Source organism: Heterodontus francisci, chromosome 6, assembly GCF_036365525.1.
Source record: "Heterodontus francisci isolate sHetFra1 chromosome 6, sHetFra1.hap1, whole genome shotgun sequence".
NCBI lineage: Eukaryota > Metazoa > Chordata > Chondrichthyes > Heterodontiformes > Heterodontidae > Heterodontus > Heterodontus francisci.
The window spans coordinates 136674459-136746547 of NC_090376.1; the positions used below are offsets into that span (position 1 = coordinate 136674459).

General features: G+C 43.0%; 1 protein-coding gene across 1 annotated transcript; it reads left to right on the forward strand.

Annotated features, from left to right (window-relative positions):
- The first annotated feature begins 1381 nt into the window (after nt 1-1381).
- LOC137371602 (putative nuclease HARBI1) lies at nt 1382-54647 on the forward strand. The gene is made up of 3 exons (XM_068034435.1): nt 1382-1604; nt 1717-2219; nt 54633-54647. The coding sequence occupies exons 1-3, from the start codon at nt 1382-1384 to the stop codon at nt 54645-54647; spliced, it is 741 nt and encodes a 246-aa protein (XP_067890536.1).
- Nucleotides 54648-72089: the final 17442 nt, after the last annotated feature.

Below are 72089 nucleotides of genomic sequence, written 5' to 3' on the forward strand. Positions count from 1 at the left end.
TTGAACTCTAATTGAGTTGATGCCTACAGATACACGATGCACCCATGCTAGCATGCATACGTGATACATACATGCAAATAGAGACAGAAAAGAGCAGAAGAAATAAAGTGGAAAAGTTTGAGGCAATATCTGAAGAGTTTTTGTTACGAATCTTCGAGCTCACTGTAGAGTCCTTGATTGTAGGTAGATCGTGCTTTTCGTTGGGGCCCAGTATTCTTCTTAAACCTTGTTTGCTGCAGGAGACTTTTTTCTCTTGGGGTTCATGTGTCTTTAGTGGATTCAGAGGCTGGTGAGAAAGAGATGGGAGCAGGCAAACAGGAGCGGCTGTGGCGAGCCAGCCAGGAGAGATCTTCTTAGTCCAGGAGCATTCTGCTTTCTGCCCAAACTGTTCGTACAAATTCAAAATGGGCATGTTGCCCAGCAGGTTAGTCATGTGACTAGCTGGTTTGACCATGTCCTGTTGTGTATATGGCCCTCTTAGCAGTCAACCTGGAATGCGAGCTCTCCCACCTTCAAAGTCTGGTGATCAAAAGTCCATTGTGGGTTGAATATGTCAGGGAATAGCTGCTTTGTCCTTCCAAATACTGTCTGTTAATATGCTAGTGGCTTTCCAGCCAAGATCTGGCAACTTCTTTTTAAAGCAAGTCCTTTCTTCACTCCAGTAACAGTTTAAAATCAATTCTGATGAAGGGTCACTGACCTGAAACGGTAACTCTGCTTCTGTCTCCATAGATGCTACCAGACCTGCTGAGTATTTCCAGCAGGGGAGTGCGGGGGGGGGGGGGGGGGCGGGGGGAGGGGGTGCTATTGGGAGAACTCTGCAAGTGGTGTTTCTGTGAAGTGGGGTGATGGTAGTTGGGAAAACACGGCAAGCGCTGAGGTGGTTTTCTTTCGGAAGGCCAGTGCAGGGCACTGAAATGTTGTTGGCTTGCTAATGATGGCTCGCACTTTTGGAAATGTTGCGGGTCCAACATCAATCCATACCATGGAGCTAATGTAGGCTTCCTGTAACCAAAATTCAAACATCGTTTTGCCCAGACAGGTAAACTTAACCTTTGAAGGAAGCCGAATGTCCAAGGAGGATAGAGATGGATCTGATTTACCCTGTTTTCCTGGATCCCTGTGCTGTGCCGAAGCAAATCCACCAGAGGCAGGCACAAGAGGAGCCTCCCAGATGTGAGCAGCAGCATCCGAGAATGTAACAAAGAGCACAGATACAGCAGCGAGTATATAGAACTCGCCTGACATGCCTGCAAATGTCTGAGTGGAACTGCCGGAGAAGACTGTGGCTATCCAGAGAGGCCATCACAGACCTCTGTGCACTGCTCAATGACGATTTGCGAACAATGGGTTTTGGTGGTCACCCTGTGCCTGATTACTGATGATTACTGCGGCCCTAAACTTTTATGCCTCTGGATCATTCCAGGGATCCACCAGGGACATGTGTGGTGTCTCTCAATCCACAGTGCCACACTGCATCAAGGAGGTAACCAATGGTCTGCTCAGGAGGGCTGGTGACTATGTGCACTACAGGACAGACCCTGAGAGTCAGTCCGAGAGAGCCATTGGATTTGGGGCCATTGCGGGATTCCGACAGGTGCAAGGTGTGATTGACTGTACGCATGTGGCCATCAAGGCTCCCATGGACCAACCAGCTGCTTTCATCAATAGGAAGGGTTTTCATTCCATTAATGCGCAACTTGTATCCGTCCACAGAAAGTGCTTCCTACAAGTGTGTGCCCACTTCCTGGGAAGCTGCCACAACTCATTCATACTTCGGCAGTCTCAGGTGCCACATTTATTTCACTCCCCCCGCTCGCCTTCAAGGGTGGATTCTTGGGGATAAAGGCTACTCATTGAGGAAATGGCTTCTGACACCCGTAAGGAACCCCAGCAATGATGTGAAAGAGCGTTACACCACCTGCCATGACTCCACCATTGAGCAGGCCATTGGTATGCTGAAGATGTGTTTCTGCTGCCTCAACAGATCTAGTGGAGCTCTTCAGTATGCCCCACAGAAGTTTGGGTGCATCGTTTTAGTCTGTTGCATTCTACGTAACATAGCACTACAGAGGTTGGAGGCATTGCCAGAGGAAGACATGTGGGAGTATGAATCTTCCTTTGATGAACAGGACACAGAGGGCACACAAGGCCAAGCAGCCATGAATGATCTGAGAAGAGTGATGGAGGGCAGACATCTCGAGCAGCATGCAAGCGAGGCAAGTAGCGCCTTATAATGGAGCATTTCCAAAATCCATGGCTTGCAATAAATGTACTTCTGACAAAACTCACCTTATGCATGTAGCGTCAAGTTTTCTGCCTCAGTACTATCTTGTCCTCCAGCATGAATGGCAACATCCAATTCAACCAGTGCCCATGTGACATCATTTGAGTATTGAGCAATCATGCTCATTGGCATTTTAATGATGTCAGTGGTCACTTTGCCAATGTAGTAAGGCATTTGAGGGGATTGCAGGAGTCACAATCACGCCATAGTGGAATGCAGTTACCCATCAATGAAGGCTCAGGATTTGCACCAATGAACGTTTAATAGTATTAAAGATGAGATATCAGCGAGACGGGATAAATGGGTCCTTTTCTGGTTGGCAAAATGTAACTAGTGGGGTGCCAAAGGGTTCGGTCCTCGGGGCCCCAACTACGTACAATCTATATTAATGACTTGGATGCAGGGATAGAAGGTACTATAGCTAAATTTGCAGATGACATTAAAATAGGTGGGATAGTAAGTTGCAATTAAGAAATAAGAAATTTACAAATGGATATGGATAGGTTAGGTGAATGGGCCAAAATTTGGCAGATGGATTTTAATGTTGATAAGTGTGAGGTTATCCAATTTGGTCGGAAGACTAGAAAGGCAAATTATTATCTAAATGGAGAGAAACTTCAACGTGCTTCGGTGCAGAGGGATCTGGGTGTCCTCGTGCATGAATCGCAGAAAACTAGTATGCAGGTGCAGCAGGTAATAAGGAAAGCAAATAGAATTTTGGCATTTATTGCTAAAGGAATAGAATATAAAATTAGGGAAGCGTTGCTGCAACTGCACAAGGCATTAGTGAGACCGTGTACAGTTTTGGTCCCCTTACTTGAGGAGGGATGTAGTTGCATTGGAGGCAGTTCAGAGGAGGTTCACTAGGTTGATTCCAGAGATGAGAGGTATGTCTTATGAAGAGAGATTGAGCAGTTTAGGCCATGAGAGGAGATCTAATTGAGGTAAAAAGATGATTAAGGGGATTGACAAAGTAGACGTAGAATGAGAAGTCATAGTTTTAGGATAAGTGGTAGCAGATTTAAAACAGAGATGAGGAGAAATTACTTCTCTCAAAGGGTTGTGAGTCTGTGGAATTCATTACCCCAGAGTGGGGTGGATGCCGGGACATTCAGTAAATTTAAGGAGGAGATAGTCAGATTTTTAATTAGTAATGGGTTGAAGGGTTATGGAGAACAGGCAGGAAAGTGGAATTGAGGCCGAGATGAGATCAGACATGATCGCATTGAATGGCGGAGCAGGCTCGAGGGGCTGAATTGCTTACTCCTGCTCCTAGTTCTTATCTTCTTATGTCAACCTAGGAAAGCCTGTTTGTGCTAGTTTCTTTACCTTATAATTGGAAAGTGCTGGACAAGGATTCACAAAGAGGACCTAAAAACACAGTGTGTTTAAAAAATAATACCCTGTTATAATAAGACCAGGTGAAGGCTGAAAGGGAACCCTCGACCTCTTTCTCACCTGGTCATAACAGTACACTGCACCCAGTTTCGTCAGTTGACCACATGGCTACTAACCTCCTCTGCGATCTCGATCCAGGCTTGCTTGGTCAGGCAGGAGGACCTCTTCTTGCCATCTCTGGGGAGTGCTGTACTGTTCAAGGTGCTGTCTTTAAGATGAAATGTTAAACTGAGATCCTGTCTGTTGCCTGTAAAAGATCCCATTTTGAATAGGAACAGGGAAATTCTCCCCAGTGTCGTGGTCAATATTTAGAACTACAGGTAAATCACTTTTTTTTACCTGGAAGGAGTATTCAGGGCACTGGATGGTGGAAAGGGGGGAAGCTAAAGGGCAGGTGTTGTATTTCCTGTGCTTGTAAGGGAAGGTGCCATGGGAACGGGTGGAGTTGTTAGGGGTGATTGAGATTGGATCAGAGTGTCAGGAAATGACCCCTTTGAAATGCTGAAAGGGGAGGGAAGGGGAAGATATGTTTGGTGATGGCATCATGCTGGAGGTGATGGCAATGGCAAATGATGATGCATTGAAAGTACAGCCTGGTGGGGTAGAAGGTGAGGACAAGGAGGATTCTATCGTGGTTCTGGGCAGGAGGGGAAGAGATGTGAGCAGAAATGCAGGAAATAGAGCTGACATGTTATGGGGGAATCCTTGGCTGAGGAAAACAGAAGACATATCAGAAGCATTGTTATGGAAGGTGGCCTTTTCAAAACAGATGCGATGGAGAGGGTGAAACTAGGAGGATAGAGCCCTTAAAGGAAATGGGCTGGGTGGAAATGTAGTCAAGGTAGCTTGGAGGTCAATGGGCTTATAGTGAATGTGATGTCCTCGAGATTTGAGTGATGTTTAGCCGAGTTTGGTAGAAGATATAAGGCAAAGACAGAGAGACTGAGACTGCAGGCTGAACACAAAGACTTCTCCTTTTATTCTGTCTTAGTTTCACTTTCTCTTTGCGAGCACATGTGTTCTATAGCAGCCTCGAGAGTACACCATGCACAATGCAATTGCAATTTCAAAACACTGCAACGCTACAGTGGATATTGGTCAATAGCATATCATCAGAAATGGAGGCAGGCAATTTGATGAAGGCAAGGGAAGGGTCAAAGATGTATTGTGTGAAGACAAGGGACGGGTGGAAAACTGGAAGCAAAATTGATTACATTTTCCAGTTTGTGCTGAGAACAGGAAACAGCACCAATACAGTCATGAATGTATTGTAAAAAAAAAAGGATGAGTAGAACTAGAACAAAGATATTCTGCCTATCGTGCAAAGAGGCAGGCATTGCTTGGACCCAGACAGCTTTCCAAAACAACACCTTTTATTTGGAGGACTTCTCTTTTGACTCCACTCACTTCCTTGAAATAAAAGGTGATTCCACTTTTTCCCATTTACACCTCCTCTCGACCCACCTTTTGTTTCTTTACTTGTTCCATTTATTTATTTAGAGATACAGCACTGAAACAGGCCTTTCTGCCCTCTGAGTGTGTGCCAACCATCAACCACCCATTTATACTAATCCTACACTAATCCCATATTCCTACCACATCCCCACCTTCCCTATATTCCCTTACCACCTACCTATACTAGGGGCAATTTATAATGGCCAATTTACCTATCAACCTGCAAGTCTTTGGCTGTGGGAGGAAACCGGAGCACCCGGCGAAAACCCACGCAGTCACAGGGAGAACTTGCAAACTCCACATAGGCAGTACCCAGAATTGAACCCGGGTCGCTGGAGCTTATGAGGCTGCGTGCTAACCACTGCACCACTGTGCTGCCATTACCATCTCCTTTTGCCTTTCACCACATCGCTTTTGTCATTTAATCTCTCCTGCCTTCCACTCTATCAGAGACCTTCCCTTTTGTTCTTTTCCCACTCTCCCCTTTTACCTGCCTCGGTACTTTCTTAAAACTTGTTACATCTCTAACTATTTCCAGCTCATCGACCTGAAATGTTAACTCTGTTTCTCTTTCCAGAGATGTTGCCAGACCTGTTGAATATTTCCAGCATTTTTTGTTTTTATTTCAGATTTCCAGCATCTGCGGTGTTTTGGTTTTAAGCAGCCTGAGGTTTGCTCCTGAACAAACATTCAGTACAAATATCCAACCCGCACCCAAATTAGATAATCAACAAACAGACTAGTACAGTCCAATCCAAAGCATGCCATGAATGAGAATTCTAGCCAATAGGAACACTAATTGCCAGGAGCCCCATTTCCTTCTAACAGGGACCAACATCAACATTAACCATTAAACCCACATTGCTCCCATTGTGTTCACTGTCATGATAAGACATCTAATTCTCAAAGTACTGATCCCCCAGTACCTTGTAATCAAAATGTACAGTAGTGTTATAGTGTAAATATGTGAACTCAAAGTTCTGAAAAAAAACTATTCTTTTAAAAAAATACACCACACTCTAATAATGCAACTAACTGATTTTTATACCCGATACACTTAACTGGGGTTGTATAAATTATGCAAAATTAACCTACTTGAAATTAGAACTTTTGAATTCACAGCTGTAATCCAGTTTCGAGCAGCTTAAGTAACTTTGAATGAACACTTGCAACACTGAATGAGGCTATGTCGATGCATTTAAATGAATGATGAAAACATAAGGATTTGAAGGGTGTGAATTGGGAACAACTAAACATTGTGTTCAATAACTGCAAAATAATACACTTAAAACAAAAAGTACACTTCATCACAATCAATTCCAAGCAATTTTGACCTTTAAAACTTGCATCTTTCATGTCACATAGTATTAGCTAAATTATAGCCTGATCAGGCAAACACTCACTCAGATAAAATCACATTTGCATCGATAGAAGAAAATTATTCTCAAAACAATTCAGTCTTAGTCAAATGAATACTCCCTGCTGAGGCTGCTATATAAAGCTTAGTTGTGGCAATCTAGGAAGAGGTTTTAAATGGTGATAGCAGCAATGTTCTTTTTCTTCATTTTGCAGACAGATCAATGTTTATTGAATATTGGTATGTAAGCATTCCACACTCAGGTGCAAGCTGTTGGTAAATAATTGACTAACATGTATACCCAAAATACGTATCGAGCTGTAATACTGAATGTAATTTGAAGTGTTTGAAATTAATCATTGTTTCCATGAAGCACTTCATTAATAAACTTTATAAATGGCTAGATAGATAATAATGTATACTTTATTTTTCCAACCGACTATTCTGAAGCTATGCTGAAACATCTACGTTCAGAAAATATGTGGAAGTTTTGTTTAATTTTCATTGAAGACTCAGCGTGGCCGCCATTGTCTATTTTTAGTGGTAAAAGCAAACCTCTTTGATCAACTTATTATACTCAATGCCGAGAATGTTGCAGTCATTTCTTTCATGTTCAGTTTCAATTGAAATCGTTTTCAATGTTCCTTTTCAATTTGTACTTAGACATGCCAACTCTTGTGATTTTATCATGAGAGACAAGATTTCTCAGTCAAATTAAGCTGCTGTTGCAATCTCGCGAGAGGGCTCTGATGTCTTGGGATTTTTTGCAGGCTCCTATGTCCTCAGGGAATGTGTTTTCTACTCATAAATAAAAATACCTGCTTTCAAGTAGGAGACCTCTCAGAAAATATTTATTTTACTTCCAGAGGCACCACTTTAAATTCAAAAGCATTTTCCAGTGTTTTCCTTTTGATTGTTGCTTGGGGAGTGGGGTCAGAACTGGGTTACTGACTGTTTGCCGACTGGCAACTTGGGTCAGAATTTTACGTTGTGGCGGTGGCTCTACCCACTGGCTAAGAAGTAGGGAGAGACCCCACTTCTGCCTGGCTTGGAAGCCATGCTGCAATTTTGCAAGGCCCAGGACCTTAATTGGCCTTGGTTGGGACTTCGGCCTCTCTGAGGCAGGAAGTCCCACCTCCAAGAGCTGCCAGCCAATCAGAGGCCCGGCAGCTCTTCAGTCCCAGTAGCACCACCGGGAGCGGTGGCCACTGCTGGGACTGCACCCAACGAGAGGCGGATGACGGACGTCGCCCTTCAAAAAGGTAAGTGGGGTTTGGGCCTCACCAGGGACAATTGGCTGCGCAAAGGCGAGAGGGGGGGTGGGAGTCGGAGAGCAGGCTAGGGTGGGTAGTTTTAGGAGGGCATCCTGTGCTGTTGGGAGGTCCTTCCTGTGAAGAAATCCGGCCAAAATAAGGGGTTATAAGGTTAAAAGAGTTATTTTCCTATGAATTAGGGATTATAAAATTAAAAGCTGGCTTCATCTTCCTAAAAGGTGAAAATAAGTTCATAGGCATGCCTTAACATGCCCCTATAGTGAAGGGTTTGCTTGATCTTAGAGCATAGAGGCAGCTTCTAATAAGAAGGATTGACTCCTAAAAAGTCACAAACCTCAGCACACAGTAAAACATCGATAACACATTTTGCAACCAATCACGTAAGCTACCACAGTGTAATAATTGATAGGATGGTCTTATGCGAACAGCCCTAAACTACAGTCAACTGAAATTTTGACAAAACTGACCAAACCCAAGAAATTGAATTATAATCTTGAAACACAGTTAGCTAATGAAGGGAATTGACCACCATGAGGGACTCCCACCTTGTTGCTAGCCAAGCCTTTCTTAGAAAACCAAAGAAGGTGAATCTTAACCAGAAATTAATAGTTATGCAGCCTTATTTGGGAAATAAAAGGGGACGCACCTACTTGCAAGAGAAGTAACACCCCCACACTTAAAAAGGTAATTATGCAGCTTAGAAACAGTATAAATATTGGAACCACACAGTGAATATTTAGAATTGGATTCACTCCAGCCTTTCTCACAGCAAAAGTACGAGCTACCTGGTTCAGTGACGATAGTTCTCCCCTTAACTGAGATAGAGGTATCTTGCTAAACTCTGTACCTTTTTACTCAGGGATTTAAGGTAAATGCTGCTTTAAATATTGATGGATATCATAAATATTTTATTGTAACATTATTTAGACTTAAAACTTGGATTCTCTACTCGGAATAAGATTATACTCTATTTCTTTTCCTAGAACTATTAACATTGCGATTGCTTTATTTATCAAAGTGTGAATTGTATGTTCAGTTCTTTAATAAACTTTTATATCATTTAGAAAATTTAGTATCTCATATTTTCTTCTGTATTTCTACTTGAGAACCCATCACTGTACTCTCTCTGGTGGAGGGGTACGTTATTGCTGAGAGTTACCCAGACCCTTATGATATCCGGATTGTTACAATCTGGCTAAAACTAGTTTAAAAAAAGACTATCTGGAGGATGGTAATATTCTCAGCTGGTTCCTTTCATTTGGGGAGAGTTGGATCAGTTCTGCAGACCCATTCAAGTGTCTGTGAGATCTGTTTTTCTCAACCTTAAGTGAGAGTGATCATCTGGGGAGATCGCCTCATCCGGGATAGTCCCAAAAACAGATTAGGATTATAATCCACTTCACTCTGTCAGGCTCAGGGTGCCTGAGCAGGAGGGCCCCCAGCCCACAAGGAGGCCCCACAGTATTACTGAGCGGCCTCCTTAGGTGTTGAAGTTCCCGTCTGCCACTGTTAAAATACCAGCGGCAGTGGGAGGAGACGCTTAGGAGGCAATTAATTAGCCACTTAAGGGCCTCAATTGGCCTGGGGTGGGTAGGCCGTTTTCCACCTCCCCGGCCACTAGTAAAATGGCAGCAGCAGTGGATAGGCGATGGGCACAGCACCCTCCGTCTCCTACTAGTTTTTATACCCCTCCTCCGCCTCTCAGCCTGCATCTGCTGGGTGGCGGGTTTGTGGGGGTGGGGGTGGGGGTTGGTGGCGTAAAATTCCAGCCTTGGTTACAGAGAGTAGTTCCGCAAGGCTCCAAAGTAGCCTTTTTTTATATATATATTGCGCTCAGTCCCCAACCACTTCCTATATTACAACACGCAATACGTTTGAAGAGGTAAGTAGTCCTGATTGTTAAAGGCACAGCACACACTAATCATATAAGAAATTGCAGCATTACAATTACTGAATAGTAAATACATTTTTCTACACCCAACTATTGCATAAAACATGCATGACAGCAAGTTACAGTCACATTAAGTAAGAGCATATATAATCGAAGAGTTTATGGTATAAAATGATTTATTATCATTATTTTATGATGAATTTCACTTAATTTGACTCCAACTCTATAAATTAAACAAACAATAAACTGACAATGATTTTCCCACCAAAATATTCATCTAAATACAAGGCAAATAATGATTTTAGTGTCCAGAAGATTAAATGCTGAAGCATGTGTTATTTCTATCTGCTTATATGGTTTTCTGTTACTATGATGGTTTATATTGATGGTATTGGATGCTATTGGTGGCATTTTTATCTAAGGGATCCTTAGTCCTGAGATCCAGTAGCATTGGAGACCTAGATTGTTATGAGTTTTAATGTCATCAGGTCTCCATTTACAACTAAACGTTCTTTTTATATTTGGTGCTTTTGCAGTTCTCGTGATAGAAGAGTGACACTTGTACCTTGACTTCCTGCACTTACATTGTAAAATCTACAAGTGTATCCCAGCAATAGAATCATGGGTCCTCGCAAACCTGAATGCACTGAATTCACTCTCCGATGACCAAAACTGCAGAAGTAACAAATTTCAAAGCATGGAACTTGATTTCCTTCATTATGGGAATGTTAATCAGCCTTATTCAGAATGGAAAGAGGAAGAAAATTAAATGGGGAGAGGAGTGCGTGAAGATCAAGGATCTTTGAGCATGTGACTAAGTGTGGCTTCAAATGACCTGTTCAATCTTAAGTAAGTCTGATAATTAGTTCTGTCACAAGATGTATCCAGAAAATAAACAAGGAGATCTCCACTTAATCAAGGCTGGGTCATTGAAATGATGAGCAAATAAACAAATTCATCTGAAGACATAGTGCTCCCCTCCCTCCATTCAGGCTTTTGTTCCGAATATAGTTGATGATAATTGATGAGGATAGTGTACCTTTATTTTAGAAGGGATGTTTCTCGGCTTGTTGCAATTCCTGTCAATGAAGATTTGAAAAGCCCTGAAATCAGTATTATACCACACATAGAGTGGTATTTTATGCTCTCCCCTGTGGTTAAATTAGAAGTGGGTAGGGCATTTAATCGGGCGGGATGGTGATGGTTGGGGAACCCCCCACATTCCCGCTTCCACCCTGATTAAATCCGTGAAGGGAAGGCCCGTGGGCGGCCTTCCTTCCCCCCTGCCAATTGAGGCCCTTAAGGGACAATTAATGCCCAATTAAGGGCATCTTCCCACTGCTGCTGGTGTGAACTCAGCAGTGGGTGGGTCTGTCGCCATGCAGGGAAAACGACATGCAAATCTCCGCGGGCTGCTTGTGGTTTCCCAAGGTGGGGTGGGGGGTGTGTCCCTTGTTCAAAAGCACAGTGCCTGATCGAGGGAGGAGGGTGCCTGCTGAGAACCACCCCCTCCCTTGCTGCCAACCCCCCTCCTCTGTGACCTCTGATTGGCCGGCAGCTCTCAGCGGGCGGGACATCCTGCCCAGGTATCCTGATCCTGGGAAAGGCCCGCCTGTGGCCCATTAATTGCCTAATTGACTCGTCATACAGCAGGCCTTCCCCAAAGGAAGTAACATGGATCTCTTGCTCGGTCTCCAGCTGTTGGCCAAGAACCCCATTGCCTCCATAAAATTCCTCCCAAAGTTACTGTGGCAATCTGATGTTCTACATTTGCATTATCTTTCATTTTCTGTTTATAGTTCGGATTTCCAACATCTGCAGTATTTTACTTTTATCTTGTGAATTCTTGCTTCCCGAGGATTACAACAGTAATTCCACTAGTGTTATTACCGTTTGCAAAATGGCAGCTGACCATGTGTTAAAAATCCATCTTAAACTCTTATTAACTACAGCAACTCAGTTGCAGCTCTTGGCTAGGTTCACCAATTAGTTAAAATTTTAATTTAAGCAGAATTTGTTCTTGTTATTAACCATTCAATCAGAATCGACTGCAACCAATATGGTGGGTATGCTGAGTTTAATCAGAGTTTAAGATGGTTATAACACACCAGGAATACAGCAAAAACATACCGCCATGACAAGTAGCGAGTACCAGTCCATGTTGGGTAGGATGGCTGCCTCTTCTCTTCTCCGTGCTCTTGAAGTCTCCATGAACAATCCAAGAGTTTTAGACCAAAGTCAGCATGGATCCACCCTCGGCAGTTTCTCTCCACCGCTACTGCACTGAGGCCTTCCAAAACCCTTTATACCCTTTGATCATCGACTTGAAACATTTACTCTGTTTTCTCACTCCACAGAGGTTGCCTGACCTGCTAAGTATTGTCAGCATTCTCATTTTTATTTTAGATTTCCAGCAGTTGCAGTATTTTGCTTTTGTATCATGTCCATTTCTTGCATATAATTGCATTCCCAATATACATGTTCAGCGACAACCTGATCCGTATGATTAGTCAACAACTGCATTATCTTTGCATGATACAACTATTAGGATGGTAGATGAATTAGATGGACTTTGGTCTTTTTTCAACTAACATTTCCTATGTTTCTGTGGTTATTGATTTTAATATGTTTTGCTCACCAGTCGATCTGAAGTTAGAGATCACAAGTCAAGGAAAGGTCTGTTCTGCGTGTGAAATGAGCATAATAGTTTATGCTATTGATTTGTAGTCATTTAAAGCACAGGGTTCTGATAACAGTTTCTAATTTATTCTATGTGACTGGTTTGATACTTACACTCCAGGCAGAATTATTACTTCTCATCTGTGAAAAGCCAAAGGTTTATTGCACATTTGTGAAATAGCATTTGATGATTATCATCAGCATGTGGTGTTCCTGAATTTTATTTAAAGGTTCAGTTGCATTTCTAACAAGAACCATATATCCATAAAATAAACAGATTACCTCACCAGTTTCAATATAGTTCCAGCCATTCTTGCATTATAATTGTGAATCATAATTTTTCTTTTTAAAGCGTAAAAGAGCTACTCAATTGTTTTTTTTTATCTAACTTAGGTCAGCTTTGCAATCATATGCAAAATTGAAGCTGAATTTTTCTGCTGGGTTCAGGACGCTGACATTAGGACAGAATGGCGGTCTCGAAACTGCACTTTCTGGTAGCGGGTCCAGCTCAGCGATTTTGCCAGAGGTGGCCTCCTAATTGTTGTGTCTGGGCCCACTGTCCAATTAAGGATGAAGGGCAGGCTCCTATTGCTGCTGGGCCAATCAGAGGGCCGGCAGCCCTGAAGCCACAGCAGCCCTACTGGGAGAGGTGGGCACTGCTGAGGCAGCTAGGAGAGGAATACTGGAAGACCCGACCGATTGGAGGGGAAACCACTCCAGGGGGATCATATGGGCCGCGGGGGCTGCCTTTTCTGCCTGCAGCTCCTTTTTGGGCCATGGAGCCTCTGGCTTTGATAACCCCTGGGCTACCACAGGGAAGACATCTTCATGAAACAAAGATCCAGCGGCCCTGCTTAATGGCGCCTAATAGGGGCCTTATTTATGCAAATCGGCTGCCCGAGTGCTGGGACTGCATTGGGGAGCCGACCCGACACAGCTCCCTGTTATTTTACCGGTCTCCATTCTCTCCACCCCGGGGCTGGTAAAATTTGGGCCAGTCACTCTAGTTAAAACTTTACCCAGGTTCACACATTCACACAACACTTAGTTCCTTTGTATTGAAGTCAATGGAAAGTGAGAGCCTAATCTAATCCTGCCACTGAGCAGGTTAGGTTAAAGTTACCTCTACATGGTCACCACTGGGAGTCATCTTCAGCATCTAAGAGTTTGTTTTTGCATTTGATTAATACTTTGGTAAAATTTGGGTTAGGATTAATAACAGATAAATGTTTGTAGATTGACAGCACAGCAGATGAATATGTGGCCCACGGGGAGGGAAGTTTAATATCAGCAGGATATGAAATAAGTGGTGGCAGAATCACAATCTGTCTTATAGGCCACTTCATTTCTCTTCTCTGACGGAAAAGACACCTGCCAAATGGAAACATATTAATTTCATCATATGGAACACTATTTGAACAATTACTGGACCTTGAACATAACTTATTTAAAAAAGATCACAGAGCAGTGGCTGAAAACATGGCTGTACATTTGCATTCTGAGAAACAGTTGCCCAGAGAGACAATGGGAGTGCTCCCTGATTCAGTTAGCCAGATGGGTTTTGTCAATAGTGATGATCAAAATACATTGAGAGTCATTGTCTGTGTAAGAGCCAGCATTCCACCACCCCCCACCCCACCCCCCCACCCTCCTCCACTGAGTGTGTCTCGTAAGCTTTGAAGAACCAACAAACCTCACAGGCAATGCTGTCTCAAACAAAGAGCTAGTCACATGACTAACCTGCTGGCCAACCTGGGAATTGATTGAATTGTGCTCACAGTAATGTTTTGAGGCAGACTGCATTTTGAAGACCAAAGAGAAGCAAGGTCTCTCTCTTTCTCTCTCTCTCTCACATGCAAAGTTCCAGGGACCTACGGAAATAACTTAAGCCTCAAGACAGAAGACCCCTCCAGCCTTCTGGTAATTGAATTCCATCTACTACTTCAAATCTTCCCCCTTTAATTCTTTCCTCTCCTCTGTATCTATTTGTGTGTGTGTTTATCGTATATGCATACTAGTGTAGCTGTGTCTTGTATTTTTAGTAGTTTTAATGGACAGAGGTTTTAAGGTTAATAAACTTACACCTTTCTTGTTTAAACCTGAGAAAACCTGTCTGGTTGAATTCTTTACAATTACAACTAGAGAGCAGTGAGCAAGGACTCATTGAGGGGATGCTAAAAAAACACTGTGGCCGGAATTTTACCCTTGGCCGACGGGAGCCATCAGCCGACTGCAAAGTCAGTGGTGAATCTGCCTCCGCCTGGTCTGGGGATCTGATCCGCATTTTGCAGTCCCCAAGCCTTTAATTGGTCTGAGGCGGGATGTCCACCTCATTGAGGCTGAAAGTTTGGTTTAATGGAGCTCTCTGTCCCAGCAGCGCCCTGTCCCAGCAGCGCCACCGGAAGGAGGATGTCGGGGAGCCCCAGAATGAAGGTAGGTTTTTGCGGCCTCGCTGGGGGTGATCGGTCGGGCCCCCAGTCACTGGGCATGAGGATGCTGCAGCCAGGCCAGGGGGAAAGATTGTTCTTGTACCAGCTCATCGGAGGGTGAGGTAGCAGATGAGTTCTGCTGCAGAGGACTCAGATGAGGACTTTGAAGATACAGCATACAGGAGAAACCTGATAAATATACATACCAAGATGCTTAGTGCTTTGGCAGGCCTGCCAGACAGCCTGTTGGAGGGCTTTGTGCAGGGTGTGGAGCCCATACTTTCCAACATGGAAGTGGTGGTCAACTCCATGACAACACTTGCAGATACAAACATAATGCAGTGACTGATGGTCAATGTCTCAGCTTCGATTGCAGCACAAGTGAAAGCTGCCCAACATCTTAGTGCTGCAGTGAAAGTTCAGACTGATGTCATGAGATCCACGCTTGCTGTCATGCAAGCCCAGCTTGGTCCCTTGCAGGGTCAGGTTGCTGCCATCATGGCTGCGGATACCAATGCTCAAAGTGGCATGTAGGCTCTCAGAGCAATTTAGCAATCTGTCCTCTAACAGCTTACTAGGATTGCTGAGGTGCCATCCTGGGGATTGTCAGTGGCTCCATGGAGCACGAACCTGCTGTCCTCTCTCAGGATGACAGCATTCCAACATACATGCACCATCACCGCTACGCCACTGCCCTTGCTGTTGCCTCTCAACCAGCCATCCCAGACTGCTGCTACCCATGCCAAGGTGCAGTCTGAAGCCGGGCCCACAAAGCCCAGAGCTGCTCAAGGGTGTCCTGCAAAGCCAACTTCAGACTTATCTACTGAAAGTCAGCACCCTTCCACCAGCCATGCTGCAGCCACTGCATGGGAGCATGAGGACAGGCAATGGGACGTATAAGACAGGCACTAAGAGAATGTACAAGGGTGAACAGTTCAGCTTCGTATGAATTATTGGAACTGCTATTGGATAAAGTTGTTACAGAATTTTTTTTGAAGGTGGCTTTATTTCATGATTTTTGGCAAGAGAATTATGTGATGGTAGGTAGCAGATGGATTGGAAGGTGGGGAATCTTTGGAGCAATTGTGATGTTGGGATGACATTTTAGGGGAACCAGAGTCTCAGTATCTACTCACGGACAGACCTGTCAGAGTAAAGGGATCTCGAATGCCTCCTCCCTTCCTCCTTTTCCTCCTCCTCCCCTTCCTCCTCCTCCTTCTCCACTTCCTCCTCCTGTGGTAGCTTCCGAAGGCCTGATGGCAAAGGCTGTACCCTCATGATAGCTAGGTTGTGAAGCACAGAGCAGACGACGACGAAGTTGGGTACATGCTTGGTGAGTACTGGAGGGTGCTCCCCCAGCAGTTCAGGCAGCAGAACTGTTGCTTCGGGATGCTGATGGTTTGCTCCATGATGTTCCTTGTTGTTGCATAGCTCTCTTTATAGGCACACTATCATTGCATGGTCATGTGGCAGAATGGTGTCATTAGTCAGGGATACAACAGGGAGCCCTTGTTACCCAGTAGCCAGCCTCCCGTTCTTGGTAGTGGCACCAAAGATGGTGGGTATGGCTGACTGCCGCAGGATGAAGGCATCACGGCTGCTGCCAGGATAGTGGACATTCAGGAAGTGGAGCTTCTGGAAATGGTTGTACACCAATTGGACGTTGATAGAATTGTAGCCCTTGTGGTTATAGAAGAGTTCCCTGTTAATATGTGGGGCCTGGAGAGCACACAGTCCATTGCACCCTGCACCATTGGGAATCCCACCAGCCTGGCAAATCCATATGGTCTCTCCTCCTGCTTCTATCTGGTCAATGAGTGGATAATGAAGTCCCCATTCCTTCCATACAGGTTTTCTGTGACCTCCCTGATGCAGTGATGCAATGTTGCTGATGCCAGGTGCTCCAGCCTGGAAGGATGCACTGGTGTAGCAATTTAGGGCAATGATGACCATGATGGTCACTGGCAGTGCCATCTTCACCCTGCAATGCAGGTTCTGTTTGGGTTACAGGGATGGCACAGCTCAGTAACCACCTCCTTGCTGAAATACAGGCACCTATGACACTGCTCCTGGCTGCTCCCTAAAGACCCTTGATGGATACAACCTTCTATTGAGAGCCTTCTCCTCCTCCCTTTGCACACTCCTTCCTCCCTATGCTGCCTGAGCTTCATTACCTATCATGCTGCAGCCCAAGGGAGACTGTAAATATAGCCCTTATAGCTAAAGCAGGCTTTGTCTTGACAGGGTGGAAAACTCTTCTGACCTTCTTATCAGGATCCAACACCATTCCTTTAAAATCCAAAAAGTTAGCAAAATTCCTCCAAGCACGCAGAAAATGCTACTTCCACAAACTTTGCACCAGCAAAAGTCAGTCAAAAGCATGTCACCGGATAGTTGGATGGTTAGCCCCTTAAACAATGTCAGTGGAGGAGGGGGTCCGTTGTGTAGCTGAACACTTGTTCAAATTCGTAGATCATGTGTTAAATCAGCCTTAGAGCCTGATTGGCGTCATGATCCACCTGCTCTGCATGCTTCCGGCGTGCACAGTACACCCATCATGTGCCCTGCCAGTCATGGTGCATTGCGTGGACCATGCTGTAGGTGGTCGGATGCATTCTGACTGCCACTATTTCACTTTGGGGTTTCTGTAGCACCGGCACTAGTGGCACTATGGAACCCAATTTCACAGCCTATATTTTTAATCTTCAAAGTCACTTTGTTCAATCAAATCATTCAGCAAGGGTGTTACGCATTTGTAGGAGAAATTCATTGATTAAAAGTGCTACTCTTCAGTTACAAAATGGGTTCCTACAGAAGCATTCACTGGAGCAAGGGTGATGATATCATAGCCTTGATTTTGAGGGTCTCTGTCTGGTGAGAATGGAGCAGTGTAGCCTGAAAGTTATGGTGCAGAACTTAACCCCCCCCTCTGCCATTTTGTTCCCGTTCTTAATTCACATGCTTCCATTTTGTTGGGGCCTTCTCCAGGGTGGATGAGGCCTAGGCATCCGCCTGTTTTGGGCAATAGCCTTATTAAAATATTCCAATCAAGCATCCTACAATATCAACAGGATCTTGATGCATTTTCAGCCCAAATTGTGAAAGTACCATTGAGTGCTGTATCCGCTCAGTAGGCTGGGAGATACAGGCCTGAAGACAGCCATTTTGAATGATTTTTAAAGAGATACTCCCTTGAACAATTGCATTTGGATCATTGGTATCTTCCTGGAGAAAAGCATTGCTTCATTCAGAGTGATACTTCTGCCTTGCAAATTTGATTCTATTTGCTTTAAATGTTTCAGAAGCCTCAGGAAGCTTCTGAAAACTACACAACATGGAGGTTATCCTGGCGACTCCATTCTGATTGGAGGAAGAGAAGAAACAGCTGCAGCAGCAAGTGAGGGAACCACAGGGACCATCAGGAATTCATTAAGGGAAGTGGGGGAGGCCACCAGCAGATGTCTTTATGCAGCCCAGAGCCAGCTATCCATTGTTGAGTGAGAAGCAGTATATACAGAGAGACTTTCATTAATTTATGAAACCTGTTGCAGCAGGTTCTGCAACCTTATCCTGCACATGGCTGTACCTTACCTGTGCCAGTCAAAGCCGCCACACCCTTCAATCTCTTAAACTTGGGCTTTCTCAAGGCAACAGCAAGTGGCATCAGCAATTGGGCTGGATTTAGCGGAGCCAGCGGGGGTCTAGGCTGAAAAGGCTGTGGGAAACCTGCCTCAGCCTATCGGAGGCTCCCCCCCAACCCCTGGCTCTATTTGATGGTGCTCGGGTACTTAAGTGCCCGACGCCGGGATTCCCGTCCCTTTAATCAGAGGAACGGCAGCTCAGGTGTATCGGCAGGCGCCACTCAGAGCAGTGGCCACTGCTGGTAGTGCAGGAGGCCTTGGAACTAGGTCCAGCGCTGGAGACCTGAACCCAAGGTAAGTGAGGTGGGGTTGCCAAGAGCAGTCCAGCAGGCTTCGGCGATGGGGGGAAGAGAGGGGGGCATTGAATACAGGGTGGGTGGATTTGGGAGGTGGGTTGTTTTCCCCTGGGGGCCCTCCATGGGCCACAAATTGTCCACAGAGAAGGATCCCTCCAAGCCCACAGGGAAGTCACCTTGTTTCACTGGACAATGCCCCTGCATAATGACATTTTCTCCAGACTATTTTGAAGTGACACTCAAACTATTTCTAAAACATTATTGGACTGCAAACTTGGCTTCTTGTGGAGGCTGGGCCCCCCTCCACCCGGCCCCCCCACCACTGGCACAATGCTAGCAGCAGTGGGAAGAGACCCTTAAATAGCTGATAATAGGTCTCTTATGGGCCTCAATTGGCCTCTGGGTGGGAAGGCTGTCGTTGAGCTATCCCACCCCCGACAATACTAAGGTGTGGCGGGAAGGCGACGGGCCCTCCGCACCACCCCCCTCCCCCCCCCCCACCCCATCTCTGGGTGCAATTCTATGGGCCCTCTGCCTTCCTAGCCCGTCTCTGGGGGGCCCATTAAATCCAGCTCAACCACAATCCATTGCTGTATCAGGTAGGTCACTGATGCCCTGTTCACAAAGGCCAACCAATTCATTGGGAGAAGTTTTGCTGGAGTTGACATCTTGCAGTGTGTGCCATTAGTTTAATATTTTCCTGCACTCTTCAGCTAAAAATGTTTTGCGCCATAACTGGCTGGAAGTGTAAGCTGATAACGGTGCAATGAGGTCAATGGGACATGTAGATCTTCGTGAACGGCAGGACCAACAATGTACCAGCGAGATTTACAAATTAAGAAGGAAATGGAGGAATGATAGAGGAAGGGGGTAAATTAAGTTAGATCAGGTACAGAAAGTGAAATAAAGAGAGGAAAAGAGTGATTGGATTAAGAGAAGAAAGCATGACAGAAAGGAAAGTGAAATTTTGTTTTTAAATTTGAGATTTTTAAAAATCTTTATGAAGAATTTAGTACATGCAGGAATGAGACTGAACAGAGTAAATTGTTGCCTTTCTAGGCCAGAAAGGTAGAATGGTATTGCATTCACAATTATTGTAATATTCGATTGCTGATTGTTAACAGAATGTGTGAAAGGTTGACGGTTACAGGAACAGTTTATTTACCTGCATCAGCTATCTCAGGCTCCCAGTTTCACTTTACATGAGATCCTGTATAAGTTCTGTTACATCACTTCCTGTGATGACACTCACAGACTATCTACATATTCTGCCCTGTAACAACCCTAACAACATAATACTACAATTACAGTATCATTTAAAGGGCAATATTGCTCTAAAGTTAACAGCTCTAACTTACCGTGGTGAGTTTAATAGGCAATTAATGTGCAAATCCAGAATATTCTTAAAAATAAGGGAGAGGTTAAGGGTATGATGCTGTTTGTGTGAAGCAAATGGCAGTGTTGTAAATTGACCAGTAAATTCTTGAGATTTGCAGCTCACAGTGTAATCCCTTGAATATGCTGGCTTATTTATGCATTAATGATAGAGTGCATCATGAACTCCCTGTTATTTTTCCGGTAAGATCTGGCCAATCATCTGTTCGACGGATACCAGGATTAAGTTTAAGATTACGTAAAGCACCAGCAAAGACAAGGAGAGAAATATATGAACTTAACTGAGCAAATTTCAAAAATGAGAAGTGAAGTAAAATAAATCAACTAAATCAGTTGCTGAAAGGGCCCTGAGCCAAGAAATATTGTACCACCTTTGAAATTGTAGCACGGAATACAGGATAAAAAATTACTGAAGGAAAATAAACAAAAAGCAAATAAGCAGTCCCCAAGATGGATGATCATGGCGATGAAAATGGAAATAAGAAATGGAAGCAAAATTTCCAAAGCTGCAGGATGAAAGGAGAGAGTGAATTGTGGTAGTGGTGTAGGGATTTGTTACACTTGGTTAAAATATATTAGAAGAACAAAAAGGTCTTGAGATAGTACAGCAAATTATATTAAGTACAATATTGATTCTTTCAGTAAAAGATCAGTAAACGAATTGAGACCAATAGAGCCATAGAAGTCTAGAGCAGAATGAGGCCACTCGCCCCTTCACCTCCATTCTGGTTCTTTGCTTGAATGATCCAAATCAAATTCCACTGTCTTCCACTCTCCTCATAATGTTTGGCTAATCTTCCCTTAAAAGGTGCAATAGTTTCTGCGTCGACTACTCCCTGAAGCAAAGTATTCCACATTTTAGCAATTTATGTTGATGACCTATCTTCACAACTCTCCAACCAGTGAAAATAAACTTTCTTTACTTACCCTGTCAAAACCTTTCACAATTAAAATAAACTCAAAGAAATCTGCTGTTACCCTCCCCTGCTACAGTGGAAATAATCTGCATTTTAAGTTTTTCCTCATAATTATTGTTTCACATCTGAGGTATCATCCCAATCTAATGCCTATATGTAAAATGAATAATAAATTAGACCCAAGCAATTCCTGTACATCGGCTTAGCATCAGTGACAAAATAAGGGGACGGAAGAAAATCAAGACAGAGAGAGAGAGAGAGAGAGAGAGACAAAAATATCAGCTCAACAGGCCCATTCCATCAGAGTCCATGTTTACCTATGCTTTGGCAGCTTTCCCTCCTGTACAACGCGTTGATCCCATAATTTAGGGAAGAGTATGGAATAACATAGATTACTCTAAAAGGCAAGCTCACAAAATAACTGTACTGCAATAGAATAATTAGAAAAAGCATAAATTTAAAAGGAAAATGTTCCACTGAAATTATTGAAAGGGATAACCTCAAGGAGTAACTACGTAATAATAACATAATTAGAAGCTTCTTTGAGGGCATTATAGGGAAAGCAGATTATTGAACTTCTCTTCTTCTTTGGCCTCCTTATCTCGAGAGACGGTGGGTAAGTGCCTGGAGGTGGTCAGTGGTTTGTGGAGCAGCGCCTGGAGTGGCTATAAAGGCCAATACTAGAATGACAGACTCTTCCACAGGTGCTGCAGATAAAATTGGTTGTCAGGGCTGTTTCGCAGTTGGCTCTCCCTTGCGCTTTTGTCTTTTTTCCTGCCAACTGCTAAGTCTCTTCAACTCGCCACACTTTAGCCCCGCCTTTATGGCTGTCCGAAAGCTCTGGCGAACACTGGCAACTGACTCCCATGACTTGTGATCAATGTCACAGGATTTCATGTCGCATTTGCAGACGTCTTTAAAGCAGAGACATGGACGGCCGATGGGTCTGATACCAGTGGCGAGCTCGCTGTACAATGTGTCTTTGGGGATCCTGCCATCTTCCATGCGGCTCACATGGCCAAGCCATCTCAAGCGCCGCTGACTCAGTAGTGTGTATAAGCTGGGGATGTTAGCCGCCTCGAGGACTTCTGTGTTGGAGATACGGTCCTGCCACCTGATGCCAAGTATTCTCCGGAGGCAGCGAAGATGGAATGAATTGAGACGACGCTCTTGGCTGACATATGTTGTCCAGGCCTCGCTGCCATAGAGCAAGGTACTGAGGACACAGGCTTGATACACTCGGACTTTTGTGTTCCGTGTCAGTGCGCCATTTTCCCACACTCTCTTGGCCAGTCTGAACATAGCAGTGGAAGCCTTTCCCATGCGCTTGTTGATTTCTGCATCTAGAGACAGGTTACTGGTGATAGTTGAGCCTAGGTAGGTGAACTCTTGAACCACTTCCAGAGCGTGGTCGCCAATATTGATGGATGGAGCATTTCTGACATCCTGCCCCATGATGTTCGTTTTCTTGAGGCTGATGGTTAGGCCAAATTCATTGCAGGCAGCCGCAAACCTATCGATGAGAGTCTGCAGGCACTCTTCAATGTGAGATGTTAAAGCAGCATCGTCAGCAAAGAGGAGTTCCCTGATGAGGACTTTCCGTACTTTAGACTTCGCTCTTAGACGGGCAAGGTTGAACAACTTCTATTATGTAGTTAACATGAAAGGTATTCAATTAAACCTAAAGCTCCAGGAATCCAGGATACAACATGGGAGCAGATAAGGAGCTGGTTAAATTTATGAAACAGTAAGTATTCATCAGAGGTGCAATATCACACAGTGGGTAAGAATGAGTGGAATACTTCAGTTGTCAGTACTTGGATCCCTGTTGTTTCTAATCTACATGAGTGGCCTGGAAACAGAAACCAAACATAATTTGTCAAATTTGATGATAATACCATAATAGAAGATTTGTGGAGACTGAGGATGGAGCAACACAGTCACAGAAGGATTTAGATTGGCGAAGCAATTCGATAGGCATATGGTAAATTACAATTAATACTGATACATGCGAAGTTTGCAGATTAGTTGGAAAAAGGGTAATTACGACACATTGAATTGAATCTAATTGGCATTGAGAAACTTAGAACGAAATCTGGGAGTCATGGTAAATCTATCACTTTCAATTTCCAGGCAATGTGGCAAATTAATTTAAATTATGAGAATAGAATCTGGAGATATCTCGCCTGATTACAACTTTATACAGTTTATGCTAATGCTTTACAATGCATGTGTAGACCCCAATGAGTTTTTCTCTTCAGTTCTGGTCACAACACCAGAAAAAAAGTACATGCATTGGAGAAGGTGCAGAAAGGAGCTGCAAGACTGATACCGTGTATTAAGGAAATCTTAGAAAAACGATTTTTCTTTATAAAGAAGACAATTGGCAGGATCTCAGAAAACCCAGTTATTCTAAAGTTGCCATAAGAGGACTTAAATTTTAAATTAGAGAAAAGCAAACTTAAGACAGAAATAAGAAGAGTTTCCTTTCACAAACGGTGACAAATATTAGCAATATTTGAAAGGTAGAAAGGTGGGATTAAACCTATTAAGGCATTACGAATATCGCAGCGTATTGGGAGAGTTAGAGGAGAGGTGGAATAAGCTTCACTGATTGCTGGCTATTTTAGATCTGGTAATGTATAATGAAACAGGATTAGTTAATGATCTCATATTAAAGGATTATCGAGGGAAGAGTGATCATAACATGTAAGAAGTTCACATTCAGTTTGAGAGTGAGAAACGAGAATCTGAAACTCGTACCTTAAACTTAAATAAAGGCAATTACAAAGGTATAATTTCAGAGATGGCTAAAATGGACAGGAAAAATAGATTAAAAGGTAAGCTAGTAGCTAAGCAGTGCAAGACATTTAAGGGGCTATTTCATAATTCTCAACAAAGGCACATTACATTGAGCAAGAAAGACTCTAAGGGAAGGATGCACCATCCATGACTAACTAAGGAAATTAAGGATGGTATCAAATTGAAAGAAAAGGCATAAAATGTTGCAAAGATTAGTGGTAGGCCAGAATATTGGGAAAAGTTTACAAACCAGCAATGGATGACTAGAAAAAGGAAGAAAATAGATTATGAGAGTAAACTAGCAAGAAATATAAAAACAGACAGTAAGAGCTTCTACAACATATAAAAAACAAGAGAGTAGATAAAGTAAATGCTGGTTCCTAAGAGGATAAGACAGGGGAAATGATCATGGGAAACAAGGAAATGGCAGAGACTTTGAAGAAATATTTTGTATCTGTCTTCATAGTAGAAGACACTTAAAAGCATTCCAATAATAGTAAAAAATCATCCGGCAAGAGTGAGGGAGTAACTTAAAACCATCATCATCGTTAGCAAAAGGTATTACACAAACTAATGGGAAATAAAGGATGACAAGTCCCCTAGATGTGATGGCCTGCATCCTAGGGTCTTAACAGAAGTGGCTGCAGAGATAGTGGCTGCATGGATTGCAATCTTCCAAAATTCCTTAGATTCTGTAAAGGTGCCAGCAATTTGGAAATCTGCAAATGTAACATCCCTACTCAAGAAAGGAGGGAGACAGAAAGCAGGAAGCTATAGGCCTGTTAGTCTAACAACTGTCATTGGGAAATTGCTGGAATCAATTATTAAGGAAGTAGTGGCAGGAAGTTTAGAAAATCAGAATACAATCAAGCAGAGTCCACATGGTTTTATGAAACGGAAATCTTGTTTGACAAATTTATTAGTGTTCTTTGAGGATATAATAAGCAGGGTAGATAAAGGGGAATCTGTAGATCGAGTGTATTTGGATTTCCAAAAGGCATCAATAAGGTGCCAAGTAAAAGATTACTGCACAAACTAAAACCTCATGGCTAACTAACAGAAAACAGTCAAAATATATGTGTCATTTTCAGGTTGGCAACTCGTGGAATGCCACAGTGATCAGTGCTGAGGCAGCAACTATTTCAAATTTATATTAATGACTTGGGTGAAGGGACCGAATGTATTGTAACCAAATTTTCTGACAATACAAAAATAGGTGGGAAAGCATGTTGTGAGGAGGACAAAAAGATCCTGCAAAGGGATATAGATAGGTTAAGTGAGTGGGCAAAAATTTGGAAGATGAAGTATAATGTGGTAAAATATGAGGTTAACCACCTTGGTAGGAAAAATAAAAAGAGTTTTGAGTTGGGAAGGGCATTTAATTGGATGGGATGGTGACTGGTGGGGACCCTGCCATCATCCCGCCTCCACCCGGATTAAGTCTGTGGCAGGAAAACCCATGGACGGACATCTCGCCCTGCTGTCAACTGAGGCCCTTAAGGAGCAATTAATGCCCAATTAACCCAGCAGTGAATGGGCCTGTTTCCACATGGCAAGCTCGACATGGAAACCTGTGTGGGCTTGCTTGTGGTCTCCCGGGGGGGGGGAGGTCCCTCTTCCAAAGGCACAGTACCTGATTGGGGGTCCCAGCATCAGGAAGGGAGGGGCCGGCTGACAGCCACCCCCAGGCCCTTGCTGCTGACACACCACACCCCCTCCCCCATGACCCCCACCCAGCGAAACCCCTCCTGCCATCACTTACCTCTGACGTGGGTCACTCCGCATTCCTGGGCCTCCAGTGGGTGCTGTTCCGGCTGCAGCCTCTGCCTTCCCAGTGGCATTGCCAAGCAAAAGAGCTGCCAGCCTTTGATTGGCTGATTCCAGCCCCCAGGGTCCTGATCCCAGGAAAGGCCTGCTGGTAATCTCTCAAGTGCCTCATCGGCTCGTCAAGGGAGGCATCTAGGGTCTCTTTCCGGTTCTCTAACCGGAGGTTAGTATGCAGGTACAACAAGTATTTAGCAAGGCAAATAGAGTATTGCAAGGTGGGTTGAGTAAAAAAGTAAGAAGCCTTGCTTCAACTGTATAGGATGTTGGTGAGACTTTACCTGGAGTACTGCATACAGTTTTGGTCTCCTTATTTAAAGAGGGATATGCTTGTATTGGTGGTTCACTAGGCTGATTCTGAGATAAAGGGGTTGTCTTATGAGGAAAGGTTGAACAGGTTGGGCTTATACTCATTGGAGTTTAGAATAATAAGAGGTGTTCTTATTGAAGCATATAAGATTCTGAGGGGCCTTGACAGGGTAGATGCTGAGAGGATGTTTCCCTTGTGGGGGAATCTAGAACTACGGGGCATAGTTTCACAATAAGGGGCCGCAAATTTAAGACAAAGTTGATGATGAATTTCTTCCATCAGAGTGTCATGAATCTTTGGAATTCTCTACCTCAGAGAGTTGTGGAGGGTGAGTCATTGAATATATTTAAGGCTGACTTAGACAGAAATTTTGCTTAAGTTCTTGTGTCCCTATTGGGATGGCCATTTTTTAACCTTGATTTTTCTTACATTCTTAATCCCATTAAACAATCCCATCAAGTTCACTGTTCAAATTCATTTGGGTCTTAAAGAACTGATATTTGAGATTCAGTCCTGGAGCAGGAACTCACTTGACAAGAGTGCCTATCAGGAAGTCACGAGGAACAGTGGCCACCATTTCCTTATATGCACTCCTAACAGGCAAGGTTCAATGTGAGAAGCATGGCTGTCTTTTAATATAGTCGACCAAATCATCAATGGATTGTCGAGAGATGTCCCCCTTACCTTCTCTTCCCCTAACACACTAGAAACTCACACTAGTGCAGCAGTCAAGAAATTGAATAATGAATTAGCAAATAGTTCAGTAAATCAGTTTTTAACTTTCTAAAAGAATAATTATTTTGTTCAATGCTTCACTGAATCTTTGCAAATCCTTAAATTCAAACTACAGTGTGCTATTCACAGTTGTCAGCCACCAAGAGATTCCCACAGATGTGAATTAGCATTTTTGATTTTTACTTGTTTAAACTATTGGCATTTTGGTCAATGAAATGGATGATTATTACGGCTGAAAAATTAACATCAGTTTGAAGAAAGAATAAGCTTATTCCAGTTTTCTGGAGTTTTAATCTAACTGAGGGAATTATTCACAGCTCAGTTTAGATTTGACTTGTGATTTTTTTGAAAAGAATAGATTGCAGCTTTGTATACAAGGTACGATTCATGTGCAGCGGCAATTCTGATCATGTTTCTAATTGATCTCACCATACAGTCAATGCTTTTGATTAGTTTGGTTGTTCAAAATTTTCACTGGATATGAATGCAATGTTGCGTATGCACAGTGCTGATTTTCTGGGACAGTTTACTTCAAAGGCTACAGAGCAAATGCAGGAAAAATGAGTTGAGGTGCAGATCAGTCATGATCTAATTCAATGGTAGAGCAAGTCCGAAGGGCTGAATGGCCTACTCCTTTTTCTAAAGTTCCTACATTAATTCAAGAAAATCCGAACTGCCAATATTTAAATGGAACTGAACATTTGAACCAAAACTGGTTGTCTTATCCCAAAATAACAATAAATTAAACTAAATTGAATCCTTTTGTGAGTGTTATAGACAATTCCTGCTGGAGTGGGGCATCTCACAGTGTATGCTGTTAGTTAGACTTTTTCCTGCACTTTTCAGCTCAAACATATTTTGCCCTGTAAGATTGTGGAAGTGCAAACCAACAATGGCACTGCAAAGGCAATGGGACATTAATTTGGTATTTGAAAATCACAAGAAATTTAAAGATTGAGAAAGAAATGGAGGAATGAAGAGAAGGAGGGTGAATCAGAATCATAGAATGGTTACAGCACAGCAGGAGGCCATTCAGCCTGTCATGTCCATGCCTGCTTTCTGTAAGAACTACTTAGCTAGCCCCATTCATCCACCTTTTCACCATAGCCCTGCAAATCTTTTCTTTTCAGGTAATTATTCAATTCCCTTTTGAAAGGCACAATTGAATCTGCCTCCACCACACTCTCAGGCAGTGCATTCCAGATCCTAACCACTTGCTACGTAAAAAAGATTTTCCTCATGTCATCTCTGGTTCTTTTGCCAATCACCTTAAATCGATGTCCTCTGTTTCTCGACTGTTCTGCCAATGGGAACAGTTTCTTTCTATCTACTCTGTCCAGCCACCTCATGATTTTGAACACCTCTATCAGATCTCCTCTCAACTTTCTTTTCTCGAAAGAGAACAGCCCAGCTTTGCCAACCTATTCTCATAACTGAAATCACTCCTCCCTGGAACCATTCTCATAAGTCTTTTCTACACCCACCTCCAATGCCTTCACATCCTTCCTAAAGTGTGGTGCCCAGAATTGGACACATTACTCCAGTTGAGCCCAGACCAGTGTTTTATAAGGGCTCACCATAATTTCTTTGCTTTTGTGCTCTATGCCTCTATTTATAATGCTCAGGATCTGGTATGCCTTATTAACAGCCCTACTGCCTTCAACAATTTGTGCACATATATCCCCAAGTCCCTCCACTCTTGAATCCTCTTTAGAATTGTATCCTTTATTTTATATTGGCTCTCCTTGTTCTTTCCACCAAAATGCATCACTTCACTTTTCTCTGCACTAAATTTCATCTGCCACAAGCCCGCCCATTCCGTCAGCCAATCTATGTCCTCTTGAAGTCTATCACTATCCTTCTCACTGTTGACAATACTCCCAAGTTTTGTGTCATCAAATCAGTTACAGAAAGATAAATAAAGGGAGAGAAAGAAAGATTGGATTAACAACCAACAACTTGTATTTAGATAGTGCCTTCAATGTAGTAGTATATCCCAAGACATTTCACAAGGGCGTTATCAGATGAAATTTGACATCAAAGGCTGAATTCTGGAGACCCCACCTTGGCCCTCCATTGGACCCCCATAGCTATTTAACAGCGGGAAGCCAATTAACTGCCCACCATCTGGGACACCATCCCTTCAAAGGACGAGCTCCTGCCTCCAAGAGCAGCCAGCCAATCAGAAATCCAGCAGCTCTGCAGCAATGACACCAACACTAGGAGCATGAGGCCCTGCAGTACTAAACAGTCCAGAGACCCTGGGACAGATGAGTGCGGTTGGGTTCACCAGGGCCATTCAGGCAGGCCCCAGCGATGGGGTGGGGGGTGTCTTCCCAGGGGGACAGCCATCACTACTGGAGCAGGGGCAGGGGAGGGTGGCCTCTGGGGACCCTGAATTTTCCCTAAAGGAGCAATGCTCTGTCCTCGCCAGGTGGCTACTAGGTTTTACCTGGTGGTATCTCCCTACGGCAGCAGACCCCTCTGCCTGCCATTAAATTAAGGCGGAAACAGAAAGAGGCCTTAAATGACTGTTAATTGCCGCTTAATTGGCCTGGGGCAGGAAGGCATTGCTGGACTGAGAACCAATGCAGGTCAGTGAGCACAGGAATGCAGGCAGAGAGGATTTGGTGCAAAATTGGGATATGGGCAGCAAAGTTTTTGATGAGTTTACAGAGGGTGTAATATAGGACACTGGCTATGAGAGATTTGGAAGACTCAAATCTAGAGATAATGAAGGCATGGGTAACAAAGGCAGATGAGCTGAAACAATGGCGAAGATGGGTGATTTTATGGAGGTGGAAGTAGGCAATCCTAGCGATGGAGAGGATATGGGGTTGGAAACTCAGCTCAGGGTCAAGTAGGACACCAAGGTTGTTAATAATCTGGCGCAACCTTAGACAGTAGTTAGGGAGAGGGATGGAGTTGGTGGCTAGTCAATGGAGTTTGTAGTGGAGGCCGAAATAAATAGCCTGAATTTTACAGACCCCCGATGTCAGGGGTCGTGGCGGAGGGGCCGGAAAATGCTTCTGGGAGAGGCCTGCCATGGATCTTGATGCTAGGAAGGCCCGGCCCGATAGTGCCGGCGGCGGTGAGGTAACATGGTGGCCGCCCCCTGCCCCTCCCACACCGCTCAGCGATGAGAGCCCAATTTAAATATTTAAATTGATGTAAGGAAATTAATTAATTACCGTTATTGCTCCCACCATTAGTCATGGTGCGATCTTCGTGCCGGTGGCTGGCAATCCCGTGCCTTTGGATCCAAATCTGGGGAACCGAGGTGGAACACTGGTGGGGAGGAGGGAGCAGGTAAGTTTCTCAGTGTAGGGGGGGTCAGGGGAGTGGAGTCAAAGTAGTATCATTGGTGTACGGGATGGTGGGAAGGGTTATAGTTTAAACTTTGTAGGGGGGAAGGTCAAGTGGACAAAGTAAGTGTTTTTTGGGGGGGGGAGGGCAAGTAATTATGGTTATTGGGGGGTGGGTGGGAGAGGGGCAAAATAAATGTTTTTAATTTTTTCCCTTCAATCTTTCTTTAAATATTGAAATTGTAATGTAGGGCTCAAAGCCCTTTAAAAAGGTGTGAGAGCCTGCGCAAAGGATGGACAGCCTGCCCCCTACACATCATCGGCCCGGGCAGTCTGCCCCGGCTACTTAAATGAGCGGCCATGCTGAATATCGTGGTGGCTCCGTGACATGCAGCCCATGGGACAATACATTTCAGCCCAATGGCGTTCATCTTCTCAATATTTAATTGAGGAGATTTCTATTCATCCAATAATGGATGCCAGACAAGCAGTTTGACAAATCAGTGGAAGTGGAGAGCTGAAGAGTTGTGCTGGTGAGGTAATATTGCATGTCATCAGTTTACATGTGGAATCTGATGTGTTTTTGTATGATGCCACCGAGGGATAGCACATAGATGAGAAATAGAAGGGGGCCAAAAATAGATCCTTTGGGGACTCAAGAGGTAATGGTGTGAGAAAGGGAAGAGAAGCCACTGTAGTTCTTAGAAATAACAGGGAGGTTGAGGGCAAGTTGCTATTATTGCAATGGTGAACAGTATAAATCGACCAGCAAGTTCGGGCAATTTGCAACTCAGTATATCTTTTCTTCATTTCTAATTGCTGGCCAATTTGTGCTTTAATAATGGATTTCTTTGTGAACTCACCATTATTTTCCCAGGAAAATTTGGGCTATTGAATTGTACGTCCTTCACGAACATTACAAGAAGAAAAGCTACAATTCAGTTATGGGTTGTCACTTTTCTACATCATTCCTAAAATAAATTTTCTTCTGGTTCACTTTAAGAAAAAGACTATTTCCAAAGCTTTTTTTTTCCCAATCAAGGTTAAAGTTTTGATCCACTATTTCACTAAACCTTCAATATTTGTAATCATAGGATTTCTTTGCAGTCTCGAAGAAGGTAAATCCTGAACAAGTTAACTCAAAATATGCTCTCCCGCTACTAGTTGTAGATATTTTACTAGGACTGAAGTTAATCTATTGAATTACTCACCCTTGTAAGAAAAAGTACACAAGCATCCATAGGGACATGAAGACCATCTTGAACATCTACCCCTTCATTTATTTATTTGAATATTTTGATTTCACCAGGACTAATATGACAGGAGGTTCTTCCTTGGGCACAACCTGGAAATTAAACCTAAATATGTTGTGCTCATTTTACTGATGTCGTGTTATGGCCAAATATCCTCCCAATTTCATTCGAATTCAGCTGAATTTAAAATTGGCAAAAATCAGTGTATGGGCTAGATTTTACCAAGCCCTAATCATTGGACTCCTTGGTGATGGGAGCTGAAAGATGTGGCCAGCAGCGGTCCGCACGGAGCCTGACATTGAGAGGGCCTGGCCCGATCCTCCCGGCAGTGTCAAGGCCCTGTGACACCCGCACCCCCTCCCTCCCCCCCCACCCCCCTCAACTCGCCCCAGGTCTTCAGTTCCCTGTCCGGGGAGGGAGGGGGGAGGAGTGAAGATTTTCAGTGTAGGGGGTGTCAAATATACGTCATGGGTGTAGGGGATGGTAGAATGGGGTGAACTCCAAACTTGGTGCAGGCGGGGTGCGGTTGTGGGGAGGAAGGTCAAATTCGAAAGGTAAGTGTTTTTGGGGAGGAAAGGGCAAATACATAATGTAATTGTTATTGGGGGGTGGGGAAATGGATGTTCGAAATTTATTCAATAATTTTTGAGAGGGTGGTTCTTTAAAAATTCAAATTGAGCGGCAGGGCTGCCTGCCCTTTAAAAATGGCGCTAGTGCCTGCACACAGACCATTGCCAGGGATACACAGCCCGCCCCTTCTACCTGATTGTGGGGGGTGGGGGGCCGGCTGCCTTGGCTATTTAAATGAGCCGCTGCGCGTGCGATTGCTGCGGCTCTTGTGCCTGCCATTTTTTGAGCTCACCGCCAACATCGGCAGTGGGATTTTAAAATCCAGCCCCATATATTTATTTTTTAAGTATGAAAATGGAAGCTTCGACTTTAACCATCATTCACAAAGATCAGGCACAGCATTTTTAGGAACCAGCAATCCAGGAAGCTTTTCGATTCATAATGCGACTTATCCTAACATCATTAAAATGCAATGGAAGAACCAGAAAATGCAGAGTAGGTCTCAATGAGTATATATGAAAAAAATGCTCAAACAATTACAATAAAACACCAGAAGAATGACTTTTTACCTGCCTGAAAACCTGGTCTCAGTGTGAAGAGATCCATTGAGCAAGTGCAGCTGGAGAATCCTTGCATTTGAGTGTTGGATGTGTGCCCAATTTTGTGGGTGAAGACTTGTTCAGGTAGAGAGTTTGGTGGTTGGCCATAAATAATCAAGGTGACTTGGACATATGGTAGTTACATGTGTAACTCCATTATGTCCAAAATTCTACGGCGTTTTAAGCCATGTATTCAGTTGCACCTATATTGTGCATATCTCTAGGCATAAATGCACAGGACACTACAATATTTAAAATTTTTATTTCTGTGCTAGAAATGTCCATTCCATCTCTTAATACTTACTTAATATTTGCTTCTTGAAAACACCTTTGTGTGGATTTGAGATCTGGCATGACTTATGTCTAAAGTACTTGTTTTTGTTCAAAATTAAGGGAAAAGTTTCTCACTTATCCTCCTTTTATGTACAATGAAGCAAATATAAGTATAAACATTTCTTTCTCTAGAAAAGACTGAGAGATGGCCTGATAGTTTTTTTTAAGTTATGAAGAGGTTCGATAGGGTAAATGTAGAGAAAATGATTCTACTTGTTGGGGAGGCCAAAGTTAGAGACCATGATGGGCGGCACAGTGGCGCAGTGGTTAGCACCGCAGCCTCACAGCTCCAGGGACCCGGGTTCGATTCCGGGTACTGCCTGTGTGGAGTTTGCAAGTTCTCCCTGTGTCTGCGTGGGTTTTCTCCGGGTGCTCCGGTTTCCTCCCACAAGCCAAAAGACTTGCAGGTTGATAGGTAAATTGGCTATTATAAATTGTCACTAGTATAGGTAGGTGGTAGGGAAATATAGGGACAGGTGGGGATGTTTGGTAGGAATATGGGATTAGTGTAGGATTAGTATAAATGGGTGGTTGATGTTCGGCACAGACTCAGTGGGCCGAAGGGCCTGTTTCAGTGTTGTATCTCTAATCTAATCTAATGAGAGTTATTTTGGTGAAAGGTTGAAAAAAGGCATTAAAACATTGCTGTGCTAATAAGAGGCCTGTTTGAAAGTCTGGATTTAGCATTCAATCTGGGGGCTAATTGATGATTACCATGATTTAAACCTGCCAGGAGGCCCTAAAATAGACACCTGTACATTTAGCACTCAAGCTCATGGACTTCTTTGTCACAAAAATTGACACCATCCCATCAGCTGCCACTGCTACTTCTCTCCCTTTCACTCGTCCACCAGCCCAAATTTCCTCTAAAGTCCCCTCTGCCTAAACTTGCATCTTTCTCTAGTTTCTCTTATATCTATTCTCATGCCCTCCCTCAGCTCATCTTGTTCAAGAGACCCACAACCTGCTGTCTCTTGACCCTATTCCCACTAAACTACTAACCACCCAGTTTCACTTCCTAGTGCACATGTTAGCTGATCTTGTTAATAGTTCCCTCTCTTTGGGTTCTGTCTCTCTTTTAAATCTGCCATCAACCCTCTCTTCAAAAAAAAACTCTTGACCCCAATGCCCTTGCAAACTACAGCCCCATCTTCAATCTCCCTTTCCACTTCAAAGTCCATGAATGTGTTGTTAACTTCCAAATCCATGCCCATTTTTCTTGGTATCCCTCCAACCCCTTCTTATTTATTCAATCATAACCAAAGTTCTTGCAATGGCTTCTTTTCCCATTCCCACAATGTGATTATTGGTGTTCCCCAAGGATCTATCCTTTGACTCTCCTATTTCTTATCTACATGCTGCCCCTCGGCCACATCATCCAAAAACAGTGTTATTTTTCAGACATATGCTGATGACATCCAGCTCTACCTCACCACCACCTCTACCTCAACACCACCTCTACCTCACCACCATCTCTACCTCACCACCATCTCTACCTCACCACCACCTCTCTTGACTCCTCCACTATTGCTATTATTTGACATCCAATACTGGATGAGCAGTAATTTCCTCCAATTAAAGATTGGGAAGACCTAAGGCATTATCTTTGAGCCCCAATTCAAACACTGTTGCCTAACTACTGACTCCATTCCTTTCCTTGGCAGCTCTATGAGGCTGATCCAAACTACTGGCAGCCTGGACCTCATATGTGACCCCGAAATGACTTTCTGATTACATATCCGTGTCTATTCCCACCTCTGTAACATTGCCTGACTCCAGCCCTGCCTCAGTTCAAATGCTGCTGAAACCCTCATCCATGATTTGTTACCTTTAGATTTGATTATTCCAATGCACTCCCCTGGCTCACGTCCCACATTCTACCCTCTAAAGTTGAAACCATCCAAAACTCTTCTTTTCACCCATCGCCCCTATACTCGCTGAATTAAACTGGTTCCCAGTCAAGCAACACCTCAATTTTAATATTCTCATCCTTGTTTTCAAATCTTTCCATAGCCTCGTCCCTCCTTATCTCTGCAATCTCCTTCAGCCACACAACCCTCCGACATATCTGCACTTTTCTAATTCTGGCCTCTTAAGCATCCCTGATTTGAATTGCTCCACCATTGATGGCCATGTCTTCAGCTCCTCTGGAATTCCCTCCCTCCACCTCTCTACCTTTCTTTCCTCCTTTAAGATGCTCCTTAAAACTAGACTCCTTTATCCAAGCTTTTGGCCATCTGCTTTAATATCACTTTATGAGTCTCAGTATCAAATATTGTTTTATAACACTTTTGTGAAGCAATGTGGGGCACTTTATTATGTTAAAGGCACAATATAAATACAAGTTATTTTATTGTTGTTGTTGATTAGAAGCAATTTTACTCGAGCTGTATTTGTAGCCTCACACATGCACTTCTACTGAAGGTATGGGATGTGCTGACAGACATTTGAACATTGCAGGATAGCTCAGAGCCTGAGAGAGAGGGTGCACAGGAAGCCCTGCCTCAGCACAAGGCTCCTGTGCTGCAAGAAATTTAATGACTTGACACATCTGGCCAAGATAAGATCCCACTTCACAAACACACTGCTCAATAATTGCACCACTACCAGCATCACAACTGCAACACACTTCAACCATCATCTAACTATACACTGACATTCACACAACCCACAATATTATATGCTTCACAGGCACTACTCACATCTCAGACACATGTCTCAGCTCTTCAACCATGTAAGGCATAACACACACACAAACACACCTGCCAATCCATTTATTCATAATCACCACTCTTTCTCTCCCAGGACAAAAGAACATAAAACTGGCAGCAGCAGGACCTGACCAGAGGAGGGAAAACATGCCTGCTTGAAATCACTCCCCTTAAAGAGACAGTGCTGGCCGTGATCAGGAGGTATTGCCTGGAAGTATTTGGCCACTACAGCTTCCTCACAGAATCACAATTCTTCCTGATTCATAATCCCCAAATCCTATCCTTACTACCAAGGTCCATATGGCCTCATCACACACATCCTCCTGGAGTAGCCACGGGCGCTGCACCACAACCCTTCCCGCTTTATCTTTGCAGGCTTCCTGGAGCAAGATCCACCTCAGCCCTGGAGGTAGAGGAGGACGAAGAGAATGAGGAAGAAGGCACTGCTTCAATTGCTATCATTGTCACAGTCGGCAGCTGAGAAACTGCCACCATGTGTAACTTGGAGGCTAGGTTAGAAGAGGGATTGTCACTGTGGGATGCACTGGGCACTAGTGGGAAACAGCCACACTGAATGGAAGGGACACAACATGTGCTACATTGCTGGGGATGAGGGTGCAAATTCGTATCCTAGTTCTGCTGTAGGGGTGTCAGATGAGGACCTCACAGGCGCAAGCTTCAGAAGAAGACTGATGCTTCTGACAAAACAAATGCTTGGTGCAATGAACAGACTGAAAACCTGCAGGTCGTGGCTAAGGGGATGGAGGAGACCGCCTCCACCATGGTCTGTGATCGGATGTAGAGCTTGGAACCCATGTTTTGCAATGTGGAGAGGCTGGTGACTTCTCACGCAAAGTTATAGGACTCCCCAGCCTCCATTCCTGTCCCTCGGGGGCCCATAAAATTCAGCCCTTTGCATGCAATCCAGGAGGAGAGTCAGCAGCAGACATAATAATAAGTTCTTTAACAGAGGTTCATTTATATATTACCTTTCACAACCTTGGGATCTCCCAAAGCACATTACAGCCAACTTTTGAAGTGTAGCTACTATTATCATGTAGGAAATGTGGCAGGCCTGTTGGTCGATGGATAAATATTGGCCAGGACACTAGGGAGAACTCCCCTGCTTTTCTTCGAAATAGTGCCATGAGATCCTTCCGTTCTCTTGAGAGGGAAGACAGGGCCTCAGTTAAAAGTCTCATCTGAAAGACGGCAGCTTCAATAATTCAACACTCCCTCAGTGCTGCACTGGAGTCTAGATTAGAAGGCAATTCTCTAGAGTGAGTCTTGAATCCACGGGGAGGGTGGGTGGCGGGGGGTGGGGGGATGGTGGAGGGTGGGTGGTGGTGATATTACGTCTTTATTTTAAAGTTATTAATTTATTGATTTTGTTTTGATTTGTCAACTCCTATATGAATTTATTTATACATTGGTGTTCACTTGCCTAATAATTTATTAATTCATCATTTATTCTCTAGTGCCTGCTGCTCCATTAATATATCATTTGGTGGGGTGGCTCCTGTTCTATTATTTTATTGATTTACTGATGCCGACTGAGCTGTGTGGAAATGTGCACCAGTAATCATTTATTGTTGTGACGATATGGTCATGTATGTGGTATTTACTGCTAGTTGATGCTCTAACAATTCATGTATTCACTGAATCCCACTGTTCCAATCATTTATTGATATATTGGTGTGCTCGTAGGTTTATGAATGTATTAATTCACTTTATAGCACATTCATGGGTTGTGGGTGTCACTGGCAAGGCCAGCATATATTGTTCATTACTAATTGCCCTTGAGAAGGTGGTAGTGAGCTATCTTCTTGAATCATTGCAGTCTGCACAGATAGGGCTTTAAACTAAATAGTGGGGGGGAGGGTTCAGTTGCATGGAAAATTAGGAAGCCAAAGTTAAAGGAGAAGGTAGGAGTGCAGGTTAGTGATGAGGCTGATTGTTACCAGAAAATAAAAGGAAGAGACAGAACATGTGAACGTCATATTGCACCAATGAATCGTACAAGAGTAGGGAAATTTAATAATAGAATAAGCTTAAAGGCTTTGTATCTGAATGCACGAGGCATTCGAAATAAAATTAATGAGTTAACAGCGCAAATAGAGATGAATGGGTATGATTTAGTGGCGATTACTGAGATGTGGTTGCAGGAAAACCAGGTTTGGGAATTGAATATCCAAGGATACTCAGTATTTCGGAAGGATAGGCAGGAAGGAAAAGGAGGTGGTGTAGCTTTATTAGTAAAGGAAGAGATCAGTGCTGTAGTGAGAAATGATATAGGCACTGGAGATCAAGACATAAAATCAGTCTGGGTAGAAATAAGAAATAGCAAGGGAAAGAAGAACCTGGTGGGAGTAATCTGTAGGTCCCCAAACAGTAGTTCCACAGTGGGGCACAGTATAAACCAAGAAATACTGGGGGGCTTGTAAGAAAGGTACGGCAATAATTATGGGTGATTTTAATATGCATATAGACTGGATGAACCATATTGGCAAGGGTAGCCTCGAGGGAGAGTTCATTGAATGTATTAGACATTGTTTTTTGGAGCAATGTGTTGTGGAGCCAACCAGGGAGCAGACTATTCCAGATTTGATATTGTGTAATGAGGTGGGATTAATTAATGATCTCATAGTTAAGGATCCTCTAGGGAAGAGTGATCATAGCATGCTAGAATTTCAAATTCAGTTTGAGGGCGAGAAACTGGAGTCCCACACTAGCGTTCTGGAGTTAAACAAAGGTAATTACATAGGTATGAAGACAGATTTAGCCGTAGTGGACTGGGCAGGAAGATTAAAAGGTAGGACAGTTGATGAGCAATGGCAGATGTTTAAGGAGATATTCATGTTCCTCCCAACTAAAATATATTCCAGAGAGGAAGAAAGTTTGTAAGAGGGGGAAAAAACATCCATGGCTAAGTAAGGAAGTTAAGGATAACATAAAGACAAAAACTAAGGCATACCAAATTGCAAAGGTGAGTGGCAGGCTGGAAGACTGGGAAACTTTGAAAGATCAACAAAGGATTACTAAAAAAGTAATAAAAAGAGCAAAGGCAAATTGTGAAAGAAAACTAGTGCAAAATATAAAAACAGATAGCAATAGCTTCTATAAGTGCATAAAAGGGAAGACATTATCTTTAGTGAATTTTGGTCCCTTGGAGGATGAGACTGGGGAGTTAATAGTGGGGAACACAGAAATGGTGGAGACACTAAATCAGTATTTTGCCTCGGTTTTCACGGTGGAGGACACTAGTACCATCCCAGTAGTAACAGGTAATGCAGAGGTTATAGAAAGTGAGGAACTTAGAACAAAAAGTACTGAGCAAACTATTGGGATTGAAGGCAGACAAGTCCCCAGGGCCTGATGGCCTATACCCTAGGGTCTTAAAGGAAGTAGAAGTGGAGATAGTGGATCCATTGCTTATAATATTCCAAAATTCCCTGAATGCGGGAAAGATTCCAGTGGATTGGAAAAAAAGCTAATTTAACACCCTTATTCAAAAAGAGAGGGAGGCAGAAAGTAGGAAACTATAGACCATTTAGTTTAACATCTGTCATTGGGAAATTGTTAGAAACCATTATTAAGGAAAGTAATAACAAGAAAGTTTAGAAAGTCAAAACGCAATCCATCAGAGTCAGCATGATTTTATGAAGGGTAAATCGTGTTTGACTAATTTGCTAGAGTTCTTTGAAGATGTAACAAGTAAAGTGGATAATGGGGATCCTGTTGATGTAGTATATCTGGACTTCCAGGAGGCATTTGATAAGGTGCTGCACAAATGGTTAATACACAAGGTAAGATCACATGGGGTTAGGGGCAATTTATTAGCTTAGATAGAGAATTGGCTAACCAACAGAAAACAGAGAGTCGGGATAAATGGGTCCTTTTCTGGTTGGCAAGATGTAACTACTGGGATGCCATAGGGTTTGGTCCTTGGGCCCTAACTAGTTACAATCTATTTTAATGACTTGCTTGCAGGGTTGGAAGGTACTATAGCCAAATTTGCAGATGACGTTAAAATAGGTGGGATAGTAAGTTGCAATAAAGAAATAAGAAATTTACAAATGGATATGGATATGTTAGGTGACTAGGCCAAAATTTGACAGATGGAGTTTAATGTGGATAAGTGTGAGGTTATCCATTTTGGTCAGAAGAATAGAAAGGCTAATTAATATCTAAATGGCGAAAAATTCAAAATGATTCGGTGCAGAGGGATCTGGGTGTCCTTGTGTATGAATCGCAGAAAACTAGTATGCAGGTGCAGCAGGTAATTAGGAAGGCAAATGGAATTTCGGCACTTATTGCTAAAGGAATAGAGTATAAAAGTAGGGAAGTGTTGCTGCAACTGTACAAGGCATTAGTGAGACTGTGTACAGTTTTGGTCCCCTTACTCGAGGAGGGATGTAGTTGCATTGGAGGGAGTTCAGAAGAGGTTCACTATATTGATTCCAGAGATGAGGGATTTGTCTCATGAAGAGAGTTTGAGCAGTTTAGGCCTTTACTCTTTAGAGTTTAGAAGAATGAGAGGAGATCTAATTGAGATATATAAGATGATTAAGGGGATTGACAAAGTAGACATAGAGAGGATGTTTCCTCTGGTGGGGCAATCTAGAACAAGAGGTCATAGTTTTAGGATAAGGGATAGCAGATTTAAAACAGAGATGAGGAGAAATTACTTCTCTCAAAAGGTCGTGAGTCTGCCCAGAGTGCGATGGATTCCGGGACATTCAGTAAATTTAAGGAGGAGATAGTCAGATTTTTAATTAGTAATGGATTGAAGGGTTATGGAGAACAGGCAGGAAAGTGGAGTTGAGGCCGAGATGAGATCAGCCATGATCGCATTGAATGGTGGAGCAGGCTCGAGGGGCTGAATTGCCGAATCCTGCTCCTAGTTCTTATGTTCTTATGAAAGTACATCTACCATGCTCTCAGGGAGGGAGTTTCATGATTTTGACCCAGCAACAGTGAAGGAATGGCGATATATTTCCAAGTCACGATGATGTGTGACTTGGAGGGGAACTTAGTGGCGGTGGTGTTCCCATGCGCCTGCTGCCCTTGTTTTTCTAAGTGGCAGGTTTGGAAATTGCTGCAGTGCATCTCATAGATGGTACAGCCTGCTGCCACTGTGAGCCGGTGCGGAGGGAGTGAATGTTTAAGATGGAACCTGCTTCTCCGTTAATTCACTGGTGTCTGATGCTGTATTCATTTATTAATTCACTGGTGCCTGATGATTCAATCATTTACTGGTTGTTTATTGTACCCACCGCAGTAGAGGTTATTAAGGTGCTGCTTCTCACTGCTCTATGAATTTATGGATTCAATGGTGATTATAGTCTATCAATTTATTAATTAATTTGTCCTTGCTTAGCTGTGCTAGAATGTTCATCACTAGTCCATTGTGTGTGAGTGAGTAGGAATATGATTCATGTTGGTTTGGGTTAGTTGATAATTTTTTGTCATGATTTTATAGCGTCAAATGAAATCAATAGCACATTTTGTTGCTATTCATTTCTTTTTAAATCTCCATGTTACTTCTGAGGCAGGTTCTGTTATGTTGTCTTATAGGCTGTGCTATCAGTACATCCTTTGGGATGATCAGGACAAAACTCTTCAACACTGTGCAGACCATGGCCGGAATTTTATGAGTCCCATGGCATTCCTGACAGCAGGACCCTAAGTTCGTGGAACTCCCACTTCCGCCATTTTTCCATATCGCATGCAATTTTATATGCAAATCAACTGTGTGGTGACAGGTATTGGAGACATGTGCGATCAAGAGGTGGGGATGGACTTTCACAGGTGGAACCCACTGTCACTCAGTCAAAGACCATGCGCTCCACAGCTATAAATCATTCTGCATTCCACGCCTCAAGAAGCAGCAGCCTTCGTGGTATTTAAGTGTCTTCACAGTTACCACAATTAAATCTTTTACTTAGTTTTAATTGCTTTTTCCTTCCTTAATTTTTCAAACCCAGCACCAACCCACCATCATTTTTCATTACAGCAGGGGCAAAAAAAATATCAGCCAGCATGCAGCATCCCACCCAATGGTTCAGTGATGCCTCCCTGCAGGTTCTCTTCCAGGCTGTCAGGGAAAAGCGGAGGGTCACCTTCCATGCAAATGGAGCCAGAAGACCTTCCTGCCTCACCAAGGGGGCCTGGATGGAGGTAGCGGAGGAGTTCCCGAACCATGCAATGATGCAGTGAACGTGGGTTCAGTGTTGCAACGTATCAATGATGATCAGTGAGTGTAAGTGGTCTTGGTGAAGCTGTTCTCCTGTTTTTCTGCCTAGCTCCATGTCTTTAAGACAGAGGGTAGACAAGGCAAACAGTGGAATGTCTGAGAAGTCTTGGTGCCATAAATTAAATGATTATGCGCAAAGTTGACAGTTGGCATTGTTGCTGTGCTTGGATGTGTCGTGTGATAGCCAGTCTGGAATGAATGATGTCTATGCATGTATGCGGGATGCATTTTTGACCTGTCATTAAGTCTCCTGCAGGATAAATACAACCACAGCCAGCATAAGCAGGCAAAGACAGCTGGAGGTGTCCCAGACATCAGGGTCCTGACATTGGCTGAGGAGGAGGCAGCAGAAATAGCAAGAGAGGAGGGACGCAGAGCAATCGCAGATGGTGAGGCAGGATCCTCAAGGCATAAGGATGAAGTGCCATTCTCAGTCTTGCAGCCATATGTGCACAGTGTTACGACCGAGGCGGGAGTAATGCACTTTCAATTTAGTCCCATTACTCCACAGATCATAACATATTATTAAAGTTTCCCACCTACTGGAAATTAGCCAAATTAAACACTTTATTAACCCCCAGAATAAAACGCACCAAACCAGGTATCTTTAAACAACAATAAATTAACTATTTATTAATAAACTAAGTCTTAAACAATATTGAGATAAATCTATGTGTGAAAATACTTTACAACTTCTTATTGCTCCTAACCCACATGCACATGCATATTCTTCCAAAAACCAACAGTTAACCATTTTAAAACTGATGTTTTAAATTAGGGCTGTTTCTTAGGAATAATAAAATAACTGGGTTGTAAGTATTGGTGGGTTACATTCCCAGTTCGGTGAGGTATCCCAAAGTCGAATAGTTAGATGCCACCCAAAGTCCCCAGGTGAGCCTGATGAACAGTCTGTAACGGATAGGTGCCCATGGCACCTCGGATATAGCAGGCGTCACACAGATCCTTCAGCAAGGAGTATAGCAACAGGTCTATTTGGATTTTGAATTTGCAATTTAACAGTAGAATTCCCAGAAACACAAAAGGCAACAGAATGTCACTCCTGAGGCAGAGACTTCTTAGAGACTGGAAGTAAAAAGGAATTTGTTACCTCCAACAATGCAAAGATTCCTTCACAGGGGTCTTTTCCTCTTTAGGCGAAACACTGCCTGTGGACCAATGTAGATTTTCTGCTGAGAGGGATAAATTCTTCCTTCAGGGAGAGCACGCTTCATTGGTCTGCCAGATCAAACTGTTTCTAGCCAGTTTTTACACACGGTTAATCAGATACAATGTGGCATGTGACCTCATCTCTCTTGCTGTGGCCTAGGAACAGCTGCAGCTCTCACATACTGTTCGCCAGAGAGAAAAACAACTCTCAGTCTTAAAGGCACACAGTTCCCCTTAGTTTTTATAACAGAGAAAAATAAACACTCCCATGACAACAGCAAAGGAAAGTGTGCACGCATGTTCAGCTGATGCTTAATGTGCCTTTATTTGTCTCTCCACTGCAGGTGCCTGCACTCGAGTAACTGAACGCCAGGGGTACAAGACTTCTCCTCAGGGGAGGAAGATGCCAATGTCCCAGAGGGTGCCCTGTCAGCTGTCTCTTCATCCACCTCTGCCAGTGCAGATATATCTACAAGGTCCTCCTCATCCTATTTATAGTCATCCTCATCTGTGGAGGACTGACGTTTCTCCTGTTCCTCTGTCTGCAACACGTGACTGCATCTAATTGCCAGGTTGTACAATGCACAGCAGATAATGATTATTCGTGAAACCCTCTGTGGCCCCTCCAGACTGGTCAAAGCAGCGGAGGCGCATTTTCAGCATGCAAAAGGTGCGTTGGATGATGTCTCTGGTGGATGTGTGAGCAGCATTATATCACTCTTCAGCTGCACTTTGAGGATGCTGCACTGGTGTCATCAACCATGTACAAAGTGTGTAATCTTGTCACACAGGATCCAGGCATCTAGTTCAGCTGTTTTGTCAAAAACTCCTGGCAGCTGTGAGTTCATCAAAATGGAGGAATCATGACAGATCCCTGGAAAATGAGCACAAACCTACATTATTCTTGTCCTGTGGTCACAATCCAGTTGTATGTTCAAAGGGTGGAAGCCTTTGTGATTCACAAATGCAGCAGGCTGGTCCCAGAGAGCTCACCCCTTGCACTCTAGGGGACCCAGTGATGCCGCCAAAGGCCACAGACCTTGCTGTTTGTCTGTCCAAGTCTACAGGTAAGCAGATGAAATCATTGGCACATTGATAAAAGGACATTGGTCACCTCTTTGATACACCTATGAGTCGCAGACTGTGATATGCCACATATGTCGCCCACTGATACCTGGAAGGCCCCGCTAGCAAAATAATTGAGTGCAGCAGTCACCTTGAGGGCAACTGGCATGGAATTCCCATCAAACCCAAATGGTTGCAGGTCATGCTGCAGGATCCTACAAATTTCTGTGACCATTTCACATGACATGGCATCTCTGGCATTGCCCCTCTGACATTTGAAGGTGATTTGTCCTTGTCTTAATGATGCGCTGACGCGCCAGTGCCTGTCTTCAATAATGCCGTTCCCGGATGTTATCATGCGGAGCATCCTCACCTTCCTGTTCTGCCTGTTGCTGACGTTCAGGTGTCATGCGTTGAGGGAAAAGAGCCCTCCTTAGTCGCTTCCTCTGCTCTTCTTCCCATGGTAGTAGACAAATTGTGTGTTTGAGTCCCATGTCATTGCAGCTTTGCAAATAATGAAATGAGCAGAGCATTCCAATTCCATCTTCTGCTGCCAGTCACCTAATCCATCGAGGCCATCAGCAGTTCACTTTTATGTGCCTTAAAATTGCAGCCAGCAGGAAATCCTACCCACCATCATTTGCCTCCTCCTACTTGACTGGCAATCCACGTGTGGCCATATGGTTTGCATTATCGTTCAAGAAAATGGGGTGTGTACCATATAAAGCAAGTCTCTCCACCTTTCAACCTCCTTCTGCCACCTTCCAGCCTGCATCCATCACCCTTGACCCACCAATATAACCATAAACCTTCCCTCTGTTATCACTGTGAACTGATTTATGATTTTAACCCCTTATAGGGACTAAACCAAATCAGGAGTACATCCCTATAAATCTCCCTTAATCAAGTTCAAACCCGACAAATTCCCAGACACTTATTTGGGTCCAAAGAATTGTACTAGCTATCCCTCAAAGAAAGAAAACTAACAGAGAATATTACCATCATTCGGATAGCCTATTTTTAATATTATGGCTAAGTCATAAATATCTCAGATATTATAAGGGTCTGGGAAACTCTCTTCAATATGTAGCTCCCCACTTAAAGAGACACAGAGAGGGGGTTCTTGTAGTTGGATACAGAATACTATTAATGTTTATATATTTATTAAAGAATTTATCATGCAATCAACTTCTTAAGTGGATAGGTATATCACAATATCAAATATTACTGAGAAATGTAACACACATTCTTATTTCTAACATAGAATCCAAAAGCTTAACCTTGCTACTGTTACAGTAAAATTATCTTAGAATATCCAGAATATCCATCAAAATTTAAAGTAAACTTTTACCTTAAATCCCCCGAATAAGGCATGGGATGAGAAGTTTTGTTTGAGGCTACAACGCCTCTAAACATTGCTTTCAAAACTTCTCATTTTTATCCTATTTCTAAGGTGTCATCTGACTTCCAGCATTTAAGTGGCCTTCCTGTGTTCCTTTTAAAATACATATTTTTAATTACTATTTCCACTTAATGTTTTACTGAAATTTGAAGTTGTGAGCTTCTAATCTGGTCAAAATGTTTATAATTACGTTTACTTGACCTTTTGTCCCTGTGAGTCCATTTTCTATAATTACTTTTTTTATGATACCTTAAAGCAACCTCGAGAGCCGATTTGTCTGCATCAACAACCCCATAAACTAATTAAGTTTATTGCTACCTCTTACTGATGCCACATAGGATATTTCAATGTGTGTGTTTATCTTTCAATTCCCTCGCAACAGAAGCACAAATGGATTTCCCAACTTGTTATAACAGGGACCTTGAAATTTTCTAACTCTACCTTCTTAAGGGGAATTTCAGTGAAGCCTGAAAACTGACCATTTATTCAATCTGTAATTCTAACAGGCATAATATATTAACTATATCTAAATTCTACCTAATTAAGCCTATTATACCTATACTCCATCACAACTGAACATCTCCCCATTATCTTGGACAGTGTCACAATCAAATTATTCATGCAATCCCTCCCCCTGTTCTTAATCCAGTTACTATCCAAATGCCGAATCTGACCCTTGATCCTCCTCAAATCCATTTTAAAGATATTGCCTAGTCCCGTTCCCCTCCCTATGATGCCGTAGAGTGCCAAACCCTAAGTCTCGACCTTCCCCCACTACAGAATACAATTGCCTCCATTGACTGTGACTGTTCCCTTTGCCAGCCAGTACCTGAATTTGCCCCACAAGTCTCCAATGTTGACAGGACTCATCCCGCCCTTTAGACTCCTCATGATATTCTGTTGACCGCAATGCTCCAATTGGCCCACCACCCCCACAGCCGCCCACATCCAGCTTCAGCAGCAATAACAACCACTACACACCCTGGATGCTTCCCTCCTCCCTCCCCTGATTCTCCATGCATCCAATAACCACCACCGCCCCCCCCCCCCCACTCCCCGTCCTCCACAAGTACCCTTCCCTGCTCTTCCATGCACCTGGTAATCCCACCCTGTCCTCCCCAAATACCCTATCCTGTTCCTCCATGCACACACCCCCATGCCCTTGCCGCCATCCCCTGAGAAGAGTCGCCCTTGCTGGTGCCGAGCCTGGAGCCAAACTTCCATTTCAATGTTGGCCTTCTTGTGCCAATGAGTTCAATACATGAAACCACTAACCTCAGATACAACTGCACAAGGCGGACTGGTATACACCACGTTTAAATGAACGTGAACCGGGTGGCATGGGAATACCGCTCGCGGCTAACTTAATCTGGTAGGTAGGACTTAATTTGAACTGAGTGTAGGTTAATGAGTATTCATGGTATGGAAATGAATGCAAAGCTGCAATCTGCCACTGGGCAGGGGGAAACCCGGACCAATGCAATGACGTTGCTGACTTAATTGCGATAAAAAACCTGCTATCGGAAATCCGAATAAACAACTCATGCCTAATTAAATCATCCCATATGCCACCAAAGCTGTTCTTGCAGAGCCCATAAAATTCCCACCCCACTTGACTCACCATTGCAACCCTATGAGAGATCAACTAGTATGCAATTAAAAAGAATATTCAAGTACAAGAAACACAGAAAAATACAGTCCAATAATACATGGGACAAAAGGAAAAGGTGGATACAGAGCCAGTAAAAGAATCTACAACACAGGGAAAAAAAGCTTCTGACTGTCAAAATTGGTTCTGATCAAAAGCATGTTCAAGCATGTAAAAATAATTCTTTTCACAAATTTAAGTTTGTAATTGCTAAACCAATTAATAATCTTAAATCTGAGATTTTGGCTAGGCAAAAATATATTAGGATATGGAGCCAAGGCGGGTGGATGGAGTTAAGATACAGAGCAGCCATGATCTCACTGAATGGAGAAACAGACACAAGGTCCTGATAAGCCTACTCTTGTTCCTCTGTTCCCAATTACGTACATACGAACATACGAATTAAGAGCAGCAGTAGGCCACTCGGCCCCTCGAGCCTGCTCTGTCATTCAATAAGTTTGTGGCTGAACTGATTATTCACATTTCCACCTATCCCTGATAATCTTCCAGCCCCTTGCTTATCGAGAATCTAGCTACCTCTGCCTTACAAATATTCAAAGACTCTGCTTCCACTGCCTTTTGAGGAAAAGAATTCCAAAGACTCACGAACTTCTGAGAGAAAAAATGACTCCTCATCTCTGTCTTAAATGGGTGCCCCTTTATTTTTAAACAGTGGCCCCTAGTTCTAGATTCTCACACGAGGGGAAACATCCTTTCCACATCCACCCTGTCAAGACCCCTCAGGATCAATCAAGTCGCCTCTTACTCTTTTAAATTCCAACGGATACAAGCCTAGCCTGTCCAATCTTTCTTCATAAGACAGCCTGCCCATTCCAGGTATTAGTCTAGTAAACCTTCTCTGAGCTGCTTCCAACGCATTTATATCCTTCCTTAAATAAGGAGACCAGTACTGTACACAGTACTCGAAATGTGGTCTCACTAATGCCCTGTATAGCTGAAGCATAACGTCCCTGCTTTTATGTTCAATTTCCCTCGCAATAAACGATAACATTCTATCAGCTTTCCTAATTACTTGCTGTACATGCATACTAACCTTTTGCGATTCATACACTAGGACACCCAGATCCCTTTGCATCTCAGAGCTCTGCAATCTCTCACTATTTAGATAATGTTCTTTTTTTTTATTCTTCCTGCTAAAATGGACAATTTCACATTTTTCCACATTATAATCCATTTAATTGTGAGATATTTATTTTTACTTATGTTGTTATTTTGTTTTTCAGGTGGGGGTTGGTGGGTACTGTGGCAGGATGTGGTCAGGAGAGAAAGGAGCCACCAATAGTTTCAAGCTGCACTGAGGGAAAGATGTGGCCCTCAGTGGCTCAGTTCCCATCCTCCCCCAGTTACTGCTGCTTCCCATCCATCTCCCAATTCCTCGTGCTTCTTCTCCATCCCTCACTCCAGTATGACCATTGCTTTTTGTTTAAACTCTCAAAGAATACAAAAAAATATGCTTTAAACTACTTCCAGGTTTTGAAGCCAAAATTTTCTTTTTTACTTTCCAATACTTTGCTAACTCAATATATTTTATATCACTCGGAAAGTATTTTTGGCCTATAAACAGTAGACAAATGAACAACTGTGGCATCTGATCTGAAAAAAGTTTGAAAATGAACTAGTTACCTCAGACAAAAATCATAGAGATCACAGTTTGCACTGAAGTTGAGTACTTGAACCCCCAAAATTTCAGATACCGCAAATATACCCTATTTATTTACGCTTGACTGCAAGGGCTCAGGTACTCCAGCTGTGAAATATTGTGCTTAACATGCTCAGCTTACTGTAAACAGCAAATATCACTGGTAACTCCCGTCAGCTGCTAGATTGATAATATGGGAAAAATGTTACCCAGACAGGAAGGGCTGGATTTCATGGGCTCTAAAGTCTGAATTTTAACTCAGAGTGGGAATTGGGAAAACAGGGGCCAAGGTGAGCTGCAAACCATCCTGACCTCAGCATGAAGAGGCCCATGTGATTTTAACTCCCAGGCCTCATCTACTTTCTCCCAGCTAGTGGCTCAGCTAAAACCTAGCAGGCGGGGAATATTGGACAGTAGGAGGCTGCTGCTGGGGACTGAAGGAATGGTCACTATTACTCAAGTAAGTCACGGGGAGAAGGTTTCGGAAGAGTTTCACAATTGGGAAGGTGGGGGAGTGGGGAGCAGCGTACGCCTAAGCACCTCCCTCCACAACAATAGGGAAGGACCTCTTCTGACCCTCACTCTTCTTGCTAGATTGACCTGACGTAAAAGCCACAACTGCTTTTCAGCTTAATCCACTAGTTAAAATAGCTGTCAGGTTTGATGTTAGTGATTTTTTTTAAAAAGAAGGACCCCCATGAATTTCTGGTGGGGGTCCTTTTCGCCTGCTGAGAAGAGCAGATTAAAATGGCAGACTGTGGGAAAGGAGCAGAATGCCAGCAGATAAGTCACTCAAGCAATTTTAACTGCAGGGTTAAAATTGCCCCTTAATTAGCCATAAACTCTGCCTGACAGTTTTTGAACAGTTTCAGGTCTGGAAACCTTTCTTTTGCATCCTTCTTTCATTCAGCACCATACTTATTCACATAAATGTCCTCACAATGGAGGCTCAACAGGAGCAGGGTGAAGAGGAAATGAGAGAGGATCACAGTAAAAGGCTGCCAGAAAGGTGAGGAGTAACTGGAAGGTCCCTTTCCACCAGAATCTATAGACCTTCAAGGGTCTATCTGTTTAAAGAGGCAGAAGTTCAGTACAGTGACATTGCAAGCAGCCTGCACCCTGTTGCAAACAGACATCCAAATATTCTCTTGAAAACAAAATCTAAACACATAATAAACATCGTTCTGAACAGTGGACATCATGCCGCAAAGTATTTTTAGAATGCCCTCAGATATATTTCTCTGACTGGTGAGAGAGAAAGGGTAAATGGTAGTGTGGGCAGGTAGTTGTTAGAGCAGAGGTGGAAGGGTGCTCCCCAATTTCTCCTCCGTAGGGGGAAAATATATTTGTCACGGTCTTGTTTTTTTTTTCTCCTCAGAAATATTGTGTGTGCCTTTAAGACAGTAAAGAAGATTAGTGCACCTTTATGACAGAAGCTCAGACTGCTGATTGCATTCTGGTTGCCAAGCAACAGCAACAGGAGAGAGATCACGTGATTCAATGTTGCAGTTTTGACTTTTTAAACTAGCTGGCAGACACTGGTTTTAAGCAGAGTTCTGAGTCGATTTGAACTGATGAAGCTGCGTTCTTTCTCTCTCAAAATTCTGCAAAGCTTCAAGCCAAATTAATTCCATTAAAAATAAGAAAAGCCTTTCTTAACAAGTTTTCGGTGCTTGCTGTGTTTATCACTGAAGGGAAAGTTTAGTGTTGCAACAGCCGAGCTTCTTAATTCCTATCTTTGAAGGACCTTTTTTTCCCATTGGACCACTGTGAAGACTTCAAGTGACCTTTGACTGTTTCCACATTGGGAGACTCCATTTGTCAAGAACATAACTTGCAAAGACTTTGTTTTTTATTTTATTCTCAAGAGCCAGCTAATGTAAAACTAAACCATTGTTAATTTTTGGGTGTATGTAGGCGAATGCAGGAGTTAGATTCTTAAATAAGAAGTTATAAAGTCTTTAGGCATTGATTTGTCTTAGTAGTGTTTAGAATTTTAGTTTTTTAAAATAAATAATTAATTTGTTGTAATCTAAAGTTACCTGGTTTGGTCTGCTGCATTCGGGGGACACTAAAGAGTTCCATTTGGCTGTGTTTTTCCAATTTGGAAAGCTCAAAGAAATATGTTGCAACCTGTGGAGCAACAGAATTGCATTAACCATGTGATGCTCCCACTGCAGTCGTAACAATTAAAAATATTGGCTTTTCAGAGAAGCTTCATTGGTTCCATTTAAACACTCCCAAATTTTTTCCTGCATAAGTGCTCCTGCCCACAAGCCCTTGGTAATAGCAAGCTCCTGATGAGTTGAAAATTTGCAACTAACATTGATCGTCCCACTTCAAAATCTCCAATAATCTCTGCTAAACAACTCCCCAGGATCAACAATATTTCTTTCTCCTGTGGCATCAAGTATCAAATGTCAGCTGGTCTCCACCTGCAGTCCGCAATTCATAGTTATTGTGGATGATTTTTGCCTTTGATGGAGGATAAAGACAGAAGGCTACTGGTTGTTTGTTAACAGAGGGCAATGTTTCTTCTTCTGAAATGCACTCCTGCATCATCTTCAGACAGGGGTTAAGACCTGCGCAGCTGAAATGCTGACATTTTGAAAGGCATACTGATGCATGTCAATCCAAGAATGATAGTTAATCTTAAAGTTGACATTTCTGCTGGTTGCTGATAATGATGGATGTATGGAGTCTGATCCATTTATCACAGTGACGATCAATACTGTTGCTGTCACTGACATTTAAATATAGTTTTCTTGATACACATGTACATTCTGTATGGGGAAGGGTCTTTCCTGTTGGAGTGAGGCCAATAAATGTTATTGGTACTGCTGAAATGCTTCTCATCTACCTCAGGTTGTAACACTAGCATTGCATTTACACAACACAACACTGATGAATAATCTGATTAGTTGATCCCCTGATTACCAGCAGAGTCAGAACCACAGCAATGTGATGCCTAAAGACCCAGCCTGCTGTGTTTCTAGAACTGAAATGACACCAATGAATTCTCAAGGTTATTATCTGTAATTTCAGATTTTTGAGAAAGGTTGATGACTGCAAATAAAAACTTAAGAAAGTGTTCACAGATGCATTATTTTGTTTTCTCTCATGTCGAACCCTAATATTGTCATCCAACCTGCTGGGTGGTGCTGTTGCTGTTTGGCCAATGGACCTCAACCTAATGGAGGCTCATCGCCAACTCCCTGACACCTCCTCCTTCCTCCCCATGGAACATCACCCAAAAACCAAAGATCAAGCCCTTGTTTTCAAGACTGTCACTGAACTCTTTTCCTCTGGAGATCTTCCCTCCACAGCCTCCAACCTCATAGTCCACCAACCCCTAACTACCGGGTGCTACCTCCTTCCCAAGATTCACTGCCCTGTTAGATCCATCATTTCAACCTGCTCTTGCCCCACTGAACTTATTTCTTTCTATCTTGACTCCTTTTTCTACCCTTGTCCAGTCTCTTCTGACCTATATCCGCAACTCTTCTTTCATCTCTGCCACTTTAATAGTTTCTAGTTTCCTGGCCATAACCATCACTTTTCACCATGGACATTCTTTCTTCCACACCTCCATCCCCCACCAGTACAGTCTGAGGGCTCTCCGCTTCTTCATTGAATGCAGGCCCAACCGCCCTTCTCTGTCTAGCTGAACTGATTCTTAACATTGAATAAATTCTCCTTTAACTCCACTCACATCCTCCAAATAAAAGGTGTTGTTATGGGTACCTGCATGGGTCCTAGCCATGCCTGTCTTCTTGTGGGATACGTGGAACAATCTTTCTTCCATTCCTACTCAGGATCCCCTCCTTCACCTCTTTTTCCAGAACATTGATGACTGTATTGGTGCCGTTTCCTGCTCTCATACTGAACTGGAAAATGTCATCAATTTCCACCCTTCCCTCACCTTCACATGGTCCATCTTCCTTTCCTTTCCTTGACTTCTCTGTCTCTATTTCTCCATAAGCTATTGATGGATATCTACTATAACCCCACTGGCTCCCACAGCTACCTCGACTGCATTTCCTCTCACCCTGCTTCCTGAAAGAACTCTATTCCATTCTGACAGTTTCTCTGTCTCTGTTGATGCTACCTTCTGTACCAATGCTTCTGATATGATTTCCTTTTTCCTGAAACGAGGATTCCTCCCCCACCCTGGTTGACAGGGCCCTTGGCCATGTCCATTCCATTTCCTGCAATTCCCCTCTCTCCCAGAACAACAATAGGATTCCTCTTGTCCTTACTTTCCACCCACCAGCATCCACATTCAACGCATCCTCCACCATTTCTGTCATCTCCAATGTGATGCCACCACAAACACATCTTTTCTTCCCTTTTCCTTTCAGCATTCTGAAGGGAATGTTTTCTCCCAGACAACATGGTCCACTCCTCAATCACCCCCAGATCCCTCTTCCATTCTCACAGCACCATGCCATGCAAGCACAGGAGATGCAACACCTACCATCCTCCCTTCTCACTGTTAAAGGTCCCAAGCACTCCTTCCAAAGAAACAGCAATTTACTTGTACTTCTTTCAATTTAATACCCTGTATTTCCTGCTCACTCTAGATTGGGGAAACCAAATGCAGATGTGGTGACCACTTTGCAGAACACCTTAGATCAGTCCACAAGCATGACCCCGAGCCTCCTGTTGTTTTAATTTTCCACTCCACTCCCACTCTAACCTCTTTATCTTTGCCATCCTCCACTGTTCTAATAAAGCTCAATGTAAACTGTACCTCATCTTTCAATAAGGCACTTTGTAGCCTTCTGAACTTAACATTGAGTTCAACAATTGCAGATCATAACCTCTGCCCCTTTTTTTTGCTTTTGGATGGCAGCTGTTGGTGATGATTCTGCTTTATCCCCATTTATTCCTCCTCTAGCCCCTTCTGCTGCTTCTCTACTGTCCCATTATCATCTCCTTTTGCCTTGCTACATCGTTCCTTTTGTCATTTAATCTCTCCTGCCTTGCACCCATTCACACACCTTCCATTTTGTTTTTTTCCCGTTCTCCCCCTTTCACTGCCTTTGTCTTGCTCAAGACCTGTTACATCCCTAACTTTTTCCAGTTCTGACAAAAAGTCATTGACCTGAAATGTTAACTCTGTTTCTCTCTCCACAGATGCTGCCTGTTGTGTTTATGCTGGGTTTAATTTCAAGATCTGATTTAGCTCTGAACAATGCACATACCACACTGTGTTAAATAACCAACTGGTTTATTTAAAGCACATTAAAATTAACAATAAAAGGTCTTACAGATTGGAGCACATGTCTCAACAGCAGCCTGTGTCTGTGAGACAGATTCAAAATGTCTCCCAGAAGCTTCCAGAAATCTCCCACAATTTCACTTCTGCTCTCTAGCTCCACCCGGAGGTTTAAACAATCAAAACAGATCAGTCAAACACGACACTGCCTGTGCTGCTGAGTATTTCCAGCATTTTCTGTTCTTATTCCAGATTTCCAGCATCCCCAGAATATTATTTTTGTACAATATTTTGCATACAATTTTAGTCCTATTATTGTGTTAATGTATATAAATTTATATATTTTTCTTTTATGAGACTCGGTAAAATCTATTAGAGTTATACACTGCTTATATATCTCAACACCCAATTTGCTTAATTATTAACATTTCGCAATTTAGATTGAGCAACTTTGCTCAGTCATTAACATCTTTATTTCAGTCAGAAAATATGGGTTCCAACCCCACTTCAGGACTTGAAGACACTATCCAGACTGACACTGTGGTGCAATATTGATAAAATACCATATTAATGGAGATGCCATCCTACAATTACAGCATTGAATCAAGGTCCTATCTGCTTACTCTGAGTGGATGTTAAAAAGAAGCAGAGAGTTTTTTCTGTGCAATGGTCGACATCTTCCCTCAATCAACTACACCAAATAAAACCCACTATCTTGTAATTTGTCTTATTGCTGTTTCTCGGTTTCACAGGTGTTTGAAATTTGACATTTGTTTTCTGTTATAAAGTTCTTTTGTTTTTGAAATTATTCATTGTGGAAAATGATTATTCTGTCATGCCTTAATTATGAGCTGCTGATTTCACCCTTTCCCCTTAGTGGCTGCCAATGTAGGCACAGCTCTCATTTGATTAGCGTCTCCCATGAGCCATAGCACGTGGTTCCGCTGGGCGCTAGGCACGGAAGACAAGTAGAAAGGAGGTGACAGACTGCATGGGTTGAAGTGAGTCTTTAGTGATTTTACTTTGAGTGGCCATCATGGTGGCTGGAATTGGGTAAGTATGAGATTGTCTTTTGCCTCCTTGGCCCAACGCTTGATGTGCCTGGCCTCCAGTGCAAGGGCTTCAACATCCAGTGCTGCCTGCTCAGCTTCCTCCTTCACATCCTGCTTGTTAGTGGAGGAGTGGCATTTAATCATGTCCTTGTCATGCAAGGTGCCTCTCTTCCACAGTACTAGATTGTGCAGAGCACAGCAGACCACTATGATACATGAGACCCTCGCTGGGCATACTGCAGAGCTCCACGGGATCAATCCAACCACCGGAATCTCATCTTCAGCAGCCCAATGGCCTGCTCGATGGTTGCTCGGGTGAAGCTGTGGCAAGCATTGTATCACTCCTTTGCTGCAGTGCGAAGGTTCCTCACAGGCGTCAGTAGCCATGTCTTCAATGGGTAGCCCTTGTTCCTGAGAATCCATCCCTGAAGGCGAGTCAGGGACCAGAAAAGCTGCAGTACCTGGGACTGTCAAAGTATGTAGGCATCGTGACCACTGAATCCCATAGGTCACAATTTCATTCTGCAGCAGGACACATAAGGCAGTGATGAGCTCCTGGAGAGCTGCAAACTTTGCTGACACTGCCACTCGGACATTTGGAAGTAGTAGAGCCAAGTGCGGTACACTCTCTAGTGCAGGTGGGCCCTTCTTGGCATGCCGGCTGCTTTTGCTCTAGTCATGGAGCTGCACAGGCAGGCACAGCTGTCCCTGGCCCTCCCTCCGTCAGAGGTGCTGTATCAGGCCACAAGGGTCCAAAAAGACAGGGTGTACGAATTGCATGCTAGGTGATCAGTAGGCCTTCAGAGCACTGTCCTTGCAGAGATGAACCTGCCTTAGCAGTTTTCCCTTTGCTACTTCTCTTGGCAGACTCGCTAATGGGCTTCAGTGCCGTCCCTTGCTGAGAGGCAATCCTCTCACCCAGCAGTATGGACACCCAATACGGACATCCAACAATATGGGCACCTGGTACTGCCACCCAAAACCAAGTCTGCCCCACTGCAGAACACCCAGGACCCAGCTTCCCCCTTCCAGAAATCTTGACACCAAGCTCACCCAGGACTGCCACCAAGATCAAGCCCACCCAGTACTGTCACTCAAGACCAAGCTCATGTATGCAAAGCACACAGTACTGCAGTGAGAAAATGACCTCAGCTCCCCCTTTTCACTGATGCAGTGCTGGTCATAGCTGCCTACCCATCGTGGCACTGAGGCCTTGCTTTCAATGGCTAGCGATCCAAAGACACATGACTGCTGCCCATTATCCACTTATTTCCAAGCCCCCCATTGAATCACTTACAATTACATGCAAATGTACTCGAACTATCTGTCCAGCAATTTAAATTGCCTACCCATCGTATCGGGGCGATGAAGCTGCCTTGGTGCTTTCCTGCCACTGACTAAATCCAGAACCGACATCAAGACCAGGCGTCTCATCCGATGCTACTCTTCGGGCGCCCCAGGCCTCCATTCCTGCTCCAGACAGCCTCACTAAATTCAGCCCACAGAATCTAATGGTAATAACGCATCAGCGAACGAGGTCCATGCAAAGAATAGTGGTGAAAAGATAAAATTAAATGCTCTTTATCTGATTGCATGAAGGATCTGCAATAAGGTAGATGAATTAATGGCACAAATAAAGCGAGATGGTTTATATCGAATTGTCATTACATAGACATGGTTACAAGGTGACCAAGTTCAGGAAATAAATATTCCAGGGATACAACATTTCACAAAGACAGACAGAATGGAAAAGTGGAGGAGTAGCCCTGATAGTAAAGGATGCCATAAGAACAGTAGTGGGAAAGGATCATGGCTCAGAAGATCAAGAAGTAGAATCAGTATGAGTGGAGATTAGGAATAGCAAGGGTCAGAAAATGCGGGTGGGAGTAGTTTATAAGCCCACTAACAGTAGGTAAACTTTTGGACAGACCATTAAGCAAGAAATTATTGGACCTTGTAATAAAGGCAAAGTAATAATTGTGCGGACTTTAATCTTTATAAAGACTGGACAAATCAACCTGGGAAAGCTGGTCTGTATGATGAATTTCCTAGAACAATACATTGTGAAACCAACTGGGGATAAATCTATTTTAGTTCTAATATTGTGCAACAAAGCAAGGTTAATTAATAATCTCATAGTAAAAGATCCACTGGGAAAAATGATCATAATACAATTGTATTCCATATGAAGTTTGAAAGCAACCTACTTCAGTCCCAATCTTAAACTTAAACAATGCCAATTATTTAGGTATGAGGGGGGAGCAGGCTAATGTTGAATCGGTAAATAGACTAAAAGGTATGGCAATAATTAAAGAGTGGGAAATATTTAAAGAAACAATTCAAACAGTTTAACAAAAGTACATTCCATTAAAAAATAAAAACATAGCAAGAAAGATCCAGCCATGGCTTACTAATGAATTTAAGGATCGTATTGGATTAAAAGAAGAGGCTTCTAATGTTGCAAAGAATAGCCTAAAGATTGAGAATATTTTAGGAACCAGCAAACGGCCACCAAAATGTTGATAAAACAGGAAAAAATAGAATGAAAGAAACTAGCCAGGAATAGAAAAACAGTTTGTAAGAGCTTTAGCAAGTATATAAAAAGGAGGGTCCCTTAGAGTCAGAGACAGGAAAACTGATCATGGGAAGTGGGGAAATGGCAGAGACATTGAACAAATAGTTTGCGTCCGTCTTCACAGCAGAAGCACAAGTTACATACCAGAAATAGAGGGTAACCAAGGGGCTAATAAGAGTGAGGAAATTAAGGTAATTGATATCAGCAGAGAAGAAGTACTGAAGAAACTTAAGAGACCAAAATCCAACAAATCCCTAGCACCTAGGGATTACATCCTAGGGTTCTAAAAGAGGTAGCTGCAGAGATAGCGGATGCACTGGTTGTGACTTTCCAAAATTCCCGAGATTCTAGATTGGTCCTAGCAGATTGGAAGTTAGCAAATCTAACATCGATGTTCAAGAAAGGAGGGAAAGAGAAAACAGGGAACTACAGGCCAGTTAGCCTGACATCGGTCTTCAGGAACGTGCTGGAATCCATTATTAAGGAAATCTTAACAATGTAATTAGAAAATCATAATATGTTCACACAAAGTCCACATAGTTCTATGAAAGAAAAATTGTGTTTGACAAATTTGTTAAAGTTTTTTGAGAATGTAACTAATAGGGTAAATAAAGGGGAACCAGTAGATGTGGTAAACTTGGATTTCCAAAAGTTTTTCAATAAGGTGTCACACAAAAGGTTATTACACAGGATAAGGGCTTATGGCATCTTGGGTTATACATGAGCATGGATAGAGAATTGGTTAATGGATAGAAAGCAAAGAGTAAGGATAAACGTGGCATTTTCAGGTTGGCAGGCGATAACTCGTGGAGTGCTGGGGCCTCAGCTATTTACAACTATATTAATGACTTAGATGAAGATCAGAGAGTAAGGAATCTAAGTTTGCTGATGATACAAATCTAGGTAGAAATGCAAGCTGTGAGGAAGACACAAAGAGGCTGCAAAGAGATATCGACAGGTTAAGTGAATGAGCAACAAGGTGGCAGATGGAGTATAATGTGGGAAAGTGTGAGGTTATTCACTTTGGTAGTAAGAATATAAAAAAGAGAATATTTTATAAAAGATGTGAAATTTGTAAATGTTGATATTCAGAGGGACTTGGGTGTACACAGAAAGATAGCATGCAGGTACAGCAAACAATTAGGAAGGCAAATGACATGTTGGCCTTTATTGCAAGGGGTTTGGAGTACAAGAATAATGAAGTGTTGCTGCAGGGCTTTGGTGAGATCACACCTGTAGTACTGTGCGTAGTTTTGGTCTCCATATTTAAGGAAAGATAAATTTGCATTGGAAACGGTATAGCGAAGGTTCATTAGATTGGTCCCTAGGATGAGAGGGTTGTCCTATAATGATTATGACTAAATCGTGTCTATATTCCTAGCGTCTAAAAGAATGAGAGATGATCTCATTCAAACATTCAAGATTCGGAAGGGACTTGACAGGGCAGACACTGAGGGGTTGTTTCCTTTGGCTTGAGAAACTAGAATATTGCGTGGGGCACAGTCTCAGGCAAGGGGGTGATCGTTTAGGACTGAGATGAGGAACAATTTCTTCACTGAAACGGCTCTGAATCTTTGGAATTCTCTACCTCAGAGGGTTGTGGATGCTCCATCGTGAATACATTCAAGATTAAGCTGGGTAGAATTTTGGTCTCAGGGAATCAAGATCAGCCATTATCGTATTGAATGGCGGAGCAGGCTCGACGGGGGGAGGGGGGGGGGGCGGGTATTGTCTACTTCTGCTCCTATTTCTTATGTTCTTAAGGAGACCAAAACTATACAGAGTACTCTAGGTGTGCTCTCACCAATGCCCTGCACAGTTGTAGCAAGACTTCCTTACTTTTATATTCCATCTCTTTTGCAATAAAGGCTAACATTCCATTTGCCTTCCTAATTACTTGCTGTACCTGCATGCTAACTTTTTCATACTGAACAAGTGAAATAAAGTGTCAGAGCAGACGAACTTCCAAACTCTATGATGTAGCAAAGCATGATGCTGCTACCTGAGGTCCATGCAAGAATGGCTGTCTTGTTTCAAACTCCAGGGCACCCTTCCAGATGAGGATAATGACAAATGGGAGGTAGTTAACACCAGAGTTGTTTAATTCATCTGTGAACTGCAACTTGGCTCACAGTTGCTGCTAGTGATAGCTTAGAAGCAGCCAGAGACATAAAGGTTGATGTCTGTACTGAGCTTATTTGCCACTCTGAGGTTGCCAAGCTGCCAGGATTGTCTTGCCGTCTCTAGAAACTAAACATTAATCTCCAGGAGCCAGCTGCGAGAAACCCAGGAGAACAATCATGGAGACATAAAACAGTGTTTTTGTCTTCATTTTCTTTGAACAGTCCCATTTTTTTGTTTTAAAAGTATTGGAGATTAATCATCCAATAGGGTCATGAAGAGTCTGTTTCCAGTTGCGAGGGAAAGGCAGTAAACCAACAGGAGGGATATTTTAGGCGATCAATGGTGAATGTGTTAGGGTGGGGTGGATGGAAGCAGGAGGTCAGGTGATGAAACCTCCATGAATACATCCGACCAGAGCTGGCAAACCTAGCTGCCACTGGAAATGGTTTCTCTCTGATCAAGGTTTCCTGCACGTCTGTTTACAGCAGATAGTATAGCATTGTGACTGCTTCCCTGCTGAACCCAAGCCTGCAGGAGTAGATCTTTCTCCAAAGTTATCAGGTAGCTATGGTGAGGCCTATGGAAACAATTATTTGGCAAAAGTGAATGTGGTCATATACCTCGAGCAATGTCATTACCAGCCCAAATTCCACAGTTCACTGAGAGGCTTTACAGCAGCCAATCTGTTTTCACCAGCCCAGAATTCGTATTCTTTCATTAAATGTTATATGAAGCCATGATTTTCTTTCCAAAGTTTTGTTTTTCTAATTGATCTGTAGGAACTTTAGGCAAGACTGAAATTTGTATTTCCCAAGAAGACAGTTAAAATAAATTCTCCCATCTTAGCTACTAAGTTAAGATAAAAAGAAAAGCCCAGTCATTGTTTTTGGAAATTGTCCCGTTTTTCAACCTCATCAAACACTGCCTCAAGCAAAAGCATAATTCTCAGATGTCAGCTGTTTTAAGTGTTCCTTGAATCTTAAAATGCTTAAAAAACAAACCAATCAATAATGCTGCAGACTACAGAATAGCAGAATGAGTTGAAAACAAAGGAAGATTGGCAGGAATTATACATTTTGTCATTAAGCAGACATATTGGTAATAAATGTGACCAATGCAAGGACTAAGAACGTGGTGCAATTTTCACCCTAGTATTGTGTTTGCAATTGAATAGAATTTGTTATTTTGTCAGCATCACTATGTCAGCAATTGAGAACAGATCAATATTTTCACAGCAGTGCTGTGTGGTGAATAAGTATAGGTCCCTATTTTCACAAAGTGCACTGACATTTGAGGAGATTAGTGTTTTTGGAGTGGATTGGAAATCATTACATCGTGATCTGCACACTAATTATTACTTTTGATCTTTTTACACAACTACCACATGATCTATAGATATTCTCATTTATATTACAAGCAAAATATATGTTTATTTTATAAATGATTGTCTGAAAGCCTCAATGGCTTCTTGTCATTGTTGCTATTTCCTGCTGTCTGGCTGTGCTCAAGGACCAAATTATAATGAATGGGTATGAACAATGTAATGTAGTTACAATTGAATTCACAAATCTTTACTGTATATTACAAAGATACAATTAATTTCTTCTTCTCCTACCCCTCATCTCAACAAACCATTACTTTCTTCATCCTCATTAGACTCTCTTCCATTAAGTTACATGGTTTTCACAGCTAAGCATCCACTTGCTGTCAGCCCAGGAACCCAATCATTTGATTTTGGCACAATTACTTGGGTATGTCTGAACAGACTTGTTTTTGCTGTATTTGATTTGGTGGAGTGTTCCCTCTTCTGGAGTCTCATGCTAAGTATCAGCCTTGGCTCAGTTGGTAGCACTCTCTCCTCACAGTCAGAAAGTTGTGGGTTTATATCCTACTCCAGGACTTGAGCGCAAAAATCAAGGCTGCCACTGCAGTGCAGTACTGAGGAAGTGCTGAACTGTCAGAGGTGTGTTCTTTTGAATGAGTTGGTAAACTGAGGTCCTGTCTGCCCACTCAGGTGGATGTAAATGATCCCATGGCACTAATTCAAAGATGAACAGGGGAGTTATCTCTAATGTCCTGGCTAATATTTATCCCTCAATCAACATCACAAAACAGATTGTCTGGCCATTATCAAATTGCTGTTTGTGGAAGCTGACTGTACACAAATTGGCTATTGCATTTTCTACATTACAACAGTGACTACAGTTCAAAAATTACTTCTTGCATGTACTTACTTTGGGACCTCCTGTGGTTGTGAATGGTGCTAAATAACGGCAATTTTTTATTTCTTTCTAGAGACAAGATCCAGCACAGGGTCCGTTCAGTCCTTGGTGATGGAAGTCCATCACCACGTTGAATTTTGACACCAACACTTCCTTTAAGACAGATCAGACTGATGCTGGATCACTGAGCCATCAAACACAACACTGAAGCTTTCTTTTACATGCTAACATTTTTGTCACTATTCCCTTGGAAAGAAGGCAACAGCTGGGCAGGGCAAAGCACTTCTGCCTGTTACTAGTTTCATTACAATCCATGGCAGCATCAATGCATCCAGCAAGACCCTTGGCAACAACTCCATGCCATATATGAATCCGAAAAGCTTCCTTTCCATCAATGCCCAAGCTGCATTGGACCAGCAGAACAAAATAAAGCAATTGACTGCATGACATATTGGCAGCAATTACAGTGCTTTCATCTTGTGCCAGTCCAGGAATTGAAGGAGTACACTGACTGGATGGATGGCTGCTTGGAGACCAAAGCCACCCCTTGAAGCCCAGGCTTTAAAATCTGCCAGGATCACCTCAATCTCCACATACAAATATGAACATATTGTCATGAACATGCTATGCTGAATGGTGATTTTTAATTCATCAGCTGGAAACCTAAATTAAACTTTTAAAAAGAAAGTTGGAACCCAAATTAAACTTCTAAAAAGAAAACAGCTAAATAGCCACATAATTTGCATTGAAGTACCTCATATTCCGAGGTATCGAAGTGAAGACACATGTCTGAATAGCCGTCATCCAGAACAATGACTTGAGCAGTTGAATGAGCTAGCTGGTATTGCCTTCATTAGCAAGACGTTCAAAGGCATCTTGGAACATTATTGGCTGACAGACTTTCAGTTAAAAACACAACTTGAGTCACTAGATTGACAGCCATGTAGTCCTCTGATGGAGACATCTGGAAGCAACCTTGGAAGGTCAAGTCCTCAAACATTCACCTTCTTGCCAGACCCCAAACTCCTAGATGCCCCTTGTGAATTATCAGGAATCTGTGTGGGGACACACTCTAGCCCATCATCAAGCTACTTTCTAACTAAATCCCTAGACTCGCAAGCACCGAAGTGGAAGCCTCCTGTATATTGGAGTCAAAGATATCTATAACAGCAAACACAGTGCTGGCAAGCAATATTGCATCAGTGCTTGGATCCCCTGACCTTTAGGGTACCTTTGCTTGTTCTCCTGGATTTACCACTTGCACTCTATGGGCTGGATTTTGTTCCCTACCGACGTTGGGTTTTGTGGCAGCTGCCACGGAGCCCAATGCTGAGATTGCGGCTCTGATCTTCTCGGCGATGGTTAGGTTCCATGGTGGAACCTCCGCCACTCTGCAATGGGACCCTACTTTAAATATTTAAAATAGCTCTGCACAAACTTAAATGTAATTCACTGTGATCTTATCTTCAGTTCCCAATCTTGAGCTCGTCGAGCGGTGCTCCCTTGCCTTCACTTTCCCATCCATGCGAAGCTGGTACCACCGAGGTGGTAAGCAACTCAGCATGATTTATATGGGAAAGTGGGGGAAGGGATCAACTCAGCATGATTTATATGGGAAATGGGGGGGAAGGAATCAACTCAACATGATTTATATGGGAAAGGGGGGGAAGGGATCAACTCAGCATGATTTATATGGGAAAGGGGGGGAAGGGTTCAACTCAGCATGATTTATATGGGAAAGTGGGGGGGAAGGGATCAACCCAGCATGATTTATATGGGAAAGTGGGGGGGAAGGGGTCAACTCTGCATTATGTTGAACTGTTTACAGGGCTGGCACCCTTATAAAAATGATGCCAGCATGTGCTCCTGCATCAGGTGACACTGTGATCAGCGTCGCCAATGCTGCCCCTGTCACGTGATTGGGGGCACAACCACCGTCAGTATGATAAATGGCGACCCGCTGCAGAATCGAGGCGTGCGTCAGCATGGCTCCCATGTGTAGCGGCCGCCATTTTCTGCACCCGCTGTCGGCAGCGGGACAACAAAATCTCGCCCTAAGTTTTTCTACAGGTTTTCAAAATCCTTTGCTCGGCAATGCTCTACTGCTCGTCCATGATTTACCCCCCTGACCACCATCCACCTGACTATGATCTATACCCTGACTACATTCTGTCCGCTGTCCACATTCTACCCCAAACCACCAACTTCCCCTGTGATATCTCCCCCCAACCATTAGATCCCCACCCCAACTGCAATCTTGCTATGTGTCCCTGCCTCTTTATGCCTGATAAGTCCTTGTGCTGCAGGCTTTCTCACCCAACAGGCAGCGAACTTCTCAACCAGGCCGGTTGTTGGGCAAGAAATGTGGAGAAAAGATTTAAAAGCCATCCTGCAGTTAAAAACCACAAGATTTTCAGAAACTCATATACTTCCAGGTTTCCCATCCATAACTCTGCCCCTCCACCCTTCTCACACCGAAGGCAGAGTCCCATCAATAGTGGGGCCAGGGTTTCTTGAGCTTCATTCACCCTCTAATACCATAGCTAAAAAGCAAAGTTCAAAGCTCAAGTGAACCTTAATAGCAACTTCATTAAGGTATTGAACAATCAGAGGTATCAAAGTCACACCCAACCTTGTCCTAATCCAATGTTCACATTTCCAGCAACAATCAGAAGCAGGAACTTTGGTTTATTACCCCCACACTCCCTCCTTAACCCAAACCAATTGTAATACCAAACAATCTGATCATACTCTGGAGTTCACTTTAATAAATATGTGTCCCTTGAAAGCCTAGGCAGGCAGGTTGTCAACTGTATAATGAGTTTTGAAAATATAACTACCTCTTAGTAGGGGATTTCATGGGCAATATAAAAATACTGTTACAAGAATGCTTCTATTTTTTGTGAAATATGTTTTTTCAGGACTTATACTTGAATTATGGACATTGATTCATCTGGAAGATTGAAGAGATGCTGAACGTTATGTTTTTTTCAAAAGAGATCACCAGAAGGCTTCCTGGACTTGATTTGTAAACAAGCCCTTACTGGAAGGCACCTGTTTTCAGATAAAATACCAGCAGGGAGCTTGTTGTTTTGACTTGGAGAAGATGTTTACAGAGAGGTTACAGGGCAAGATTTTTAGAGATCAGGAGGCTTAACTTGTGGAATGTTTTTGGTTTCACTTTGAATTGTTCAAAAGGACAGGTTTTCTTTTGCCTGCCAAGAAAACCCAGCTCATCTCTTTCTGTTTCTTGGAATGAAACCCTGTATATCCAGTGTGTCAATCTCCTCTTTCTTCTTGTATTTGAAGAAACCCTGCAAATCGAATGTGTGGGAGCTGAACCCCCTGTTGCCGCATTTCTGCTGTAAGGCCTGTCTGAAACCTCTGTAGCTGCATTTCTTGGAAAGCCTACCCAAACTGATCTTCAACATCGCCTGGAAAGAACTGTTCAAAGAAGATCCCAGTGACAGCCATCTATATTTATTTGGGATGCTAAACCAAAACAAAGGACATCTTTCAGTATCTTCTCTTTTTTCTTCAAAAATAAGCAAGTATTCAGCCTAAGTGATTTTTTTTGTCTGTTTTTTTTTCGTAACAGGGCTCTAAAGCAAAATTCTCTTTCATTTTTCAGGTTAACTGATGTATATATGCATGTGTGTGTGTGTTTGTGTGAGTGTGAAGGGCTAAGGTTAAAAAAAGGGAACTGTTATTCTTCAATCTGTCTGTTTATGCTTTACTTTATTGCTGGTTAAGACTTTTTATAATAAACTGATAATTTTGCTGTTTTTTAAAGAAATCTGGTTGGTGTGTTTTATTCTGGGATAAAAATAGAGTATATGATTGATCGTATTGGTAAGTGGGAAAAAATTTTTGTTGTGACCCATGGAGAAGTGGAACTAGAATAAACCGTGCAATCCTCCCATAACAATACGTTTGCTGCAAAGATATGAAAATGCATTTTCAAGAAAATGTTGACAACTAATCGCCAATACCTCCCAATGAATTACAAGCCAGGAATCCTATTTTGAAGGCTCAGATTATGAGCACAAACCACTTTTTTGTTTTTGTGGTTTTTGTTGTTGTGGTTTATTGTAACTTCTGAGCTACTTAATTCGAGATTACTATCTTGTAAGTGACTGATAGGTAAATTAAACTCTCCATACAATGTTACTGTTTTCATTTAACCAGCCATGTAAGATGAAAAACAAGTTAATTGAAGGAAACAACATTTTCACATAATCTTAAGGTAATAGTGAGCCAGCTAAAATAAAATATTTGATTTATCTTTGAAAAGTTAACCATAAAGAAATCTCCATGAACTCATCTGCAGTGGCTCATTAATCATCAATAAGTTTTTAAGCCAATAGGTGTAATCTTAATTTTCAAAGGAATCTTTGCAAATTATAACTGTCTACAAACCTTGAAATGGCACAGCAATATCATACAAATTAACTTACTGGATAAGAAATTCTGCTTTTCACAGACAGCGGGTAGAAAAATGAAGTGATCTTCTGCATAATTTGTTTCTTGTTAGGGCTATTAGTCACCATTTTCGACCAGTTACAACACATTGCCAGTCAAATATCAGACATTTTCTTCATAGTGAATTAAACTGAGATTGTTAAATGTTACAGAAGATTCCGTATCAGACTTTATTCCATCATATATACTCTTGATGGGTAGTATTCGATGTTATGTAATTTCGAGTGTGTTAAGAATTACACTCATGACCAATTTAAGATTATCAATTGGGCTCACAATGTGCCTTACATACACTTGCTAGAAGCTACATATATTCATATGTAGGGACCTGTCCTCTGTCAGACAAAAGGACCATGTCCAGGCTTTGCACCTTTCAGAGTCAATTTTCCAACCAATCAGCACCCTTTTCACATGTAGCATAAATTGTTGCTCCCTTTGCAATTTGGTGTTCTTGCATCTATCCTGATGAGTGCAAGATGTAAAACTGCTTTTTCAGCAATTAACAATTTTTGATATTACTTATATTGTACACACCGTATAGCTCAAATCCCAGCTATTCACTCTGAAGGAACCATCATTCACGGTATCATTAGTCATCCATTTTTCTGTTTGCAGTGCAGCAATGTCAATACGCCTCTCCATCCCAGAAGTATAGGTTTTAAGATATACAGATAGATTCCAGTCTGTAACAGGAAATAATATATAAACCTCTAGTTGCTGTTCATTACTAATATTTTCCAGTTCCAATGAAAGATCATTGATCTGGATCACTGGGTTGCATTTTAATGTGGAAGAGTGCGTGAGTTTGGGTTGGAAGGGTGGTGGGGGGATAAAAACTGGCAAAGTTGACAGAGTGTCGGGAACCTGGCTCCAATCCATGGACAGACCGCATTTGACTTCAGCGTGTTAGGCTGTCAGCATGCAATACCCTTGGCAGAGGCAGGTCATCAACTTCTTTATGCTAATTGCTTCATTAGAGCTATATTGACACACTGTTTACACTTTATTGTCAGGTGTATGGGTTTTCCAGCTTCCTGAAACTTGCCAGTGAAACCGAGGCAATTACACAGTGGCAATAGAGGAGGCTGAAAAAATCTCAATCAAAGATGCCGGGAAAGTACTCAGTACCCACAAATGCTTTTTCACCTGCTCATGAGAAAGGGTTTGTTCACACTGCTTTTATTGAGAGACTACTTTGTACAATTTAGTGGTTGCTTTCTCTACTTTGCAGGTTTGTTCTAACACATCAGAATGGGCGTCGCTTATACTGCCTTAGATTGGATCCCAAATGAGGAGCAAGATAACCGGCAACAGCATCAGCTGCGTTCTACTGCTCACAGACCTGTGGCTGCACAGCAGAGAGAGAACCAGCAGAATGGGGACCAGCAGAGACAGGATCAGAAGAGAGGGGACCAATAGAGAGAGAGCTAGCAGGGAGAGCACCAACAGAGAGGGGACCACCAGAGAGGTGGGACCAGAAGAAAGGGGGCCAGTAGGAAGGTTCAGCTCACAGGAAGAACTACCCACAAAACAGGGTCAATAGACAGGGGGTCAGTTTCCTTGACTTTGTTTAAGCACCAGGATCTAAGGAGGCTCAAGATGTCATGTCAGATGGTGTCAGCTTCCTAGAGGAAGACCTGCTGCCTGCTGGATCTAGTGGCCATGCTTTAATAGTGGCTGTCAAAGTCACTACTGCCCTCAACATTTTGCGTCCGGATCCTTCCAGGGCACTGCCGCAGACATATGCAGGATCTCACAGTCAGCACGCACAAATGTGGGTAACACCACAGCCTCACAGCTCCAGCGACCTGGGTTCAATTCTGGGTACTGCCTGTGCGGAGTTTGCAAGTTCTCCCTGTGACCGCGTGGGTTTTCGTCGGGTGCTCCGGTTTCCTCCCACAGCCAAAGACTTGCAGGTTGATAGGTAAATTGGCCATTATAAATTGCCCCTAGTGTAGGTAGGTGGTAGGAGAATGTAGGGAAGGTGGGGATGTGGTAGGAATATGGGATTAGTATAGGATTAGTATAAATGGGTGGTTGATGCTCGGCATAGACGCGGTGGGCTGAAGGGCCTGTTTCAGTGCTGTATCTCTAAAATTAAAAAAAAAACATGTAGGTAGACAGGTCAGGTGTCTTTAATGCATCGGTGCAGACTCGATGGGCCGAAGGGCCTCTTCTGCACTCTTTTATTCTGTGACTGATGGCTTTTTTCCAGGGCCAGCAATTATGTCAAATTTGCCGCCGATGATCCCAGTCAGAATGAGTGGGCACTCGGCTTTGCTTCTCTGATTGGCTTTCCATAGTTGCAGGACACCATCAACTGTACACACGAGATAATCTGGGCACCCCAAGTACTATCAGAAGTATTTGTCAACCACAAGGCTTCTACTCCATCAAGCTGCAGCCTGTGTGCAGTCACAAAATATATTTATGCAGGTGCACACAAGATTCCTGGGAACCTGCCATGATGCTATCATCCTGCGGCAGTCCAAGCTCCCTGATCTCTTTGCACTTGGAAGCAGACTTAAGGGGTGACTAGAGATACCCATTGTAAATGTGGTTCATGACACCTGGTCAGAAACTCCAACACTGAAGCCCAACATCACTAAAATGAATGCCATTATCTTCACCAGATGTGCAATTGAATGGGCCATCAACATGCTGAGGGTGCACCTCAGATGCCTGGACAGATCTGGAGGTGTCCTTCAATACACACCAGCCAGGGTCTCCAGAATAGTAATGGTTTGCACAGTATTGCACAACAGCCAGGACTGGACCTGCAGAAGGAACTAGGTGAGGAGCTCAGATCCTCCTTGGATGATCCAGAAACAAAGGAGGAAGAAGTGAAGGAAGTGATAAGGGCAATGCACCCCAGTTGTTCACATTGCTGCCTGGGATGCCAGGGATGCCCTTATTAATGGAAGGTTTACTTTGGAGGCACCAGTGCATCCATGTCAGCAGAAAATGTAATGGCTGCTCTACCTCTTACACCCCAGCCAATGCCACGAATACAAAGCCATTCTGAAACCAATCAACCACCCTTTCATCATTCCTCCATCGGTTCCCATGAATTCTCTTCCTCACATTCATCATCAAACACTACCACTAGCATCCATGAATGGACAATAGGGGAAAGAGGTGAAAAACAATAATGTTTAAGTAGTGTAAATAAAGAACAAAAACTTACCTACACTTAGCCTGACATCAGTCGTTGGGAGGATGCTGGAAATTATTATTAAAAATGCCTTAACATTGCACTTGGAAAAACACATTAGGATTCGAACAAGTCAGCATGGTTTTACTAAAGGGAGATCCTGTTTGGCAAATTTATTAAAGCTTTTTGAGGATATAACTTGTAGGATAGATAAAGGGGAACCATTAGATGTAGTATACCTGGATTTCCAAAAGGCATTCGATAAGGTTCCACATAAACGATTAATAGGCAAGATAAGGGCTCATGGTGATGGGAGTAATATATTAGCATGGATAGAGGGTTGGTTAACAGACAGGAAGCAGAGAGTGGGCATAAATGGGGGATTTTCAAGTTGGCAGGCAGTGGATAGTAGGGCGCCGCAAGGATCAGTGCTGGGGACTCAGCTATTTGCATTCTATATTAATGACTTGGATGAAGAGACAGAGAGTAACGTATCTAGGTTTGCTGATGATACAAAGCTCAGTGGAAAGGTAAGCTGCAGGGAGGACATAGAGAGGCTGCAAAGAGATATAGACAGGCTAAGTGAGTGGGCAACAAGATGGCAAATGGAGTATAATGTATGGAGTATAATGAAGTGTGAAGCTGTTCACTTTAGTCATAAAAATAGAAAAGCAGAATATTTTTTAAAAGGTGTGAAACTGTTAAGTGTTGATGTTCACAGAGACTTGGGGATACTCGTACAAGGAATGCACAAAGTTAACATGCAGGTACAGCAGGCTATTAGGAAAGCAAATGGCATGTTGGCCTTTATTGCAAGGGGATTGGAGTACAGGAATAAAGAAGTCTTACGAAAACTGCACAGGGCTTTGGTGAGACTGCAGCTGGAATACTGTGTGCAGTTTTGGTCTCCACATTTAAGAAAAGATATATTTGCACTAGAGGCAAGATTTACTAAATTGGTTCCTGGGATGAGGGGTTGTCCTATGCTGAGAGACTGAGTAAATTAGGCTGATATTCTCTGGAGTTTAGAAGAGTGAGAGACGATCTAATTGAGACATACAAGATTCTGAAAGGGATTGATAAGGTAAAAGCTGAGAGATTGTTCCCATTGGTCAGGGAATCTAGAACACGGGGGCACAGTCTCAGGATAAGGGGCCAATCATTAAGGGCTAAGATGAGGAGAAATTACTTCACTCAAAGGATTGTGAATCTTTGGAATTCTCTACCTCAGAGGGTTGTGGATGCTCCATCACTGAATACATTTAAGGCTGGGATACATAGATTATTGGTCTCACAGGGAATCAAGAGATATGGGGAACGGGCAGGAAAGTGGAATTGAAGCCCAAGATCAGCCATGATCGTATTGAATGGTGGATCAGGCTTGATGAGCCATATGGACTACTCCTGCTCCTATTTCTTGTGTTCTTTCTTGTGTTACCAACACTACATTTTTTCAGACACCCATGTGTATACTCTTGTGCAACTACAAAGCCTTAGTTTATTCTTTTTTTCGATGTCCACATCTCTACTAATTGCTCTTGCTCATTTGTGAAGTCACCAAGTGAAAACCCGACTGTCAAATTGCTCCCACTGAATTGTAAATATCTCAACTTGTGTATGGTGCACCCTCAGAAGAACTCAGCCCCTCTGCAGAATCATTGTCAGTGACTTCAACTGACTTCCGCTGTACCTTTTGGGAGATAAAAGCCATGAATTAGTCATGGCAAGGTACCTGTGTGGCTTCTGTAGAGGCAGAGGCAGGAATCTTACATCCCTGCTGTGACTGCTGAGATGCCCTTGGCTGACATCTTCTGTATTTTGGAGCCCATGAGGGCCCTGCCAAATACTGCTACACCTGCACATGCAGAAACAGACTCGGCCATAGGAAGATGAAGCAACATATGGGCTATTGACTGAGAGGTGGGATGTGGGTGGAAAGTCAAAGCGCTTTGAGTGGAGACTCCACTTCCATGACCCTTTTGCCATCATCTCTCTCATGACCTAGACACTGCTAACATTTTGCTGGAGAACACTTTGGTGCAGATCAGTGTGACACTGTAAGGCTTTCTGCAAACCTATTTAAGGTGCCAGACATGTTGGCATCCCGAGTCTGCATGGTCATGTCCAAAGTGGACATGAACTCAGTAGATTGGAGCATTTTATTTTTATTCGTTCATGGGTTGTGGGTGGGGCTGACTAGGCCAGCATTTATTGCCCATCCCTAATTACCAATTGAGAAGATGGTGATGAGCTGCCTTCTTGAATTGCTGAAGTCCTTGGGGTGTAAGTACACCCACAATGTTGTTATGAAGGGAGTTCCAGGATTTTGACCCATTGACAGTGAAGGAACAATGATATAGTTCCAAGTTAGGATGGTGTGTGGCTCGGAAGGGAACTTGGAGGGGTGGTGTTCCCATGCACCTGTTGCCCTTGTCCTTCTAGGTGGTAGAGATCGCAGTTTTGGAAGGTGTTGTCTAAGGAGTCTTGGTGAGTTGCTGCAGTGCATCTTGTAGATGATACAAATTGCTGCCACTGTGCGTCGGTGGTGGAGGCAGTGACTGTTGCAGGTGGTGAATGGGGTGCTATTCAAGCGGGCTGCT

Excerpts from the sequence above, each read along its gene's own strand:
- LOC137371602 (XM_068034435.1), top strand. The coding sequence starts at position 1,382 with ATGATTACTGCGGCCCTAAACTTTTATGCCTCTGGATCATTCCAGGGA. Across the intron at positions 1,605-1,716 it reads GGGATTCCGACAGGTGCAAG|AAAGTGCTTCCTACAAGTGT; the intron begins GTGTGATTGACT and ends ATCCGTCCACAG.